We start from the raw sequence: 72,089 nt of genomic DNA on the forward strand, positions 1-72,089 counted from the left end.
TAGATGTTTTTCTGGAACCCTCCTGCTTTTTCAATAGTCCAGTTGATGTTGGCAATCTGATCTCTGGTTCCTCTGCCTTTTCTAAAACCAGCTTGAACATCTGGAAGTTCATGGTTCATGTCCTGTTGAAGCCTGGCTTGGAGAATTTTGAGCATTCCTTTGCTAGCATGTGAGATGAGTGCAATTGTGTGGTAGTTTGAGCATTCCTTGGCATTGCCTTTCTTTGGGATTGGAATGAAAACTGACCTTATCCAGTCCTGTGGCCACTGCTGAGTTTTCCAAATTTGCTGGCATATTGAGTGCAACACTTTCACAGCATCTTTTTTAGGATTTGAAATAGCTCAACTGGAATTTCATCACCTCCACTAGCTTTGTTCGTAGTGATGCTTCCTAAGGCCCACTTGACTTCACATTCCAAGATATCTGGCTCTAGGTGAGTGATCACACCATTGTAATTATCTGGGTTGTGAAGATCTTTTTTGTACAGTTCTGTGTATTCTTGCCACATCTTCTTAATATCTTCTGCTTCTGTTACATTCATTCAATTTCTGTCCTTTATTGTGCCCATCTTTGCACGAAATGTTCTCTTGGTATCTCTAATTTTCTTGAAGAGATCTCTAGTCTTTCCCATTCTGTTGTTTTCCTCTGTTTCTTTGCATTGATCACTGAGGAAGGCTTTCTTCTCTCTCTTTTCCATTCTTTGGAACTCTGCATTCATATGGGTATATCTTTCCTTTTCTCCATTTACTTTTACTTCTCTTCCTTTCACAGCTATTTGTAAGGCCTCCTCAGACAACATTTTGCCATTTTGCATTTCTTTTTGTGAGGATGGTCTTGATCACTGCCTCCTGTACAATGACATAAACCTCTGTCCATAGTTCTTCAGGCACTCTATCAGATCTAATCCCTTGAATCTATTTTTCAATTCCACTGTATAATCATAAAGGATTTGATTTAGATCATACCTTAATGATCTAGTGGTTTTCCCTACTTTCTTCAATTTAAGTCTGAATTTGGCAATAAGGAGTTCATGATCTGAGCCACAGTCAGCTCCAGGTCTTGTTTTTGCTGACTTCTCCATCTTTGGCTGCAAAGAATATAAGTTAAGCAAATACAGAGTCATATTTCTGTAGGAAGTGAAGAAAATCTACAAGGAGTAAAACACAAGACACAATGAACTCCCAGATGTGTTTCCAAAAGTGCCTCCCTGCAGAATTTCATCAAGATCTCGACAAAATCTAGAAGATAGCTCACTAGTGAGTTAAAGAGATAGAGTCAACCCTCAGTCTGCTCTGCTACTTTCTGTTGTCAGCTTTCATGTCCAGAGAACCAGGATTCAGAAAAATAAGTTTGTATGTAATGTGGGTTGTGAAATGAGCACCTTCATGTCTTTAGTTTCAGAAGTCTTTTCTTTCTTTTTGAAATATGTGTTTATATTGGAAGCTTTTGTATATAAGCAGAAATGTATTAAATTATTAATACTTTATTTAAAGAAAAAACATTTTCTGTTATCTTAGCACTAATTGTGTTCATAATCCTACAAAAACCACAAAGGAGAAATCAGCATCAGGAAAAAAAAGATATCTGGCATTCCAAGGATAAAATTACCCAAATTGTGGCATTACTTGAAATATTTTATTGAGCCAGGAATTTATTATAATGTACTATTTGTTTCCTATTAAGTATTTGTGAAAATATTAATATTTTATTGAAACAATTGGTTAAGAAAGCTGAGCGCCAAAGAATTGATGCTTTTGAACTGTGGTGTTGGAGAAGACTCTTGAGAGTACCTTGGACTGCAAGGAGATCCAGCAAGTCCATCCTGAAGGAGATCAGTCCTGGGTGTTCATTGGAAGGACTGATGTTGATGCTGAAACTCCAATACTTTTGCCACCTGATGCGAAGAGCTGACTCATTGGAAAAGACCCTGATGCTGGGAAAGATTGAAGAGGAGAGAAGAAGGGGACGGCAGAGGATGAGATGGTTGGATGGCATCACCGACTCAATGGACATGGGTTTGGGTAGACTGTGGGAGTTGGTGATGGACAAGGAGGTCTGGTGTGCTGCAGTTCATGGGGTCACAAAGAGTCGGACACAACTGAGTGACTGAACTGAACTGAAAAGTTCAGAAGTACCCATCATACCACCTCTTAACAGAAAAAGACATTATCTACATATTACTTTGCCCACAAGTGTTTATGTATTTTAAATTATATAAGTTGTTTGATATTTTATATGTTCTTTTATTAGTTAAATATTTACATAGTTTCATATTTTCAAATTTTAGTATATATTTAGTGGCTCAGCTTGTGGCTATGACTGGCATTTCACATTATATTAGAGATGTGTTTACTTTTCTTATTTTTAGGACGTGAAGAAAATAAAAGCCTTGTTTACTGTTAGCAGGGATGTAAACTGACACAACTACTGTGAGAGAACGTTGTTATTTAGTCACTAAGTTGTGTCTGATTCTTTGCAACCCCATGGACTGCAGCACACTGGGCTCCTCTGTCCTCCGCTATTTTTCAGAGTTTGCTCAAATTCATGTCCATTGGGTCTATGATGCCATTCAATCTTCTCATCTTCTGCTTCCCCCTCTCCTTTTGCCTTCAATCTTTCCCAGCATCAGGATCTTTTCCAGTGAGTTGGCTGTTCGCACCAGGTGGTCAAAGTATGAGAGTTTCAACTTCAGCAAAGGTCCTTCCAGTGAATATTCAGGGTTGATTTCCTTTATGATTGAGTGGGCTAATCAAGTTATTCTCAAGAGTCTTCTCCAGCACCACAATTCTAAAGCATCTTCTTTGGTGCTCACCCTTTTCTATGGGCAACTCTTACATCCATACATGGCTACTAGAAAAACCATAGCTTTGACTGTACAGAATTTTGTCAGCAAAACGATGTCTCTACTTTTTAATATACTGTCTGGGTTTGTCATAGCTTTTATTCCAAAGAGCAAGCATCTTTTAATATCATGGCTACAGTCACCACCCACAGTGATTTTTGGAACTCAAGAAAATAAATGACTGTTGTTCCATATTCTTATCCCCACATCCAGGAAGGTAGACAAATTGCATGTCACCAGAGATGAATATTCACTCCTGTCCCTGCCCCCATCCTTTTTTTCCTGCAGCCTGAGGCTCTGATGAGAATTTATCCATTGGTCTTCATAGCAAACGCAGAAGGATGAGGCATGTGAAGGAAATGTGACATGAGAAGTAGGACCAGGGAGACACATAGCGAGTTCCAGAAAGGAATCAGTGCATTTGGGCATCAGTTTTTATTACAAAATTACTAACACTGCATTTTTAGTAGGTAGATTTATCTGAGCCCAAGGTAGCAGTAGAAAGAATATGGGTCCCAGATAGTCACATCCCTGTCTACCCCAAGAGGCCATCTCGCCAGGCCCTGTGTGGATGACTGATAACACGTTAGGTGGCTGAGCACAAGGCTTAGAATGTGGGATGGCTACCAGATTTTAATAAAGAAACGAGAGAAATCTATATCTCTAACATCATCACAGATGCTTTATCTTAACTCCCAGGCCCCCATTCAGAGTTACACACATAATCTTATATTTCTCCATAATCTAACCCTGTGTTTGGGAAGTTGACTGTTCTCTTCTCTCTTAAAAATTGGCTCAGGGTTTTCTGCAATTCCTTGTCCACAATTAAGATCCAGTCAACTCTGCAAACCCATTCGCCTTCACAGGGCAAAAGGTCCCCTTATGAAGACCCTCAGGCACATGTGACCTGAAAATTAGGGAGCTGATCTTCTCAGCCTTGTTTAGGTCAGAGCCAGAGGAACCTAAAATCTGTGGGCTAGAAGAAGTCAGAGTTGAATGGCTCTGGACTCAGGACTCAGACAGAGAAAGGGGAGATAACTTATCATGATGGATCTCTGGAGCAGTCAACAGGTTCTATGCACTCAGCCCATAAAATGGCCCTTGGAAGGAGAGGTACTAGAATCCATTTTACAGATGAAGAAGAGGAGGTTCTGCAAGTTTATGCAAAGTGACCCAGGTCACATAGCCAATGATGTAGCCAAGAGGTAAACCAAAATCTAAATGGGCTCCAAACACAAAACCCCTTCCACTTTCATCTATTTCTGCTCAGATTTGCCAAGCTCCACTGATGCAGGGGAGCACCTACAAATGTCCATCTCTGACACAGCTGACAACCCATGATGTTCCCATTGAAGTCTGCCCGTGATTATCTCCAGGTTCCAGGGAATTGGGACCAAGAGGACCAATGTTTCTGGCACAAGGGAAATAGTTACTGTACTGCAGTAACTCTTTTTGGACTGAAAGAATTTGGAAGCTGAGAGCTCAAATTTTGAACATTTTAAATCCCAAGTAATCCCTTTGTGCTCTGAAATCTCACGGAATCTGCAATAGTGACATAGTGCAGAGTAACTTTTATCATCATAGAGATCTCATCTCAATTTCCAACTTTTCTTTCAAATATCTGTGTGATTTGGAACAAGCTATTTAGCCTGTCTGGACCTCAGGTCTCAACCTGCTTTAAAGGATTGTTGTCAAAACTAAACAAGATAATGAACCTGAAATTAGTCAGTACTTTCTGTGTTGACTGGTTTAACAATTTCTGGTTCAGGAAAGTACCTATTACAGAAATAACCCCCATCTGATAGCAGGGGAAATGCATTGCTTTCTATTTATATTGTTACCTAGTTGACCACCTAGGCTCTCTAACATTAATTGTGTTAGTGAAAGGATGACTTATTGGCCAAAACCAATGTCATGGGTTGCTCTACACTGGACTTGAAGATGCCCCGATCTTTCTTCTCACCTCAGACTGTATTTAGAGACATTTCTGCTGCATATGGAGCTTTGTAAAAATTCCTCTTCTTCTTCCCAAAAACATAGATGGTGAAATTCCACACAAACTTTATTGTAGTAGAGTTCAGAATTTGTTTATGAGGACTTGCTTAGTGGTGGCCAAGTGGTGATTTCTGCTCGCTGGGAGAAACTCGTCGCCAGAGGAAGCCATGGGTGCAAAGGATGGCAACACGATTCTTCAGCTTCTGTTTTATGGGAGGAATCGACAAAGCACTTATGAAGAAACTGAGTGTGGGGATTTGGTATTCTGAAATGCCTTCCTCTATCTGAACTAAAGCATATACACTTTAAAGTTTAATATTGCATCACACACATAGACACACACACGCACATGCGTTCAGAGACACCCAGAAGCAGAACATTTCCCAGTAATTGAGATCATGCTTTTGATAATCTTTTATATTAAAAACAATGCAATTTTTCACACACATTGGATGTCTAATGTATAGTATCTGCTGAATAATTTTAAGAGATTATTGAAAGAAGCAGATGTCACTATCCTCTTCTTTACCACCCCCCCAAAAAAAATGCCTCCTCAGCCACTAATTATAAGGAGACTGATCGCAGTTTTAGGAGGAACTGGTTAAATTCACCAAAGCATTGCTCAAGTCTATGCTTCTCTTAGCTTAATTTACATGCCTAGTAACATTTCAGAATATGAATGGAAGGTCACATTTTTCCAAACTTAGAATCTTGTTTCAAAGAAAAGCAAAGCTTCCTGGTACAGAAGATGAAAGGCTTAAAAAAAAATCTTTTGACGAAGACTCTTTGGACATTAAATAGCTTATTAAATAGTGCTTTGATGAATTACAGTAAGTGTAAATAAATAAGAAACATATGGATTGGATTTCCTTTGAAATATAAATGGATTTGAATTAACAAGAAAAAGAACTGTTTGTTTTTTAACTGAACAAACAAACAAACAAAACCCTGGAAATAGGACATAGAGTATTACTGCTTCAAGAATTTCCCATGTCGATTTTCAATTTATATAAAACCTAATTGTCAAGACATGGAAAAAAGGCACTAATTTTGGATATTACTGGATATTATTCAAAATAAATGCTTGTCAATGTACACTGTGTTAAGTATGTTGATGTATTTTGAGACAATCCATGCTGTCATCTGTTTAATCTGATTTGAATGTTCTCAGGTTGAATAAAACACATACTACTTTCTCTAGGTCATTAAAACCAGACAAATTTCCATCATTAGTTCATGTGTAAAACTTCCCTGTTTTCTGCTCTGAAAAATTACATTATTATTTAAAAACTGTCTTTGAAAAAAGACAAGGTTGCTATTGGGGTTGTTTGGAATCAAGGTATTTTCCTATGAAATTAAGGCTCATCCAGCAACTCTTTCCAAATGAGAAATCCATGAAGCCAGTAAAGCAGGAATGTGGGTTATAAATAAATATGAAATTAACATGAGGTGCATTAGCCTGGCCCGTGGGAAGTTTTACTACAGACTGAGATTTTGTTCTATCTAGTTTCTGTATTCATTTCCCAAGTAACCTTTGGTGTAGCTAAAATTAGGGGAATAGGAAAAAAAGTTTGAGCCTCCCAGAAAACAACAACAATAAAAGTGGCAATAACAAAGAATAATACTAATTCCCCCTTAGTGCCTACACTATGCAAGCCACTGGGATGACTTCTTCATTTTTCTTTCCTTATTTAGCTTTCACAGGAAGCTTGTAAGGTAGAAGTTACCATCTCCATTTTGTAGTTGAGGAAACAGAATCATCCAGAGCTCCTGGCATCCTGAGATAATTATTGCTAATCTAACTCTAGGTTGGTACTATCACAATAAAAGAACAACTTAGAAACTCCCCTGCCTATGTGGCCAATCTCTTCTTTTCCTTATTTTTTCTGGCATGAATGGTCTATCACAGACTTTTTGACCAGTATGCTCATGCTGGAGATTGCAAAATTAAAAAGGAAGTTCAGGGAATACCAAGAGTAGGAATGGATATATCACCAAAGTTTCAAGTTCAAAGTATCATTACTTTGGAAAGCAAAACAAGACAATTGGTTATCATTTCCCTACCACCTGTGCAGTCAACCCACTTGTTGTCTGGGTCTTCTGCTGGCTTTTTCTAAATTTGTGTAAGATTAAGTGAGTTCTGATGACAAGTCAGTAACATGGATTTCATTTCTGGAAGGAGAGGTATGGTAGTCATGATCACATGACTCTCACGTGGTCACAGGTAGGATTCCAGTTAGGGCAGACCATCTGTTCTTGGAAAGAGCATTTTGAAAGGGCAAGTCTTCCCAAAGGAAACTCTGATGGCTTCCTGCGAAGGCTCTGAAATTTCAGAAGGTTAAGTGGGGTAGCCTGTCATGAGTGCATGAGTTTATGATATGCCTCTAGAATCAGCTCACAGCATCAGCAGAGAGTGTGACCAAATCTTTCCTGTACACGGTTCACAATTGTGCAACTGAAATGTTTCAGGATGTTTCAGAGTTGTTTTGGAAAGGTTATATGGTTTTCCCATGAAAAGAATCAAAAAAAGCTTTTTGTTTTGGAAGGAAAGGTCACATTGACTACTCAAAAATACTGTCTGATCTCAGAGAATGTCTTTACTCTTTGTGGCAAACCCCAAATAATCATTCCTTTTTATTTTATGGTGGCTTTTAGTTTATAAACACTTTTATATGCATCCTATTATTTTGTCACCTGATCTTATTAACACTTAGCTCATAATTCCTCAGAATGGCTTTGTGATGGATTGAATATCTCTACTATCCCTGACGTAGAGACTCCATCATGCATAATAGTGACCTCTGAGTAGCCAAGACCAAGGACTCTACCACTCTACTGCATGATCATCTATTGGAAAGGTTGAGAAGATTCTGTTTTTACTTTGCTTTGATGTATTAGCATTTGCCAATTACATAGAAAGCAGCAACCAAACCCTCTTTGAGGCTCTCTTTTCTTGTCTGAAATGTGAAGATAATAATGCCTACCCTCCAGGGCAGTCATGAGGAAGAATGGGATGCACATTGTGAAAATCTTTCGAATGCTGTCCTTGGATTCTACGGTGCTCCCGCATTTCCTCTTTGGGGCAGTTGCATATTGGCTGAGGTGCTGTACAAATAATAGATGCTGTTATCATGTTGATAAAGGTTAAATACATGAAGATCTAGGAACTCCAATCACCCTCACTGATGTATTTATCTTTAAATTATTAAATGATAATCTTAGGTGCACAAAATGAACTTCTTGGTATTACCTCTCGCTAGAGCAGCAGCAGCAAGTAAAATTCCAGTTCCTTATAAAATGGCACCACTGTTGTTCAAGTTGAAAACCAAGGAGATGTCTTTGAATACTTTTTTAACCCGTAGATCTAAATCATCTACAAATCCTGTCCCAAATATATCTCAGTTAAAATTTTATTTTATTTATTTATTTTAATTGGAGGCTAATTACTTTACATTATTGTATTGGTTTTGCCATACATTGACATGAATCTGCCCCGGGTATACATGTGTTCCCCATCCTGAACCCCCTTCCTCCTCCCTCCCCATCCCATCCCTCTAGTTCATCCCAGTGCACCAGCCCCGTATTTTTGGTTCTGGCTCTATTTACTCTTTATCTAGTGCCATGCCCATTGGAATATAACCCCTGAAAAGTCTGGTCTTGCTAGCTGATTTTTTGGTTGCTGTTGTCGTATCTCCAACACTTTGAACAGTGTCTGACATTTAGAAGGCAGTCCAATCATCATTTGCTTAAAGAAATAATAAGTTGGTCATCATCTATCTTTCTATAACTTATCAAAATTAGAGGTGCATTTGTGTAACTTATCTAGTATTTATCTCACTGGCCTGAGTAAACAACAACATGAAAAATGAATCTCTTATTTTCATTTTCTTGCCACATACAAAATTCTAATACCTCCCCTCCATGCAAAGATCTCCTTCCGCCATATCTAGGAGAAATTTTAATTTTAGCCAACTGTATAAAAGTCTAAGAAGAGTCCCACCTGCTCAAATATTTCTTGGGAAGCTTCCTGAGTGATGCCATTTTTTCAGAGAGAAGCAGTTACCCAGATTCAGGTCCTTCCCTATTGGAGTTTTCCTCAGTTTTGTCCACCACCGTGATGGAGAAGACAGCTGTGTGACACAGTCAATCCTATTAATACATTTCTAACATGGGCACAATACACAGCAATACTTTCAACTTTTTTGTTTTGAAATAATCATAGACTCACAGGAATTTGTGGGAAAGGTGTACTCACAGGAATTTGTGGGAAAGGCCCCAGGTACTCTTCACCTTCCTCCAGCAACATCAGCACCTCTCAAAGATCTAGAGTGAAACATTAGCATTATGATGCTGGCATTGGAACAATCCATAGAATTTACTGAGTGTTCACCAGGTATACACACATTTATGTTCATGTGTGTGGTTCTATTTTTTTTTTAAACACATCACCAAAGTTGAGTGGCAGAGCAGCTCTTCCTCCACAGACTTTCTTGCCTTCTCTTTAGAAACATCTCTATTCTGAGACCCTAATCCCTGGAAATCTAATCAGTTTCTTAATCTAATATGTTCCTATAGGCTTATTATTTTGAGAAGGCTGTATAAATGGAATACAGTATGTACTTTTCTGAAATTGGCTTAAAACTACTTGGTATAGTATCTGAAGGTCCACCCACTCACGCATGCATCATCCACCCTTTCCTTTTCATTACTGAGTAGTAGTGGCACTTGCATGGTAAGGGTCTGCTGAGTATTCTGTCTGTGTCTTTCAATTTCATGTGATGCACTGAATAGCAGAAACCTCGCTGAATGGGACTGAGATGTGGTTGGGATGAGGGTCCCATGGAGAGGTTAAGTCAGCATGGAGGAAAAGGCAGTTTCGGCAGGAAGACTAATTTAGGGTAGGAAAAACCTCTAGTGCTATAGCAAATTGAGTCAAACTGAAACACCAAGAAATTAAGAGACAAAGGTTTAGAAGAAAAATAAAGACATCTGATGATTTCAATTAAATGATATCTTTTTGAAAATATACTGGTTTCAAAAAATAATAAGAAATAAGTTATACTTCAGTCAATTTGATGATTATAAAAATTGTTCTTAATTTAAAAATCAACTTCCCTGTAACTGTTTTCTGAAGCACCACATGCGATTCTAATTAGAATGTTATAATCTGGTCATGTTAAAAAAAAAAATCAACTTCCCAGAAATAAGGTAACAAGTTTCATCAAGGTACATTTATCTTTACACAGGACAGTAAGACACAAATGGGCTCAAACCAGGCACAAATATATTTCTTCATGAGTTTACCTCCCAGGTTGGAATATTGTTGAAATGATGTCAACCTAGGACATCTCCAAAATTTTGAATCCCTTGGATACTTTGGGGGATATTAGTTACTGCTATTTTTTAAAATTAATATAGATTCCAAATTTTGAGACTCATAGCAGCAGGCCAGGGCCCACTTGCAAGGCTCACTGGGTTTCTGAATCTAAACAAAGTGGACCTTGGGCAACTCCAAAACCTGGGAATTTGAGTTTTTGAAAAAGCCATTCTGAGACTTAAGCAAGAGAAAGGAACACAAAGAATATCCAGAAAGTGTTGTCTGGCAGAAGGTTGGATTCCATCTACATCAGCAGGATGCAGAGAAAGGGAAGCAAAGGCTCAGGAGAAATAAGAACTAGTGCCTCCTTTTGGTAAATATATACATATATGTGTATGTATGTATATATTTTGGAGAAGGAAATGGCAACCCACTCCAATACTCTTGCCTGGAAAATCCCATGGACAGAGGAGCCTGGTGAGCTACAGTCCATGGGGTCACAACAGTTTATACACACAATAGAATATTACTCAGCCACAAAAAAGAATAGAGTAATGGCTTCCCAGGTGGTGCTAGTAGTGAAGAACACATCTGCCAGTGTAAGAGACATAGGTTCGATCCCTGTGTTGGGAAGATCCTTCCCTGGAGGAGGAAATGGCAACCCACTCCAGTATTCTTGCCTGGAGAATCCCATGGACAGAGGAGCCTGGTAGGCTATGATCCACGGCATCACAAGTGTTAGACACCACTGAAGCGATTGAGCACACAACACAATTTGCAGCAACAGGGATGGACCCAGAGATTATCATACTAAGTGAAGTCAGACGTAGAAAGACAAATATCACATGATATCTCTTATATGTGGAATCTAAAAAAAAAAAAAAGGATGCAAAGCCTATTTGCAACATAGAAACAGACTCACAGACATAGAAAACAAATTTATGGTTACCAAAAGAGAAAATTAAGGAGGGATAAATTAGGAGGTGGGATTAACAGATACTTACTACTATATACAAAATAAATAAACAGCAAGTCCTACTGTATACCACAAGGAACTATATTCAATATCTTGTAATAATCTATAATGGAAAAGAAAAAGACTGGATATATATGCATAACTGAATCACTTTGTTTTACACCTGAAACTAATACAATATTGTAAATTAACTATACTTTAATTTTAAATAAAAGAGGAACTAGAGTCTCCTTGAACTGAAGGGAACTGTCACTTCAAACCAGGCAGTGCTTCATGCTATCCAAACAGACCACCTGTGCCACGTGCCCTGCATGATGCTGTAGGGATAAACCTGTGGAGCCAGAATGAACAAGGGTGGAGTACCCGCTGCAAGAGAGAGGAGGCTCTTGATTCCCTGCAGGGGTTTGAGGGGTGAGTGGTGCCCCTGAGATAAATTTGAATTTCGAGCTTATGGCCACCTGTAGCCTCAGAGCCCCCGTGACTGGCTGTGGGTGGCCCTCCTACTGCCCCAGTCTCTCTGAAGACCCACACTCAAAAACAGAGGTTTAGCCCCAGTGCTCACTTCCTCCTCCAATGTTTATGTTCTCTACTTTGGAAGTAATTTTTATTCATCGGAGAGAAATATGTAAGTAATGATGTGAAAAACACTATCCCCACAAAGGAGCAGCTAGACAGAGTTGACTCCAAGCAGTCAATGTGATCACTGGCCCATTTTCTTTCATTGCCCTCCCTTCTCTTCAGTCACTCTTTTGAGAATCTGCTGTGTGCCAGGAACACACTGATATAGATATATTAGATTGAACTTACATACATATAACAAAGAATCAAGACAGAGAATTTGTCTCTGGAAACCTCCATCCAGTGGGATGTGAGGGAGTACCAACAAATACATAGACCGTTATGATGCAGAGTAATGTGAACATCACTATGGAGATAAGTGATGCACGGTGCAGTGGGGGGACTGGATGGGAGTCCTCCTCCAGTTACATCTTGCTGTTTGGCACCCGGCTCAACATATATTCAGCCATCCTGCTTTGATGTTTGCTTTCTTTTAATTTTTTTCCCTTCAAGACTCTTTGAAGAACTTAGTCTCAGAGTTTCCTGACACAAATCTCCATTTACTATCTCCTTTGAAACAGTCCATCTACAGATCCTACATGTTAGGCAGGGCAGTGTCTTGGAGGAAACACTTGGAAGCTAGCCAAGATGCACAGAGTTAATTTCTCAAGAAGGATGAAGCCATAGGGAAAAAAAAAAAAACACTTCAGGCAGCTGTGGTTCCAGCCAGGGAAAATGTGCCAGGCCAGGAGTGGGCAGGAATCTGCTCCATGGGACCAGAAGTCAGGAGAAGCAAGTCCTAATTGAAGGGCAGGGCAGGGGCAGGTCAGGAAGGTCAGAACTAAAGCCACACTGCTTGCAGGATGCAAGAGATGTATCTCTAAGAGAAGCTGGCTGTCAGCTCAGTGGGCAATGGTCCAGAACTGGGTGGAGTTAGAAAAATTGGGATTGTCATGCCACAAAGCTGCATGTCCAGCTGCCAGTCAGTTCCAAGCGCAACTCAAGAAGCCATTCCCAGAAGTGTTTCATCCTGAGAATCTTTAATCCCATTCCAGTTATGGATATGCCTCATTCTCTGGTCAAGGTTAGCACAGGCACCGTGACAGCTGGGCCAGTCACAGTTCCCATTAAGATGCTATGCTGCCAGCTGGGGATGATGAAATGGGGAAGCAGGACCAGGGCCAAAGGACTCCTCCACCATCCTTAGCACCGGCCCCTCGGCCTCCGACAGCCCTCCCAGCCTACAGAGAGCAGTGGACCACCTGATGAACCCAATAGCAAATGTCTTTACAATGCCCACTGCCACAAAGTTCAAACCACCCCTCAAGAGTCAGGAATAGGATTACAAACTGAGGCATACCTGTGAGTTCGTGAAATATGATGATTCAAATTCCATTCATTTGCTCAACAAATTATTTATTGAGGGTTTTATAGATCCCAGGAAAGTCAGCAGCGAAGAAAACATATACAGAGGGCCAGGGAAGAAGCAGAAAAATAGTAAAAAGAACAGAGTTTATCTTTGGAGAAGTTTGACAGATTTGGTGCTGCTTGCACGTTACCTGGTGGCTTTTGGCCTTGGAGCTTAGCCCTAATTCTTCCTCAATTTTGGGAATGATAAATTTGAGAAAACTAAAGCCTGGTGGGCTACAGTCCATAGGGTTGCACAGAGTCAAACACGACTGAAGTGACAGCACGCACATGCATGCATACAATTCAGTTCAGTTCAGTCACTTAGTCATGTCTGACTCTTTGCAACCCCATGAACCACAGCACGCCAGGCCTCCCTGTCCTTAAAACTTTCTGCAACAGGGCTATCTATATAAAGCCCAAGTTAGCAAGGAGGCCTCAGAGAGTTTTACGTTTCCTGCATTGGCAAGTAGGTTCTTTACCACTGGCACCACCTAGGAAGCCCATTAATAGATTACACTCCCCAAGATCTCTTTCTAGAAACAGCATGCCAATAGCCACTTACTTCCAAGGGAGTGTGATTAAAATGCGACCTTGAATTTGGAATAGAAGGACTCAGTCTGAAGCTGGGCCCTTATCCTTTCGGCATCCTCTTGAGGTCTCTTCGTTTCTATTTTCTAATCTGTAACTCAGCATAGTGTTCATAGATATCTGGCTGTACTACCACAAAGATAATATAAGGCAGTTAATATAAAAGAATGTTGTAAAGCACAAATTTTTGCTACCTCAAATAGAGCAGCATTCGTTGTAATTATTATTAACAACCTGCCGATTTATGTTGGCAATGACATATGGATAAAAGAGAGAACCTGCAGGACAGTGGAAACTGCCTAACACCTATTTCTGAATTGGACACTTCAGAAATAAAATACAGAATGTGTCCTTCAGATCCCTGATAAGTACAGCAAACATGAGAATAAAATATCATTCACCACACTTTATCCACTGATGGGACATATGCCAGTTCCTTTGGAGAGAAACACTAAATATTTAAAGTAATTTATCACAATTTTTTTTAATGAGGACCATAGTAAATGTAAATTCAATAAATATTTATAGAAGGTTGACTAGGATTGTTTTTGTGCTAAAGTTTCAGAGATATAATCAGGTTACTATTTTCAAGATCATGTGGGCTCATGAGTGATGAGGTAATGGAAACAGATCCAAAGCCAAAAGGTAAGAGCTCCACTGACTTTCCCAAGCTGCAGGTGCTGGTCCAGAGTGGGGAAGTGATGACATTTGGGATGGGAGAAGGAGAGAATGCCTACCCAGAGCAAGTGTGCCCAAAGAGGCATGGGTGTGCAGGCTGTGCCAGCCACCTTACAGCATCAGACCACAAGCCAGAAAGGTGAGGGATGGTGGAACAGGCAGATGGGCAAAGGTCAGGAGATAAACTTTCCTTTTTTTCCTAGATTTCTCAACTATATTTCAGTACCCTGGTGTGGCACAGACCCACAGACAGAACTGGGATGGGATCAAACCTTGTACACAGGGAATTGCATGGGCCCGTGGACAGGTGTTATCAACACCCAGAGTGAATGATGTCGCTGGTGAAAATACACCAATGTGTCCAGAGGCTCCACCAGATGGGAAGACTGGCCACTGCATTGCTGGACTCAGGACCACCCTCCCACTCTAGATAAACCTGGATGGTAGTGCAGAAGATCATGGGCACCCAGCATGTTGGGGAGAGTCTGATGGCTCTCAAAGTAGCCCTGGAGCATCAGTGTGGGCATCATTAGGGCCTGAGAGAAATGCAAGGCATATTCCCAGGGCCGGCCTAGCCCTCTGTCTGGGGAAGCTCTGCTCTCCTTCCCCCAGCCCTGCATGTCATAAGAATCCACATGGTGCTTGGAAACTAGCCTGAAGAGGAAGAGCCACCTTGGGCCCCCTTCAGCCCAGGAAATACCTCCCATCAGGTCAGGCAGTAAGCCTGGAGTGGGGAGTAACGAGAACCACTGGTGGGCTGAGGCCTTCCTGCAGGAACCTTCAGACCAGTTGGGACAGGGTCTACAGCCCTGTCTGTAACTTTGGGTCAGCTGCTTAACCTTTGAAAGCCTTCTTTTGCTCTTCTTTAAAATGGTGACCATATTAACAAAGTTTTCATGAGTACAGTGCCTCAGTCCTAGAGGAGGACAGGGCAACCCACTCCAGTATTCTTGCCTGGAGAATCCCCATGGATGGAGGAGCCTGGCGGACTACATACCATGGCGTCTCAGAGAGTCAGACACAACTGAGCAACTAAACACAGCACCTCAGTGCCTAGTGCACGACAGATACTCAGTGAATGCTTAGGATTCAGAAATGTTAAACGTTAATGTCATCCCCACATCAGGGCACTATGCACCCAGTGATCTGCAGGCCAGACTGTGGAGTCATAGGGGACCAGAGAGAAGCAGTGTAGCCTTCTCTCCAGGGACATCTTTAACCAGGAAACAAGTAAAGGGGGTTGAGGAAGAAAGAATAAAGGGCACCGACCAGAGTGCAGGAATGTGCTGGGCGGGGGCTGCTTCTGCAGAGCCGACTGCCTTCCACGCTTCTCCTCCCGTCCTCACCACTGGCCTTGAGGTATGGTTTGCAGACTAAGCTCTTAACACATATTTTATTGGAAAGCTAACTAGTGCTTCCACCTGATACTAACAGTACTGGCCACTCTCTGCACTCTACTGATTACTCACACTGTACCCTGTCTACCTGCAGAGAAGTTGCCAAATGTTGGGTCGAATAAGAGAAAGGAAAGCAGAATCCCTTTTACTAATGTAACTGGATACTAGGTTTCGGACATTAAAAGAGTAAGTACTTCTTGTGTGTGAATTTCTAATCCCCTTCAAAACATGGTGTTAAGTTGTACTTTGCCAAACTTTCTGCATAGATCTAAATAGTGTGAATTATTTTTCAGAAATGATGCAGGGTTGGTAAAAGAGTGGGGGTCTCATGGTCAGAATGCTCCTCTGCAAGTCTTTTTCACCAACATTTTTGGTATAAAGATAAAAAGGTTTTATTAATTGGAACTCAGAAATTTTAAGTGGAAAAAAAATCATCTTAATTCTCAAACAAAACCATTAATATTTGGTTTTATTTTCCTGTTTGGTGTTCTTTATTTTAAATCTGTTTCATTAATACCATATATGCCACGTTGTTGTGCTGTGTCAGTCACTCAGTCATGTCTGACTCTTTGCAACCCCACAGATTGTAGCCTGCCAGGCTCCTCTGTCCATGGGATTCACCAGGCAAGAATACTGGAGTGGGTTGCCATTCCCTTCTCGAGGGGATCTTCCCAACCCAGGGATCAAAGCCAAGTCTTCTGTACTGAAGGCAGATTCTTTACCATCTGAGCCACCAGGGAAAAGAATAAATGTCATCAGTTCAGTTCTGTTCAGTCGCTCAGTCGTGTCCGACTCTCTGCGACCCCATGAATTGCAGCACGCCAGGTCTCCCTGTCCATCACCAACTCCTGGAGCTTACTCAAACTCATGCCCATCGAGTCGGTGATGCCATCCAACCATCTCATCCTCTGTCGTCCCCTTCTCCTCCTGCCTGCAATCCCTCCTAGCATCAGGGTCTCTTCCAATGAGTCAACTCTTTGCATGAGGTATCCAAAGTATTGCAGTTTCAGCTTCAACATCAGTCCTTCCAATGAACACCCAGGACTGATCTCCTTTAGAATGGACTGGTTGGATCTCCTTGCAGTCCAAGGAACTCTCAAGAGTCTTCTCCAACACTACAGTTCAAAAGCATCAATTCCTCGGTAATCATCTTTCTTCACAGTCCAACTCTCAAAACCATACATGACCACTGGAAAAACTATAGCCTTGACTAGGTGGACCTTTGTTGACAAAATAATGTTTCTGCTTTTTAATATGCTATCTAGGTTGGTCATAAATTTCCTTCCAAGGAGTAAGTGTCTTTTGATTTCCTGGCTGCAATCAGCATCTGCAGTGATTTTGGAGCTCCCCAAAATAACGTCTGACACTGTTTCCATTGTTTCCCCATCTATTTCCCATGCCAGATGCCATAATCTTAGTCTTCTGAGTGTTGAGGTTTAAGCCAAATTTTTCACTCTCCTCTTTCACTTTTATCAAGAGGCTGTTTAGTTCCTCTTCACTTTCTGCCATAGGGTGGTGTCATCTGCATATCTGAGGTTATTGATCATCAGTTCAGTTCAGTTCAGTCGCTCAGTCATGTCCGACTCTTTGCGACCCCATGAATCACAGCACGCCAGGCCTCCCTGTCCATCACCAACTCCCGGAGGTCACTCAGACTCTCTAATACATGGCCAAATAGGCTTATTTCAATGCACTTACAGTGACTGAGGATGGGACTTTGCAAAGACTCTAGGGAGAACACGAAGGACACTTCCTGGGAGTGGTTGACATCTCTCAACCACGCTGTGTTGTGAAGTAGACTTGATTTTTGTTTGTTATCCATTCACTGAGAAGTTGCTTATTAAAATAGATATTACAAATTTAGCTTTAGGACAGTATTTCCTTTATATTTCCTATATGTCAAATGTTATTTTGCATGCACATCACAGATTTCTATTCCTGAAGTTATGTTTTCTAAGTCAGAAATGCAAGTTTGATGGTGTCTCTTTGCCTGTTGGCAAAAGTGTTGCCTACATTTTCAAATGATTAACTTTCCAGGTGAGTTAGTCTGCTCAGATTTCCATACAGTGGGAAGGTGGGCAGGCTTCCACCAGCCTTTCCCAAGCACACAGATCCTAAAGGGACTGGACCTTACAATCGAAGGCATTCATGGGGAGAAATCTCACCTGGGTTTTAGGATACAGAAGGCTGGCAACGGAGCGGAGCCCACCCTGCCCTGTAGCACACAGGAAGCCGGACCTGCCCTTCTTCTGTCACTTTCGGTGTCTCCCCAGCCCTCATGGTACAAAGCTCCCAACATAAGGTTGAGAGACCAGAGACAATCTGTCTGAAGGTGATCAACTGGGTTCTTGCTGCAGCTTATACTATAACTGCGTGTATTTAGCTCCATGTTTCATATGTTTGTGCTTTTCACTGGTACTTTTCTTTTTAAAACGGCCCCCAAGCACAATGCTGAGGCTATGCCCCAGAGCAATATGCCTTATGGAGAAGATTCGTGTGTTAGATGAGCCTCGTTCATGCATGAATTTTAGTGCCATTGCTCAGGAGTTTAATGCTAGTGAACTCACAATATATGTCCATTAAAGGGTCTTTAGACAGAAACGCAAATAAAACAAGGTTGTATTGTAATCTATTGATGAACATGCAAGAAAATAATCTTGTATTTTCCCAGCAGCAATGGCTTCATATTCCCTAATTCAGTGTTCATGGAGACTTCATAGAACACAACTATCAAAAATAATGAGAGTCAACTTTGTCTTAAAATTTCCATGTTGAAATATGGGTTCTGGCAAAACTCTTTCTTATATTTAACATTTGAGCTTTTTGTGTCCATATTACTATTTATTTAACTTCCCATTAGACATTCTTTCTGATAAATTTATACCCCCAAATACTGAGATTTGGTTTTCTCATCTCTTTCTTTATTTTATTGGTTCTTTTGATTTCATTTTCAAAACTCTAATATTGTTTAATCAAACTGTTTCCCTTTATGTCTTCAACGAAATCCCCTCTACTTTCAAAACACAAAAGTGGATTATTGTATTAGTCAGAAAGGGCTAAGTTTCACTGTAGAATTGTAGAACAACTCCCAAATCTCAGTCGGGTATTTTTTTTTTTTCTCCTTACACTACATCCTATCTCAGATCAGCTAGGGGTTTATAACATGTCACTCTCACTCAGAGATGAAAACAGCAGGGGGCCCTTTCCCCTAAGTGGGTGTGTCACTGTTAGTGCAACAGAGGGGCAGTGAACCCAGAATGTATCATTGCCTCTTAAATTTCTTTCATCAAAGCTGTTCATGGGGGCATTAGTTCACCTAACTTTACAGAAGCAGGGAACCATCTGATCATGTGTCTGGAAGAGCAATCTCAGCATCAGTGATTGCAGGCTTATTCTTTGTACACACAAAACACATCCACTCTCTCTCCAGGTAAATGTAATTAAATTATTAATTATTAATCATATCCAGTACAATCCAGTATCCTCCCCAAAGGCCAGAACTGCTGGGGAAAGAGCTAAAATAAAGTGAACCTTGATATACTAGGGGCTTTTCCCTAGATCCCAGTATTAAAACCATTCATGATGACATCTATCGATGAATTCTGAATGATTTTCATCTCCAAAATCAGATTTCATAAATGCAAACCATTTAGCCAGTGTTTTAACAGTGCAGGACACAGAAGAATTGCCAACCTAACATGCTTTCAAAACTCGTCAACTTTTCAAGCGCCCTTGTCTCTGAGAGCCATCCTTGCATCCTGACCATTTTATAGAGTGTGACCATGTACATCTTGGACAGTTATTCTGTCATTTTACCATTTTGCATCTTCACACCTTCTCATGGAGCACTCAGCCTCTCCAGAAATCGTGTTGCATGAGTTTTGTAAATTTCAGCAATTGTGTTGGAGTCAGACTGCTTGGGTCACACAGACCCAATCCCATTATGTAACAGATTGCCTCTAGTTCCTCAGACCCCACAGGCCCCCACACATCCATGTTCTAGGGAGGAATGTTTCACTAACTCAAGTTTTGAATTTTCACCAGTTGAATAAAATGCATATTTAACTAGGTCATAGCCATCTCTGTGTGTGTGTGTGTGTGTGTGTGTCATATTTGACTCTGCAACCCCATGGACTGTAGCCCTCCAGGCACCTCTGCCCATGGAATTTCCCAAGCAAGAATACTGGAGTGGATTGTCACTTCCTACGTTAGGGGATCTTCCTGACCCCTGACCTAGAGATTGAACCCATGCCTCTCCTGCATTGGCAGGCAGATTCTTTAACACCAGTGCCACCTGGGAAGCCCCATAACCATCCAAAATAAGCTTAAAGTACTCCTCTGGAATGAAAATAATGTCCGGATTCCTTGGTTACATATTCCAATCTCTTGATAATCTTGTCCCTGGTTGGTTTTCTGTTCTCATTTTCTACTTGTGGCAAACATACATCTTCTTTTGGGGTCACACTACACTCTTTATGTTTTTTATATTTTGGACTAAACTTAGGCTCGGTTTCCCTTTTATTACTTTCAACCTCTCTGACAGGGGTCATTTGTTCATTATTGGCTAATTCATTCAATCTTTCATTCATTTGTGCATGTATTCATGAATTCACCTAAACTTGATTTATTCTGCTATTTGACTAATTCTGTGCTCAAAGCCAAGAACACAGATATATAAATGAGATATGGTCCATTATGCCAAGAATATCTATAATCTTGGGAAAGAAATTTTATAGCTAGTAAGAAAAATTTAAACTCCATAAATAACAAAATGTATTCCCAAATGTCTGCCAGGGCAAACCCAAATCAGTGCCTTTCATTTTGTCTTCTCTGACCACCCAAGGCTTGGAAAGCATTGTTTTATTTAAGATTAATTATTTCAATCTGTGGCTTTCTGTGCCATGTGATTATAGAACCCTTTGTGACAATAAAATCTTTCTGTATGAACTAGCATTTATTGAACTCTAAACAAATATTAGTGGAATAAATGAATGCTTGTTGCAGGATTCCTTCAATCAATGATTCTTGAGCTTGAGCAAGCATCAGAGTCATTTGAGGGCTTGTTAAAACACAGATGGCTGATTCCCACCCCAGAGTTTCTGATTCAGTAGGTCTGGAATAGGGTCTGAAAACTTGCATTTTTAACAAGTTTTCAGATGATGCTTCGGTCTAGGGATACTATTCTGAGAACCAGTGAGATAATGACCTTGAACAGACAGTCAGCACCTGCCAAACCATGCTCCTAGCTATGTCTTTTTGTGTATGCTAGTGGCTTATCCCACATTTCTCATATCATAATAGAGCTAATTTCCTGCACTCTGTAGGTCCAGCTTTCCTTGTTTGCTAAATATCTGACCTTTACATCACTGTGGGCTGTGCACCAGGATACAAAGACAATAAGAACCCTGCCAGTCTTCAGGCAGCTCAGGAATCAGTGCATGGAACAGATACAACCACAGTGAATGGTGATGAGATGTAACAGCAGTGTTGATTTAGGATGCCTGGGTGCTGAGTACTAACACTTCCAAGGCTGATGGGATATAGATGTATGAAGGCAAAAGGGATTAAGACATAAACACAGATATAATATTGTCCTTTAATTCCACAGCATCTGGTCTGTACATAGTACTTTGCTAAGCATTGAAAATTTGTGCAAAGTAGAAAGGCTCATTAGATAGCATCGTTGACGCAATGAACATGAATTTTAGCAGACTCCAGGACTGGAAGACAAAGGAAGACAGAGGAGACTGATGTGCTACATTCCATGGAGTCCTAAAGAGTTGGCCATGACTTAGCAACTCAACAACAACAACAAGCCAAATTCCCATCCCAACAGAATTCATTAAGCCCCAGTGAATGATTTCATTCCAGTTTGGTGAATGTTACAATTGACATAAGCACTGTGAACTACAAGAGCCAAGCCTTGGGGTCCAGGCAGAGTCCTGGAACCAGTGGCACCTTCCCTGTTGCTGATGTGCTGTGTTCCCCATCATCTGGGCTAATTGACAGTGATGTGGGGTTAAGCACCCCTGTTGGCACCTTCTCTTGCTTTTCCTGATGCTTCTCCCAGTGACCTTGCATGTGTGTGTGTGTGTGTGTGTGTGTGTGTGTGTGTGTGTCTCTCCCTAGTGAAGAATGTGAGCAGAGCTCACTTTCTATTCATTGATGATGCACTTTTATCTTCTTACAGTCCACTCACAGGATTGGGATAAATCCTCTCCTGAAAGGGTCAGCAAAGGGTCCTGGGTTAGGCTGTGTTATTACTTCATTTCTTGCTAGAGTTTATGACCTTGGTATTCTGAAAACTTCCTCAAGGGGCTCAGGAATTCCTCACCATTCTTCCTCTTGCATCTCCTCTATTCTTGTGCAAATCAGATGTGGTGCCTGCAGTCTGAGGCTGCAAGGTTTCTGAGGGTGGATCTAGAGTCCCACATAATCCTCCAGTTCTCAGAGCTCCCCATCCCATGCTCTCCATCAAGAGCAAATATTTATTCTATCAAGGGAAGAGTAAGATAGTATCAGAGATATTTAAAATTTGCTGGTAAATATGTTAATCTCCCTCCTCTATGTGTCAGTAGGCTTTCCAGTCTTGAAATCCATCATGTTACTTCTCAAAGCAAAGCCTCATAACCCTCACTTGCATTCTCAGAACATCTAAGATGCTTCCAGTGACTGTTGCCACTTTGAATAAATATTCCAGATGGGCACTGATTGTCCTGGGAGGAATTCTGTTTTCCACTGTGTAGACTTTGCCTGTTGACTTACTCCCATCTGTCTGCTTGTCTGTTTTCCTTAATTCTCTTTCCTTCATGGTTACACGCAACATTACATGGTCAGTTGACACTCCATCTGTCAACTTTTGCCTTCACGAACTATCCTGAAGTTTTGCAATATATGTATGCCAGAAGTTCTGGTTTGCCTTGTGATTTCCTTGCTAACACGAACATTTCTGAGAGTTATTTTTATTAGGATTCTGAACAACGTGCTACCTATATTTGTGACACTGATTCAATGAGGTATTTCCAGTCATTATTTAAATCAATGCTAAGCCAAACTTCAACCATGACCAAATTTACTCAAAATTAATTTAATTTAATTCTATTTCATTTTTAATCTCTTCAGAAAGAGACAACAACCATAACCATTCCTAAAGTTTGTGCGTCTGAGAAGGTGGTGGAATTCAGAAGGTGAAGCACTGAATTCAAAAGGCCATGAGTTTTGGTCCTACCTTGTGACTCTGAGCACATTCTTCACCAGGACTTTGAGTTTTTGTTCAGTCGCTATGTCCAATCATTTGTGACTCTGTGGACTACAGCATGCCAGGGTTCCCTGTCTTTCACCATCTCCTGGAGTTCGTTCAAACTCATGTCCATTAAGTCAGTGATGCCATCCAACCATCTCATCCTCTGCCACCTTCTTTTTCTCTTGCCCTCAATCTTTCCCAGCATCAGGGTCTTTTCCAATGAGTTGGCTCTTCATATCAGGTGGCCAAAGTATTGGGGCTTCAGTGTCAGTCCTTGCAATAAATATTCAGGGTTGGTCTCCTTTAGAATTGACTGGTTTTATCTCCTAGCTGTCCAAGAGACTCTCAAGATTCTTCTCCAGCACCACAGTTTGAAAGCATCAGTTCTTTGGCACTAAACCTTCTTTAAGGTCCAATTCTTACATCCATACATGACTACTGGAAAAACCATAGCTTTGACTATATGGACCTTTGTCAGCAAAGTAATGTCTCTGTTTTTTAACACACTGCCTAGGTTTGTCATAGCTTTTCTTTGAAGGAGCAAGCATCTTTTAATTCTGTGGCTGCAGTCACAGTCCTTTGAATAGAAAATTCTATACTCTCCACCACTGGCCGCTTTGAACAGAAGTTCTTTGACTGAATCACAGGACTCCTGCTAGACTCCAAATCAGTTGGAAGAGAATTCATGGGGAATAAATTTTTGTTGGGCTTACAACTGCAGTTCTGTCTTAGGTAGGATAGGAGGGCTAGGAGTGTTAGGGGACATAGGATACCCTCCTGTCTGCAGCAGTAACAAAACCTGTGTGCACATTACCATAAATACTCATCAGGATATTTACTCATCATGATAGCACATCATAGCAGCTGTTGTAGCCGAGGTCCTTCCAATTTAACTTCCAGAATAATTTTGTTTTCAAAGGGTTAATATGGATTTCTCTTGTCTTCTGCCACCCAACTGTGCTTAGTCACTCAGTCTTGTCTGACTCTTTATGACCCTATGGACTCAGAAGACCCTGTCATGCTCTTCTGTCCATGGGGATTCTTCAGGCAAGAATACTGGAGTGGGTTGCCATGCCTTCCTCCAGGGGATCTTCCCAACCCAGGGGCTGGACCCACGTCTCCTGCATTGCAGGCAGACTCTACCATCTGAGTCACTAGGGAAGCCCACTGGAGAAAATGTTAAAGGGGAAAAATTGAGATAAATGAATTCTGTGAAATGCTGATTTCACAGGCTTCTGATGGGTCATGAACATCAAAGTCAGAGTGCTGTGAAGACATGGGGAGGAATAAAGCATAAACGGTCAAGGTCGCCTAACAACGCCCGCCAACCCCGCACTGAAGAATGCCACGGACCTCCCACTGCCAGGACCTGGCCTCAGATGTGCCTCAGACTCTGCTTGTTTTGGTCACCCTGTGGGCACTTGGCCCCAGTGCTTTTGATTTGATGAGTAATCTTCTCTACCCCCACATTGCATAATTTTCAGGGTGTGGTCACCTTTGTCGCTACTCCTCCATAGTCCTGGTTTCTCCTCCTAGCTCTTTTGAAAATAAGAGTAAAAATGCCTACCATAAAGTTATAGAGCAGGTTCTTTAATGGCAGGGTCTTTGTTTATAGCCTTAGGAAGTTTGGATCCTCTCTCAATTCTGCAGACACATATAGTTCGCTCCATTTTACAAAGAAACTGAGGCTCAGAAAAATGAAGTGACTTTCCCAAGATCACCCTGCCACTAGATCCTGGCCTCCCCAAGCCTCGGGGCTCTACATGCATGGTTCTATATCATGGCTGTGTTCCCTCTCTCTCTCTCTTTCTCTTTGGGCAAAACAGTATCAATTTATTTAACGAAAAAGTTCATCTGAATTTTTTTTAACTTCTGTTTGTATAATATTTACCTGTTTACATAGTGTTGAATCCTGGGTTCTAATTATATTTCTTCACTTTTATAATTAGAAACTAAGAATGATCACGTTTACCATGTAACATTCTCTTACACTTCATGTAGAATTCTAGATTAAAATTCTAAGTTTTCTGCTTCCAACTACGACTGAGTCACTGGTGCTGGATTAACCATTTGGTTTTAAACAACCATAAAATTAAACAAAACATACAAAGCATTAGATACAGCATTTTACTGTGACAGGTACCACAGAATTCTAATCCCTGACAGAAAGGAAACCCAGGAGGCGAATCCCACAATCAGCAGACTTTGGTATGGAGGCACTTTCCAAACTACTGTGTAAGTATACCAGCAGAACACAGCAGTCTCTTTTTTGTTGTAGAGGTGGACAAAACTGTTTGTAAAATTTATAGATGGACGTGTGTACGTTTTCTACCTTTGTCATCCCTCCTTGGCTCTGGTACCTCAGCAGGCTTCCTACCCATGACTCAACCTGCACTTGATCCATAAATCAACTTGGAGATGGAAGCATGCTGGACCAGACAGAGAGAGTCACTTTGGATAGGACAGCAGAGCTAGGCTTGCAAGAAGATCTCGTTTCTTCTCCCTAACTGCGTTCATTCATTCACTCCCTCTGTAACTCCTTACTGAGCACCTCTTTCAGGGCAAGTGCGAGAATACCTTCTCTGAAGAGCAGTGCAGTCTAGCAGTTAAAAGTGACTGCAGGGACTTCCCCTGTTGTCCAGTGGTTAAGACTTCCTCTTCCAATACATGGAGTTCAAGTTTGATCCCTGTTCAGGGAGCCAAGATCCCACAGGCCTTGGGGCTGTAAAACCAAAACAAAAGAAACAGAAGCAATGCTGTAACAAAATCAATAAAGGCTTTAAAGATGGCTTGCATCAAAAAATCTTAAAAAAAAAAAAAGTGACTGCAGACTATGGAATTAGGCTGCCAAGGCTCCCATTCCAGCTCTACCTCTTTCTAACTGGGGGATGTTCACAGGGATCTAACCTCCATGTGCTAGAATTTCCTCATTTTTAAAAGATTATTTCTTTGAACATTGTAGTGAAGATTAACTGGCTTAACCCTGTGTAATTTATAGGACAGTGCTAGGCATGTGGTGATATAATTTATATCTCTGTCATCTTGGGCTGAGGGCTTCCCTGGTGGCACAGTGGTAAAGAATCTGCCTGCCAATGCAGGAGACACAGGTTCAATCCCTGGGTTGGGTAAATCTCCTGGGGTAGGAAATGGCTACCCACTCCAATATTCTTGCCTGGTGAATCCCTGTGGACAGAGGAGGCTGGCGGGCTATAGTCCATGGGGTCTCAAAGTTTCAGACATGAATGAGAGACCAAACAGCAACAGCATCCTGGGCTGCGTATCATCCTTTGATTTGGCCCCCGGACCCAGACATGCAACCATGTATTTGGGATTTCCTCCTGGAAATCAGCATAGTCATTCACTGCAACATGTAGAAGATAGAACTCATTGTTTTCCCCTAAACATTTTCACCCCTGTGTCCCCCTGTCAGTGAGGTGAACCACAGTGGCCACATGGGTCAAGCCAGAGGCTGAGGGGACATCCCTGACACCTGCATTTCCATCTCTCGTTGCGATGAACACCTAACCCGGAAGAGTTTATCTCCTTTATTTTCTCAAATGTACACAAATTTTCCCATCACCCCCAGAGGTGCCAACTTTGTTCAGACATCAATGTCTTATTCAGATTATGGTAACCATCCTTGAAAATTTCATCTTCCATCTGCCCAAAGGATCTACATAAACCCCTGCACCAGACACCATGAAGGTCAGCATCATGTTCAAACACGGGGCCCCATGCAGGACCTCTCAGGCTCCCATCCAACTCACCCCTCCATGCAGATCTTGGTGCTCACCCCTCACACGCCACGGTGCAAGGATGCTGAACAGCTTGGTTCCCTCAAATGTGGGTTTGGGTTTTCTGTTGTTTTTTCAGTGCCACTGCTTAGAAGCCCACACACACTTAGTAGGCAGGCAGGCTCTTCTGTTTGTCTTGAGGTGTCATCTTGGACCCTCAGTCTGGGCCATTCCTCAGCCCACCCCTCTAAGCCTCAGTTCCTTTTTCTATCGGAAGCCTGCAACTCACAGTTAGACCTGGGTTCACTCAGCCACTTGCGTCCCCACAGCCCCTGAGATTATGTCTTAAGAAACTCCTATTTTTAGACATCTAAAACACTGCAACCACATGAAAAAGACATTCCCATGTGTTTGATGAATCTGTGTGTATGGATAAATGAGTGAAAAGAAAGCTGGAGTGATGGATACGCAAATACACATAAGAGAGGGTGGATAGAGCCATGGGGCAGGATCCCAGCACAGATGGGAATAGATGCTGGTAAAATTTGCCATTGCAGACACAAGGGAGGCAGGTCCCAGGGATACTGGAGCCAAGGTAAGGCAGGCAGAGGATGAGTAGTGGTGTGGTGACTTAAAAGTTGGGGCCAGCTTATTGTGGCCTCAAAAACCAGGGACAAGTACATGGAACCGATTCCAAAGGAAGGTATCAGATGTCTCTGTTTAGAGTATGATTTGATTTTTGAAAAGAACATGAACGTAGACAAGCGATGTGAGGGCCCACTGAATTCATTGCTGTTTTGGAACCAGGACTAAATTAACATCATCTGCAAAATACTCAGAGATGAAAGCCTCCCCCCAGATCCCCAAAGAGCTGTGAAGACTCTGAGCATGAGCTGTATTTCCCTATCTGAACTTGAGATGGCTCATTTCCTGAAATCTAGATGGAATGTTGATTGTATAAACTCAGCTAGTCAGTTGCAGAGTATTGAGTAAATCCAGCCATATCGCAAATATAATTAATTCAGACCATGGTAAGAATATTCTGGCTCTTGAAACCATACTTTGTAAATCCCTGCTGCTGCTGCTGCTGCTAAGTCGCTGCAGTCGTGTCCGACTCTGTGCGACCTCATAGGTGGCAGCCCACCAGGCTCCCCCATCCCTGGGATTCTCCAGGCAAGAACACTGGAGTGGGTTGCCATTTCCTTCTCCAATGCATGAAAGTGAAACATGAAAGTGAAGTCACTCAGTCGTGTCTGACTCTTAGCGACCCCATGTAAATCCCTACTTTTGCCAATTGGTTAGAAAATTGGAGCAGACTTTATGAGGAAACAGAAGGGGTGCTCTGTTAGGTATGGCTGTATATTATTTCTGAAATGATAGAGTTTCGATAAATATAGGGAATGTGAGTGAATCTCGTGGCATGATCATTAAGCCAAATATGATGACTTGTTATACATGCAGGAGGCTTTGGAGTTCCAGATAAGGATCTGAGCTCTGGCCCATAGGAACTGCTGAGCTGCCATCCATTGTCAGTTTTTTCCTCTTTACTGACCCAGCGTCTTTCAGTACAAATACCCCGGTGGTAGTCCACTGACCAGGACTGAAAATAGCAGGAGATTTGCAGTTCGTGGATTAAGGCTGAAGTCTGAGTACCACGCCCAGCTTCCTGCACGCCCAGCTTCCAGCACAAGACCTGTAATCACACGGCCCACACTCAAGAGGGCCCCACTCTGTGTTCAATGCTCTGTTGTCATCCTCTTGAAAACCTTAGTAATTTAAGAACACAGGACCCCACACTTCCATTTTGCACCAGGTCCCACAAACAACGTAGGCTTTCCTTCCTCACTGCAAATGGAAAAGTTGGGCCTCAAGAACAGGCTTATTTGGGCTTGTTTGGATCAGATGGGATAAGCGAGTCAAACATGCTTTTGTGAATAGCTCTCAAGCTCTATGCAAATATCAGTGTGACTCAGTTATTTGTTTATCGCCATGAGGATTCAGTGTCCTGTGGCTGAGAGACATGGTTTTTCTGTCCTGGTTTTAAGGACGCTGAAAAGTCTTGCTCAACTGCCCCACCCCAGTCCCTTAGATGCACACAGCCTGCTTGAAAATGGAGAGGCGCCGAGAGCTTCACCTGGCCCAGGTGCCAGCCACTCCCTGCCCCTTTACCTGGAATGCTGGCTCACCTGGGCCCTCAATTCTGCTCTGTCTACCTGGCCCCAGGGATGTTCTCAGGTTTCCCATCTGCCCTCCTCGCTCCTCAGACTGTTCTCTTGGCTCCAGTGTTCTTGGTCCTTGATCAGGAAGGACACACTCTCTTCTCACCAGCTCCCTGGGGACCTCTTTCCACAGAGCTGTTACTACCTCCACACTGTATTTCCTGAATGCTTCACTCAAAACTCTCCTAGAAGACTTTTCGTGTGGTGTCATCAGAGTAAGTACTAAATAAGCAGTAGATGAATCATTATATGAGTCACATAATTCTATTAGGGCCTTGTGCCACTTTTCCCTATTAGGTATATGACTTAGAGGCTCTCCATCAGAATGCATCATTATTACGGATCATTGGTTCCGATCCCTCATAGAGATCCTATGAGTTCATGATTTATTTTGTAAAAAATGCCAGTTTAATTCCTAAAGGAAAACATTTCAAACTGTTACAAATGCACGTTGAGTGAGCCACAAGGAGAATGAGACCTTGGGAAGGAGGGGAGTGCCATCCCTTGCATCCCCACTGCCACTGCTCCAGGGGGAGTGACCACCATACCCCATCTCTGGCTTAAATGACTGCTGTAGTCTCCTGACAGAATCCTTCATCGCCGCTCCTGTTGCATCTCCAACCCAATCAGTACCACATCCAGGGTCAGGATTTGGAAGATAAATGCACACCATTACCTAGATTTAAATTCCCCAACCACCTCCCATACCACCCACCCAGAATGAAATCCAAACTCCTGACCTTTAGCCCCAGTGGGGAAACCCTGATCCCTCCCACGTGTTCAGCCACTTCCTCCTTGCTGCTCCCTCCACCCTTTCAGGCTTATTCAGACCCTCAGAGCATCCCAGCCTTCTCCTTCTTCCCACAGAAGTCATGCCCCTCTCTGGATTCCTCCTCCCTTTGCTGGCCCCATCATCCTCTCTAAACCTCAGGACCCATCTTTCTGTCATCTCATCCTGAACCTTCCTGAGCATCCATCTGATCTTGTGCCCCACCTGTTCTTGTGCCCTTGCACAGATTTTAGTCACTGTCCAGGACAGAGAGTGTCCAGTGTGTAAATGTGCATGCATCTGGGTGCTGTGTGCTTGTTTCAGTTCAGTTCAGTTCAGTTCAGTCGCTCAGTCATGTCCAACTCTCTGCGACCCCATGAATCACAGCATGTCAGGCCTCCCTGTCCATCACCAACTCCTGGAGTTCACTCAAACTCATGTCCACAGAGTCGGTGATGCCATCCAGCCATCTCATTCTCTGTCGTCCCCTTCTCCTCCCGCCCCCAATCCTTCCCAGCACCAGAGTCTTTTCCAGTGAGTCTACTCGTTGCATGAGGTGGCCAAAGTATTGGAGTTTCAGCTTTAGTATCAGTCCTTCCAATGAAAACCCAGGATTGATCTCCTTTAGAATGGACTGGTTGGATCTCCTTGCAGTCCAAGGGACTCTCAAGAGTCTTCTCCAGCACCACAGTTCAAAAGTGTGCTTGTTTACAGGTCATCAAAGCCACAAAGCACATCAGCTCCAGCTCCAGGAGGACACCCACCAGGGCCCTTTCTTTACCAGTAACTATTTCAGACTCTAGTATGGGACCCATCCAGTAATGATGAGTTGAATAAATGAATGGATTTATTGTTACAGTTGACTCAGTGCTGTGCTCTGAATCCACACTCATGAACCTTCTGACACCAACACAGGAATTCAGATTTAGAAACAGATGTAGCAGAAACATTTAAGCTCATATTAACAGGGGACCCAAGACCCCTAAGGTGAGGACCACTGATTCTAACTAAGGGGAGTGACAGGAACCAGATTTATGCTTCTACCTGAAATGCTTAAAAATGAAATAAAATAAAATGTGTGCAACAGAGGTTTCCAAGACTTTGGACATGAGCCAAAAAAGACTCTGATCCCCGAGAAAGGGAAAATTTAAGAGGTGGTCCCTACAGTTGCCCCAGACAATTTCCAGGCAACAGTGCAGGGAGAGGCACCCAGGTGGGAGGCAGGGTCTTTCTGAAAGGAAGATGGAGCTGGGGTCCAAGGAGGAACAGGCAGCTGGGTTTTCAGAGCAAGTCCCAGAGAAGACAGAGATGGGCTGAGAAAGAGAACTCCAAGACAAGCGTGGGGGTCCCCACAAGTCATCGCTAAGTGCTGATCAGCCCCCACGTGTGAGGAAACTAAGTGCTCAAGGCCAGACTCATGGTGAAAGAATATTTCATTTCCACCAGCCAGGGAAAAAACTCCTTAATTATCAGTACACTGAGTGTAGAGTCTCAGCAGTGGGGAAACAATTATTGGCTCAGGTCTCACTTAATAAAGCAAGACCTGAAAGGATCAAGAATTTTTCTGCTTATCTAACTCATGGGGGCAGATCTGAACAACATCGTGAAATGTCAGAAGCTTACAGATGATCACGTTCAGTTCCTTATCTACCAGATTCTCAGAGGTCTCAAGTATATACATTCAGCCGACATAATTCACAAGGACCTAAAACCTAGTAATCCAGCTGTGAATGAAGACTGTGAGCTGAAGATCTTGGATTTCGGACTGGCTCGACATACAGATGATGAAATGGCAGGCTATGTGGCCACCAGGTGGTACAGGGCTCCTGAGATCATGCTGAACTGGATGCATTGCAACCAGACAGTTGATATTTGGTCAGGGGGATGCATAATGGCCGAGCTGTTGACTGGAAGAACGTTGTTTCCTGGTACAGACCATATTGATCAGTTGAAGCTCATTTTAAGACTCATTGGAACCCCAGGGGCTGAGCTTTTGAAGAAAATCTCCTCAGAGTCTGCAAGAAACTACATTCAGTCTTTGACCCAGATGCCGAAGATGAATTTTGCAAATGTATTTATTGATGCCAATCCCTTGGCTGTCGACCTGCTGGAGAAGATGCTTGTATTGGACTCAGATAAGAGAATTACAGCAGCACAAGCCCTTGCACATGCCTACTTTGCCCAGTACCACGATCCTGATGACAAACCAGTGGCTGATCCTTGTGATCAGTCTTTTGAAAGCAGGGACCTCCTTATAGACGAAGGGAAAAGCCTGACCTATGATGAAGTCGTCAGCTTTGTGCCACCACCGCTTGACCAAGAAGAGATGGAGTCTTGAGTGTCTGGTTTCTATTCTGTTGACCCCACTTCACTGTGAGGGGAAGGCCTTTTCACGAGAACTCTCAAAATATCATTCAAGTGCCTCTTGTTGCAAAGATTTCCTCCATGGTGGAAGGGGGGGGTGTGTGTGTGTCTGACTTTGTGGGAGGGTAAAACATGATGAGCAAACTATCACAGTGACTCTGCGTGGAGTGACGGATGCTCTGTGGCAGCCTCTGCTTGTTCTTGCTCATGAGAGGCCGCGAGGCAGGCGAGAGCTGCCACCTTGTATGGTTTGTTAAAAGCAAAGTAAGAAAATATTAAACATCCAAGACCCCAGTCATGCTTTTGCCATCTTGGCCTCTCCTGTGACCCTGCCTTGATGCTGAGGGTTGGCTTTGACCACATCCCACAGTGGCTCAGAGAGAAGGCTCACATCTCCTGGCTGCTGCACACGGGGCACCATCCCTCATTCTGTGTCAGCCGGAAAGGACCAGCTGGCTTCTGTGCACTAGTCCGTGACTAACTTGATTAGTGTGGTTCTCAGAACTCAACTATGGCAAGCCACTCCAGGACCCTTGCCTAGAAAATCGCATGGACAGAGGAGCCTGGTGGGCTGCAGTCCATGGGGTCGCTACTGTTCAGACACGACTGAGCGACTTCACTTTCACTTTTCACTTTCACACATTGGAGAAGGAAATGGCAACCCACTCCAGGGTTCTTGCCTGGAGAATCCCAGGGATGGCAGAGCCTGGTCGGCTGCTGTCTGTGGGGTCGCACAGAGTCAGACACGACTGAAGTGACTTAGCAGCAGCAACTATATACCTAGTACTTTTTATCCATGGGGAAGGAAAAAACATAGATTAGATGATTCAATATTTTCATTTAAGATTCTATTTTCTTTCTTTTGTAAGCTTTCTAAAAAAAACTGTCAGATGATTAAGAAGCTAGAATGAATGCATTAATTCTCATAAAATAGATGTTGATTTATTAAATAATTTAAATTAGCATGAGCCAGAGAAACAGCGCCTCATAGAGAGACTTACCCCTCCAGAATTCCCATCTGTCAGCTGTGTGCAGCCCCAACCGCTCTTCCGGTCCTCCCTGGATCAGACACCCTGAATACCAGAAACCCTGAGGCAGTCCTCAGCCTCTCTCAGGTCTGCTAGAAGGAGAGTACATGAAATCCCAAAGGAATGCCTCTTTTCAGTATTTCCGTGCTGGTTTACAGGCCTCCACACAGACATTTCTGGACCCAACACCATCTAGCTGGACTGCCAGGGTGTGAGGTGCTCTGGTGATAGCCCTTGTCACCAGGTTGGCCCATACTAGCCTCTGCACCCTATGCCTACATGTAGCCCAGCACTCTGCACTGGCTCTCCCAGGGGACCCTTGTTGTGCAAAGCATTTTTCTATTAAGACAAAGAGATCCACCAACACTAGTCATGGAGGCATTCCAGGGCCACGTCCTAGAAAAGTGTTAGTGAGACTGACCAACAAGAGACAAGTCACCTCAAAGACAAGAGAGTATGGTGAGCTTAAAAGCCCATGACCCCAGAAGCTCTGCAGTATCAAGCCTACCTGATCTGCACAAGCATTCCAACCATGGTGGGTCTACCCAGAGTTAACAAGGGAAGATTTAACCTTACAGAGCTTCTGTTAGATCCCAGGTGCTTCTCCCAAGCCTTCTCATTTAGCCTCACAGCATAAATGAGACAAGGTACAGGACCTTCATTCATGTGAGAACTAACAGAAATTCCGTTAGCTTGGATGACTACCCTCACACACGGAGATGGCAAGCTTTAAGATCCTAGATTTCTTCTCCTCCACTGTCCAGCTTGGCAGCTGGCTTGGTCCTAGGCATCAGAGGCTACTTAGGTTTTTAGAAAATTGCTGCAAGTGAAAGTCGATGAAAGATCAAACAGAAGTGCAGTTTGATGCAGGGGAAGACTACACATTTCTCCCCTAAACTGTCCCTGGTGCTTCTCCAGGGGTCCTTGGGGTTCCCAGAACTCAGTTTCTAAACCACACTCTTATCTCCATCATGATGTGCAGCACTGTGCCACCCTTGCACTGTGATAGCCCTGGCGATAAGTATGAGAACAAAGCATGATTTTCTCCCGCTGGATGTCCCAATGGCCTATCGTCTGCTAGTGTCTGCCCCAGGGGCCTGTACAGCCCCTCAGCACCCCTGCCTTCCAGACCTGGGCTGCCTCATTCCTTCAGTTCAGCACTCCTCACTTCAGTGTCAGCATGACTGGAGACCTGGATTGTGTTTCCTCCTTCAGGTCCCATCCACAGGAGGTGCTCCTGAGGTGTGCTGAGTTCAGTTGTCCTGTTGGCGCTCATGTCCGCTGCAGAGGGAGAACACGCAGCAGATAAAGAAGAGCAAGGCCTTCTTATGAAATCATGGTTAGAAGACTTGCAGGAAGTTGCTGCTCAAGGTAAGTGAAAGGCAAGGAGTGGACCACACAAAGCCCCAAATCAGCCCACAGGCTCCATAAAAGAGCAGAATCAGGATAACAAGTGAGACTTCTGAGCACCAACATGACCCTTGTCCTTAGTTCTTCACATCACAGTCCTGAGCAGACAAGAAACAAGCACATGGGCTAATGCACCTTGTGCATTCCGGAATGTGAGATAAGCGACGAACTCAAAGGAATGGGTCTGCTAAAATGGTAGCATCTGCCACTTGGAGCCCATGCCCCGCACCTCACATAGAAATGTTCCCACCCAGATCCATTGGCTACACTCACCTCTCCATTCAAAAGCACCCAAGCCCCTCCCCCTAGTAGGTATCCTAAGGCTCCTCTTATCCTTCAGGGCTCATCAGCAATTTACTATCCCATCCTACCCTGGCTGCCTGCTTCCTCTAAGGATGAATCGATACACCCTGCTTCCAACAGTCATGTCTTGGGAGATGAGTTCAGTATCACTCGAGAACACCTCTCATCACAATGACCCATCACCTATAGTTTCCCATGTTCTAGAGCTGAATGGTGAGAGAGCTATGGAATGGAGCCAACACCCCAACAGAAATGAAACATGGAGACCTGTGTCAGTAGCTCGGGTGCGTTACGTTTTTAGTGTTTATAATATTCCTGTGAGCACATATTATAATAATTTTAGATAAGGCAAAGGCTTTGAGAATTTAAGAAACATCACCAGTTTTAGCAGCTGGTGGGAAGAGGGTTGACGTCATACCCAGGCTTTATGGAAAGGCCTGCAAAGCCTTGCTGTGGCTTCTAGGATAGGAAGAGAGACCTCTAAGAAAAACAGAGTAATAAGGCCAGGCCCAGAAGGGTAGGGTGTCCTGGTAAATGACAGAGAGCCCACGGATTGTTGAACAAGGAGGTGTGTCTTCATGGTCCATCAGTGGAGCAAGAATTTTGCCCTTATCCCAGCAAAATATCATGAACCAAGAGTTGGGAGTACTGAAATGCCACACATCCAAGCAGGCCCAAGCTTCAAGACAAAATAAATAAATCATGAGTGGGAAGAATGACCACTGCATCTTAAAATTCAGAATTTCACAGGAAGAAGCAGGGAGATCACCCATACACTTGTATTTCCATGTGTTTAAAAGCAGGTACTCACACACCGTAGAGTTTACTATTCTGTACTTTGAAGGAAGGCATCCTAATTAGAGACCCCAGTTGTCAAGCCAGTAAGACTTATTTGGCAAATATAGGGACATATCCTCCTTCTATAATATTAGAAACAGGTAACTAAGAAACATCCTGCAAGGCTGGATCTAATTACAAGAATGCTTTGATGGAGTTTTTAAATACTCGAATGATCTGTTTCTTAATTGACAAAATTGGTGCAATCTTTAGAAATGCAATTTAGCATTGAAGTGACCTTCTTTCTTGTTCATTTGCTCTGCTCCTATGTTCCAGACATTAAATTTTTTCATTGCATTTCAGTTTCTTCTGCTCAATGTACATGGTAATCATTTAGAAGAACACTGACAGGGTGACAACTTCCTAAGTTTCTTGAAATGCTTGTCTGTGCCCTGGAATTATAGGAATTGCTGAGTTTGTGTGTGAATGTTTATGTTTCTAAGGAGAGGATTCAGTATCTCATTAGATACTCAGAGTTCTGTAATCTCTCAAAAGCCAAGAATTGCTGCCTGTAAACTTGTTATAAATAATAAATCTAGAGCAGAATGCCCGCCAAAACATGCATGTTTTTCTCTTAAAAAGGAGAGGAGGGGAGAGTTTTTATAATGTTATGAGACACATTCTTTGAAGGGCTGATTTATAGATGCAATAAATAGAGAGCTGAGACCCACAGATACAGTTCACACTAAACAGGCCAGAACGCTCAGGGCGAAGTTCTAAATGTGATGCTAACTCCCCATGTGATCATAGGTGATTCCTTTTTCTTCCTGGGACTGGTTCTTCATCTGTAAGCCACACAGAGAAAACACATGGGCTATAAATTATGTTCTGCAATTAAGGCTATGTATTTAAAGAATATGTATACATATCTGGACTTTATATACAACTTTTTTTTTCAACCTTTCACATATTGAGGAATCTACTTGCTATTTACACTTACTTGCAACCCACCCCAGTGTTCTTGCCTGGAGAACCCCAGGGACGGAGGAGCCTGGTGAGCTGCCGTCTATGGGTTCGCACAGAGTCAGACACGACTGAAGCAACTTAACAGCAGCAGCAGCAGCACATGTTTTACGTTACAAGTTCAACCTCTGAGATGTCCTCACATCTCCTGTCCAAATACCTGGATTTACACTGCATGCTCGACTTTGTACGTAAACTCTGAGACCTAGTTCAGTACTGTTCTTACTCTTCCTTTGTTGCACAACATCTAGTTATTAACAGACGTTTAACTTTTAGATGGGCGTTCTAAATTCTAATAACGGATTTAAGTATTTTGGAAGATGATAAAGAAATTACACTTATATCTGATGAAGTGTCAGTGATCTCATAATTCATCTGGGGGAAGAAAACACAGGATGAGAAGGGGATGTGATTACTCACATGAAGTATGCCAAGTCATGGAGGCAGGGGCTGTCATCTCTTTTGTCATGGGCCTGGGTGCACCAGGCTAGATGCGTCTTGTCTTGATTAGGCCAATGACGGCTAAGTGTAAGTCATTAAATACTGATAAGCAAGTGCTTGGGAAGTGAGGAAGGTATATAATTGCCCTCAGGGTCATGTTCTGCATTCCTGAGTCATTAGATACTGAGAAAACTGGGGTTTGGCTGAAAGGATCTGTACTGGTTCACTTGACCCAACTAACCAGGTTCAGAGTCTGAAGCTTTAGTATGTAGGCTCCCTGCAAGTCAAAGGCCCCCTGCACTGTCCTCTCTCCTCCCTTTCCGAGATATTTCCTGTCAATCATATATGAGAAATCACTGGTATAATTCTCTATGACAAAACCTACTGGAGACTAACAAAAGAAAGATAAATTTATTCTGACTCTTTTCAAGTTGCTTTCAACAGCACATCCATCCATCCATCAGTCATCTATATCTCTCTCTATCTATCCATCCATCACCTGTTATCTATTTCCCTTTACCTGTCATAGATCAAAATAATCAGCTTAAGAGAAAATCAAAGGGCAATGGAAACTCAGAAGAGGGAAAACTTGAGTGTTGGTAAGGGGCTAAGGAATATATTTTAAATTTAAATACTTTTCTAAAGGTCAACTTGTCTACAGAGAGAGATAAGAAAAGACTACAACATCTGGGTTAAAGGAGAGAGTGACTACACATGGCTCTTCTCAAGGGAAAGCCAGCTTATAGGAATGAGCCATGGAGATAAAAGTGCAAATAATTTGGGATGCAATTATCAGAATGAGAAAGAATACGAATCTGCATGGTAGTCAATAGAAATTCATATAGACTTTGTTGTTGTGGTTTTGTTTTGTTGTTTCCTTTTTAAATAGAATATCCTTTTAGGAGTGTATGCCAGCTACATTGTGCTGGGTTGTGGTGACAAGTATACCTCCATCCATAGCCCTGTAATGGTTGGTGTCCTAGGGCAGGACTGTGAGACCCAGGAAGAAATTTGGGAAGAGGCAATTAGTGTGGTAGCTGGGTACATGGATTGGAGAACAAGAAGGTCAGCTTGGAATCCTGAATCTAACACTTTTTCTGTCATCTTAGGCTTTATTCCCTGCACCTCAATTTCCTCTTGTGTAAAACAGGCATTAAAAAAACACACCTAATTTATGGGGTTTTGTATGGATGAAATAAATTGATACACTTTTAGAACAGTGAGTTCTACATAATTATTAGCTAATAATTAATTATTATTAGTCAACTCCCCTGAAAAATTGCAAAAGAAAGCAAAAGAAAAAGATGCAGAGGGCAAAGTGTGGCTTTCTTAGAAGCTCAAATAAGAGGTGTAACCAACGGGCTCTAGCCTTTGTATTTGAGGAAAGTCCACACAGGGGCTCTTCTCTCCTCTTCCTCCCCTAAGGGCTTCAGCTACTTCCCATACATTGACCACGTCTACATCCTTTCTCAAGTTCACATCATTGTGTTAGTCTCTAGCCCAAGAAGTCTGACTTCTCTCATCAGAATAGAAACATCAAAAACTGGATCTGTTGCATGGAAGGGCATTCCTTCTTCTTCTGCCTCACAAATACACCACATCCATTCAGGAAGTCTAGCCTCCTGATTCAGCAAATGGCCATTCCATCTGCCCCTTTTCCACTTGCCAAGAATCTGGGTAGGTCAAGGGCACCTCTCCTCACTTGCTGCATGCAGTCGATCTTACCATTTCTGGCCCTAAACTATTGTGCTCTCTTCTCCTTCTCTCCCCAGTAGAACCCCAACAGTCCTCTAAGTTGACCTTCATCCTCTGCTCACAGTTTCACCCTGTATAAGCCAGGTACAACCCCACCTTCCTAGCCAGAGAAAGATAAACAATCTAGGCACCAACAGACATATCCACCCCAGATTTCTCATCGAGACGGGATGGGAAGAAGCTGGACCATGAAGCACTACAGGATGGAAACACAGGGAAGAATATTTTCAGCACAGATGAAAGCTGGGTTCACTAACGTGTATGTGAAAGTTCTTCACTTCTGGGGACAGGGCAGAGCCCTGTGGTGTGATTACACAGCTTGGCATATACAGCCTAAGATGTGACTGGAAGGGCTTGTTGAGGCTCCACCACTGAAGCCTGAGTGCTATGCTTAGCCATGTTAATTATCTTCAGGAAACTTAAATAGTTAATTATCTTCAGGAAACTTAAATAGTGGAGACCCAGCATCAATAAGCGGAGAAGGCAATGGCAAGCCACTCCAGTACTCTTGCCTAGAAAATCCCATGGATGGAGGAACCTGGTAGGCTGCAGTCCATGGGGTCGCTAAGGGTCGGACACGACTGAGCGACTTCACTTTCACTTTTCACTTTCACACATTAGAGAAGGAAATGGCAACCCACTCCAGTGTTCTTGCCTGGAGAATCCCAGGGACAGGGGAGCCTGGTGGGCTTCCATCTATGGGGTCACACAGAGTCGGACACGACTGAAGTGACTTAGCAGCAGCAGCAGCAGCAGCAGCATCAATAAGAATTAGCACTTTATAAACACAAAAAGATTTTTATGTGTACAATTTTTTAAACTCATCCAGTGGTGTATAATGTGAAACCCCATAAAACTGTCATGAAAACCAGCTAAGGCACTTCAAATTTGATTCAAAGACCCACTGTGTTCTGGGATAGATTACTCAGGCCTGCTGACACCTGGCTCCAACCAGGAAAGCAGAGCTTGGAGAAATGAAAGACAACGCAGGGGTGAAAACTTGCAAACCTCCTGGGTTCAGGCACAGTTCACTTTGAGTTTACAGTGAGGACTCAGGACATTTATCATCTTATCTGAGCACGTTTATCTACTTCATAATAGTGATGAGCTCACGTTTATGATCTTGCTTTTGACTTGCAGGCTTCCCCTGAGACTTAATAAGGAGCCCATAAATAAGTGTTTATCTCTCTCTCTAAGCTATTCCAGTACTCTTGCCTAGAAAATCCCATGGATGGAGGAGCCTGGTAGGCTGCAGTCCGTGGGGTTGCTAAGAGTCGGACACGACTGAGCAACTTCACTTTCACTTTTCACTTTCACACATTGGAGAAGGAAATGGCAACCCACTCCAGTGTTCTTGCCTGGAGAATCCCAGGGACGGGGGAGCCTGGTGGGCTTCCGTCTATGGGGTCACACAGAGTCCGACATGACTGAAGTGACTTAGCAGCAACATAATCCAAGCTTTATTAAACTGGAAGTTACAGTAAAAAATAATTTATATATGTCTGAGTAAACAAAAATATACTGCCACTCATGTAAGTAAAAAGATATTTAAAAAAACACATTTGTACCTGGCTGGTAAGTCTGGGATGCATGTGTGTGTGTGTGTGGGCGTGCTAAGTTGCTTCAGTCATGTCCAACTCTTTGCAACCCCATGAACTGTAGCCCACCAGGTTCCTCAGTCCACAGATTCGCCAGGCAAGAATACTGGAGTGGATTGTCATGCTCTCCTCCAGGGTATCTCCCAAAACCAGGGATTGAGCTGGAGTCTCTTACATCTCCTGCATTGGCAGGCTTGTTCTTTACCATTAGCACCACCTGGGAAGCCTAAGTCTGAGATACACACATTCATTTTTAATAGATGACTTATTTACTATTCTGTAAGCAAACAGTACCATGTGTAAATATAAATTATACACTCTTATTTTAAAAATGTAAGCTAAAATCTGATAATATTAATAGATGTGCAATCTCTCATCTTATAGTTCCTTTCATCTCTGAGCTTGTAACATTTTCTAATCTTTATTTCAACATTTCTGTGGGTTACTTCATAACAGAATGCAAAGTGACAGAAATCATTAGTGATTTCACTCTTACGCTACAGCTAATTTCTAAGTTTTAAGACAAAATATTTATCAGAGATATTAAGAATTATTTTTGTAGAAAGAGACCATTAATTTTACAGCTGTCTTCTTTTGTAACTATTTACATCTATACATTTTTGGGGACAGTATAAGATATATTCCACAATTTTTAAAACAATTTTTACCCATTTAAAAATATCTTCTGATTTTGATTTTCTTCTTTGACTGATATTGTTTATTAATTTCTACCAATCTGAGGATTTTCCAGGTCTCTTTCTGTTATTTATTTCTGATTAATTCTGCTGTGATTAACAAATATACTCTACATGATTTGAATCCTTTTACACTGCTTTTGAGTGACGTTTCAGAGATCTCAATTAGGTCATTCACTAACAGCACTGTTTAAGTCATCTTTTTCTGTTCTGATCCATTCCTATTTAGGTGGTTGCTGGAGAAAGGATATTCTGCCCTAAACGGTATGAGATGTCTGAAAACATGACACCCAGGATCAGACAAATGAGACGAGCCCTGAGTTATTAGTGAAATTTACATCTGGAAAGGAGGCACCACACCCCACATAGGGCCATGTGGGGTTGCATTTGGCAAGAGAATGAACAACCAGGGATGGTGGAAGGCAGGCCTTGTGGTAGCAGGAAGGTGGAATGACCCTTGGTTCCTGTAAATGACTTGTTTGAATAGTTTTGCAGCCTGGCAGTGGGGTAAATCCAGTACATTGACAAGAAGTGGGCAGCTGATCCAGTTTGTAGGGGAACGAGCTGGGTGCGGAGACTTTCCTGCTGGTGGGGGAGCAGATCTGGAGAGAGCAGGGGAATTCGTGGTTAGGCTTCTGAAGCCCTGGGAGGTGCACAGATGCTGAGGCTACATTTAAAATTTTAGGTCCTTCCGTATGATATCCTTGCTGATTTGTTGTTGTTTTTCCACTATTCTGTTAATTGCTAAGAGATGAGTTTTTAAATCCGCAACTTTAATTTTCAATTAGTCTATTCCTTTTATTTTTATCAGTTTATATTCCATGTATAGGAAAGCTTCTTTATCAGATTTGTTTATCCAATACATATTTAGAATTGTTCTGTCTTCTTGCTAAACTGGGGCTTCCCAGGTGATGCTAGTGATAAAGAACCTGCCTGCCAATGCAGGAGATATAATAGATGCAGGTTTGATCACTGGGTCAGGAAGATCCCCTGGAGGAGGGCATGGCAACCCACTCCAGTATTCTTGCCTGGAGAATCCCATGGACAGAGGAGTCTGGAGGGCTACAGTCCACGGGGTCGCAGAGAGTTGGACACGACTGAGGCAACTTAACAAGCACACACTTGCTATGTCGACCACTTCGTTGTTGTTCAGTGGCTAAGTTCTACAGGACTCTGCAACCCCCTGGACTGCACCACACCAGGTTTCCCTGTAATTTCCCTCATTATCACACATAACATTCTGTTAACTCCTATCTGCCCTGACATTAATTAGCTCCAGTTTTGTATGTATGGGCATTTGTTTTATGGTGCTTTACTTTATTGGCTTCACAAATATTTTGGTGTTTTTACAAATTGAAGATTGTGACAACTCTGCATCAAACAAGTCTTTTGGTGTCATTTTTCAGCAGCATTTGCTCATTTTGTGTCTCTGTGTCACATTTTGGTAATTCTTATGATACTTCAAATCCTACAAGGGCAAAAAGATTCTGACTGCTGAAGCCTCGATGATGGGTAGCGTTTTTCAGCAATAAAATATTTCTTAACTAAGGTATGGTCATTGTTTTTTTGACATAATGTTATTGCACACTTGATAGACCACATTATAAAGGTAACTTTTATTGCATAAGGAAAGCTAAAAATCCATATAACTCACTTTACTGTGATATATGCTTTATTGTAGTGGTCTGGAACTGAATCCATGATAATTCTGAAGGAGGCCTATATGGTATATCTTTTCTCATACCTTTTCTTTCTACCGTATCAATGCCACTAAGTGTCTTTATTCAATTTTTGTATTTTAATCAGAGTGATTATGCCACTTATATTTAATGAATTATAAACAGTTGACTCCTGGAGAAGGCACAGGTGACCCACTCCAGTACTCTTGCCTTGAAAATCCTATGGATGGAGGAGCCTGGTAGGCTGCAGTCCATGGGGTCGCTAAGAGTTGGACACAGCTGAGCAACTTCACTTTCACTTTTCACTTTAATGCATTGGAGAAAGAAATGGCAACCCATTCCATTCTTGCCTGGAGAATCCCAGGGATGGGGGAGCCTTGTGGGCTGCCATCTATGGGGTTGCACAGAGTCGGACACGACTGACGGGACTTAGCAGCAGCAAGGTTCAGAGATGTCAGCCTTCTGCAGCAGTTGGAAATCTGAATGTAACTTGCAGTTAGCCCCACAAAAATGCTGTTCCTCTTTATCTGCAGTTCCTCTGTATCCACTGTTCTTCATCCTTGGATTCTACCAACACCAGATTGTGTATTTACTACTGAAAAAGACCCACATAAAAGTGGACCCTTGCAGTTCAAATCCATGTTATTCAAGGGACAACTATACTTGTGCTTCTGTTTCTGTTTATTATTTGTTTTCTATCTTTTTTCATCTTTTACTTTTTTTAGGTTCACTGAGTATTTTTCAGTATTCAATTTTGTCTCTTCAGTTGGCTGCTTAGCTACAATCTTATTTTTTGTATTGCTCAGGGTTTATAATTTGTAGCTTTCACATATCATAATCCAACTTTAAGAGATAAACAATATGAGTATACTACCATTTCATTTGCATGAAAATTTTGTTGCTGTTTATTTTGTCATGGATTTTGCATTGACAGATGCTCTATTCTGTTATAAATCTGTAAATACATTCTATTATTTTTGCTTACTGTATTGTATATTGTCTATTATATATTATATTTTCTCAGATTAGCATTTATTACTTCTTAAGCTTTTAATTTTAAGAAAAAAAAGATTCATCTGCAGAGAAATGCAATATAATATATTAATACTTTATCAAGTTTTATCCATTCAGAACATCTTGAAAAATTATAGTGAAGCAACACAACCAGGATTTTGACTTTTAAACAGTCAAGATACAAACATTTTATCACCACAGAATCCCTCATGTGGTCTTTTATGTATTAATAGCACACTCACTTCACTAGTTAGTGGCTTCCACCCACATGCCTAAAACCCTACTCCATCTCTATAATTTTGTTATTTCAACAATGTTATGTAAATAGAGTTGTACACTATGTGACATTTTGGAACTATATTTTTCACTCAGTTTAATTCTGTAAAAAACTTCCATGTTGTTACATAAATCAAAATTCAGTCCTTTTATCACTGAGTTCAGTTCAGTTCAGTTCAGTCGCTCAGTCGTTTCTGACTCTCCGCGACCCCATGAATCACAGCACGCCAGGCCTCCCTGTCCATCAACAACTCCCGGAGTTCACTGAGCTCATGTCCATCAAGTTGGTGATGCAATCCAGCCATCTCATTCTCTGTCGTCCCCTTCTCCTCCCGCCGCCAACCTTTCCTAGCATCAGAGTCTTTTCCAGTGAGTCAACTCGTAGCATGAGGTGGCAAAAGTAATGCAGTTTCAGCTTTAGCATCAGTCCTTCCAATGAACACCCAGGACTGATCTCCTTTAGAATGGACTGGTTGGATCTCCTTGTAGTCCAAGGGACTCTCAAGAGTCTTCTCCACACCACAGTTCAAAAGCATCAATTCTTCGGCCATCAGCATTCTTCACAGTCCAACTCTCACATCCATACATGACCACGGGAAAAACCATAGCCTTGACTAGATGGACTTTTGTTGGCAAAGTAATGTCTCTGCTTTTTAATATACTATCTAGGTTGGTCATAACTTTCCTTCCAAGGAGTAAGCGTCTTTTAATTTCATGGCTGCAATCAGCATCTGCAGTGATTTTGGAGCCCAAAAAAATAAAGTCTGACACTGTTGCCACTACGAACAAAGCTAGTGGAGGTGATGGAATTCCAATTGAGCTATTTCAAATCCTGAAAGATGATGCTGTGTAAGTGCTGCACTCAATATGCCAGCAAATTTGGAAAACTCAGCAGTGGCCACAGGACTGGAAAAGGTCAGTCTTCATTCCAATCCCAAAGAAAGGCAATGCCAAAGAATGCTCAAACTACCACACAACTGCACTCATCTCACATGCTAGTAAAGTCATGCTCAAAATTCTCCAAGCCAGGCTTTAGCAATATGTGAACCGTGAACTCCCAGATGTTCAAGCAGGTTTTAGAAAAGTCAGAGGCACCAGAGATCAAATTGCCAACATCCGCTGGATCATGGAGAAAGCAAGAGAGTTCCAGAAAAATATCTATGTCTGCATCATTGACTATGCCAAAGCCTTTGACTGTGTGGATCACAATAAACTGTGGAAAATTCTGAAAGAGATGGGAATACCAGACCACCTGACCTGCCTCTTGAGAAACCTGTATGCAGGTCAGGAAGCAACAGTTAGAACTGGACATGGAACAACAGACTGGTTCCAGATAGGAAAAGGAGTACGTCAAGGTTGTATATTGTCACCCTGCTTATTTAACTTATATGCAGAGTACATCATGAGGAACGCTGGGCTGGAAGACACACAAGCTGGAATCAAGATTGCCGGGAGAAATATCAATAACCTCAGATATGCAGATGACACCACCCTTATGGCAGAAAGTGAAGAGGAACTCAAAGGCCTCTTGGTGAAAGTGAAAGAGGAGAGTGAAAAGGTTGGCTTGAAGCTCAACATTCAGAAAACAAAGATCATGGCATCTGGTCCCATCATTTCATGGGAAATAGATGGGGAAACAGTGGAAACAGTGTCAGACTTTATATTTTTGGGCTCCAAAATCACTGCAGATGCTGACTGCAGCCATGAAATTAAAAGATGCTTACTCCTTGGAAGGAAAGTTATGACCAACCTAGATAGTATATTAAAAAGCAGAGACATTACTTTGCCAACAAAGGTCCGTCTAGTCAAGGCTACGGTTTTTCCATTGGTCATGTATGGATTTGAGAGTTGGACTGTGAAGAAAGCTGATGGCCGAAGAATTGATGTTTTTGAACTGTGGTGCTAGAGAAGACTTTTGAGAGTCCTTTGGACTGCAAGGAGATCCAACCAGTCCATCCTAAAGGAGATCAGTCCTGGGTGTTCATTGGAAGGACTGATGCTAAAGCTGAAGCTCCAATACATTGGCCACCTGATGTGAAGAACCAACTCATTGGAAAAGACCCTGATGCTGAGAAAGATTGAAGGCAGGAGAAGGGGATGACAAAGGATGAGATGGTTGGATGGTGTCACCGACATGATGGACATGAGTTTGTGTAGGCCTTGGGAGTTGGAGATGGACAGGGAAGCCTGGAGTGCTGTAGTCCATGAGGTCGCAAAGAGTCAGACATGACTGAGCAACTGAACTGAACTGATTCTGATAGGTTTGAAGTGGTATCTTGTTGTGGTTTTAATTTACATTTCCTAGTGGTTAATGATATTGAACATCTTTTAATGAACTTATTTGCCATCTGTACATCCTCTTCAGTGAAATATCTCTTCTTGTTTGCCCACTTTCTAATTGGATTTTTCTTTTTTCTTTGCTAATGAATATTGAGTGTTCTTTATATATTCTAAATACAGATCCTATATCAGCTATGCACTTTAGCATATATTTTCCCACTCTGAAATTTGCTATTTTTATTCTCTACATGGGATAATTCATGGAACAAAAGATTTTCTATTTCAAAAAGATTCAATTTATCAATTTTTTTAAATGCATTTTGTTGTTTATTTCAAATGTAAGAATTATTTTCATAACCCTGGGTTCTGAAATTTTTCCTACATTATTTTTCCCCAAAATTATAATATTCCATTTTATATTTGTTTGTCATTTACTTTGGATTGATTTTCACATATATTTTGAGGCTAATGTTGAGATTATTATTATATTTCTGGTCTACAAATGTCCAGTTGCTCTGGGAATCATTTTTTTAAAGTCCTCCATTGTATTTATTTTATGCCTTTGTACACCAAAGTGCAGTGTATTTGTGTCAGTCTATTTCTGAATTCTCTATTCTGTTCGCCTGGTCTGTGTGTCTATCCCTCTACCTACAGCATGCCCGATAATCTTTGTCAGCAATTTGATTATATAGTAGTCTTAGAATTTTGTAGTCCTCTCAGTTTACTCTTCTTTGTCAAAATTGTTTTAGCTCTTCTAAAAGCTAAAAGATAAACAAATATTCTTTGCATGTAAATTTCAAAATAGTCTTGTTTACAAAAAATGTTTTTGAGGATTTTATACTTTCTATTTTGAGTCTTCCAATTCATGGACGTAATATGTCTTGTCAACCTTTAAAACAAATAGAGCAAACAGTTCAGCCAGCAAAGTTGTATTTATTCAGGAATAACAATATTCCTTTTTAGTTTTTTGACTACTCGGTTATCTATAATAATATCCCCCTTCATATTCCTAATGTGATTTTTGCTTTCTATCTTTAATATTTGTCAAATTTTCTAGAGTTTTATCAAGTTTATAATATTTTTCAAGAACTAGGCTTTTGTTTTTATGATATTAAGAAGAGGTGGCAAGAATGCACAGAAGAACTGTACAAAAAAGATCTTCACAACCCAGATAATCACAATGGTGTGATCACCCACCTAGAGCCAGACATCCTGGAATGTGAAGTCAAGGATGCCTTAGAAAGCATCACTATGAACAAAGCTAGTGGAGGTGATGGAATTCCAGTTGAGCTACTTCAAATCCTGAAAGATGATGCTGTGGAAGTGCTGCACTAAATATGCCAGCAATTTGGAAAACTCCGCAGTGGCCACAGGACTGGAAAAGGTCAGTTTACATCCCAATCCCAAACAAAGGCAATGCAAAGGATGCTCAAACTACCACACAATTGCACTCATCTCACACGCTAGTAAAGTCATGCTCAAAATTCTCCAAGCCAGGCTTCAGCAACACGTGAACTGTGAACTTCCAGATGTTCAAGCAGGTTTTAGAAAAGGCAGAGGAACCAGAGATCGAATTGCCATCATCCAGTGGATCATTAAAAAAGCAAGAGAGTTCCAGAAAAATATCTATCTCTGCCTTATTGACTCTGCCAAAGCCTTTGACTGTGTGGATCACAATAAACTGTGCAAAATTCTTAAAGAGATGGGAATACCAGACCTTCTGACCTGTCTTTTGAGAAACCTGTATGCAGGTCAGGAAACAACAGTTAGAACTGGACATGGAAAAACAGACTGGTCCCAAATAGGAAAAGGAGTTCGTCAAGGCTGAATATTGTCACCCTGCTTATTTAACTAATATGCAGAGTACATCATGAGAAATGCTGGGCTGGAAGAAGCACAGGCTGGAATCAAGATTGCCGGGAGAAATATCAGTAACCTCAGATATTCAGACAACACCACCCTTATAGCTGAAAGTGAAGAGGAACAAAAAGCCTCTTGATGAAAGTGAAGGAAGATAGTGAAAAAGTTGGCTTAAAGCTCAACATTCAGAAAACTAAGATCATGGCATCTGGTCCCATCACTTCATGGGAAATAGATGGAGAAACAGTAGAAACAGTGTCAGACTCTTTTTCTGGACTCCAAGATTGCTGCAGATGGCAAGTGCAGCCATGAAATTAAAAGATGCTTACTCCTTGGAAGGAAACTTATGACCAACCTAGACAGCATATTAAAAAGCAGAGACATTACTTTGCCAACAAAGGTCCATCTAGTCAAGGCTATGGTTTTTCCAGTAGTCATGTATGGATGTGAGAGTTGGATGGTGAAGAAAGCTGAGCTCAAAGAATTGATGCTTTTGAACTGTGGTGTTGGAGAAGACTCTTGAGTCCCTTGGACTGCAAGGAGATCCAACCAATCCATCCTAACGGAGATCAGTCCTGGGTGTTCATTGGAAGGACTGATGCTAAAGCTGAAACTCTAATACTTTGGCCACCTCATGCGAAGAGTTGACTCATTGGAAAAGACCCTAATGCTGGGAAGGATTGGGTGCAGGAGGAGAAGGGGACGACAGAGGATGAGATGGCTGGAAGGCGTCACCGACTAGATGGACATGGGTTTGGGTAGACTCTGGGCGTTGGTGATGTACAGGGAAGCCTGGTGTGCTGCAATTTATGGGGTCGCAAAGAGTTGGACATGACTGAGCCACTGAACTGAACTGAACTGTTTCTTTGTTTTAAATTTTATTGACTTCTGCTTTTATTTTCATTATTTCCATCTTTTCACTTGTTTTGGATTAATTTTGTCTTTATTTTTGTAATTTATTAAGATAAGAACTTAGATTATTATTTATGACCTTTATTTCTAACTGATGATTTATTGCTATAAATTTCCTTCTCACCACTGCTTTAGCTATATTCCACAGATTTCAATTTTTTAATAAAAATTCCTTTCGGTCTAAAATATTTTCTAATTTTTTTGAAACTTTTTATTTGATTCATGGATTATTTAGAAGTTTGTTATTTAATTTTCAATTACTGGCAGATTTTCCTAATGTGTTTCTATTATTGATATTTAGTATAATTTCCTTCAGTTCAGTTCAGTTCAGTTAGCATCAAAAAATACAAACCAAAATTTTAATTTTTCTAAATTTTGCAAGGTTTGTTTCATGGATCCTGATACGGTCTATATTGGTGAATATTCCAACAGCATTTGGAAAAATATATAATAAATACATGTTGCTGTCATTGGGTAAAATTTGCTATAAATAATAATTGGATACCATTGGTTGACAATGTTGGTCAGATCATTAATATTCTTACTATCTTTTTATCCAAGAGTTCCATACATTGCTGATTTTTTTATTGTAAGTTTTGCTTCAACCATTCAGTATGATTTTTAAAACTCATGAGAAGTTGGGCAGTTTATTACATTTACATTTAGTTTGTCAGCAGAAGATTTTTTCTCAGTTTTTTTGTATCTAAAAATGTTTTTATTTCCTCCTCATTTCTATGGGATGTTTTTGCAGGAGTTATAATGGACAATTGGTAGTTTATGTCTTTATTGAAAATGTTGTACCACATCCTTCTGTACTCCAAGGTTTCAGATGAGAAATCCACTATCATTCAAGTTGGCACCTCCACTTTGACTGCTTTCAAGATATTCGTCTTTAGTTGTCAGATATTAATGATCATGTCTCTTCACATGTAATTCTTTGTCGCTGATTTTTTTCCCCCTGCTAATTTCAGCTTTTTGAATCTGTAAGTTTTAGTCTTTCATCAAATTCGGGAGTTTTCAACCATTATTTCTCTGAATACCTTTTTAATCTTCTCCTTCTGGGCCACCAGTTATATAAATGCTAGCTTTTATTTCACTTTATTTTTCTCTGTAGTTTATATTTAGTAAATCTATTGATCTGACTATAAATTCACTGATTCCAGTCACTGACACTGTCATTCACTGAGCTCATTTAGACAGGTTTGTTTGTTTATTTCTATGATTTTACTTTTCAGTTCTATATTTAAATTTGATTCTTTCTTGTGATTTTTATTTCTTTGCTGAAATTTTCTGTTTTTTAATTTTTTTCAAGATAATTTAAAATTGCTTTTAGAATGTTTAATTTTGACTGCTTTAAGATTCTTGACAGAGTTCTAACATCTGCTTCATCTTTATATTCGTGTCTTTTCTCATTTGTATTCTGATATTCCTGGTTCTTCACATGACAAGTAACTCTCAATTATATAAAGCAGCCACCTCCCTACTAAGGTGTGAGATGTGTCATGAAGGCCAAGCTGGCGTGTATGATGTTTCCCTGTGGGCCCTGCCAACACCCTGGCAGAGTGAGAAGCTGAACACACTGCCACCTTCGAGATGAAGACAGACATCTGGCTCCACCCTAGCTCTGCTGGTGAAGAACCAGGTGAAAATGGGGCATTACCTTGTACCACCTCACTTCCTTTGATTACAGGTGTAAGCAAATTTCTTTCTGGACCCTGCTAACACCAGAAGATGGGAGCTAGGAAGTGGAGTGGAGTCATTATAGCCAGATGACATTGGTCAGGAATATAAACTTATATTAGTAATGTTTTCTGGAACTTAATTTTTCAATTTGCATCAACTGAATGATGCAAATTGACGCAAATTGCCTTCTAAATAATTAATATTTTACCCACTATATTTCTCAGAATATGTCCCAATACATAACCAAAATAGTAGCAATGCTATATTCGCAGAGATGGTCATCATAAAATAATTGTCATTAAAGATGAGACATGTGCAGTATTAAGGACAATATTTTCATATATTAGTTACATCTACAAGAGGATATATGAAGTCACTAATATTTCTGAAAAGTAACATGAGAAATATTCATTTCAGAATTTTAACTGAAAGAAAGCAAAGAAAATTATTACTAAATTATTTCAGGCATATAAAATTATGTATTTTTGTGCTTTTCACTTAAAATCAACAATTACATAAGATTCAAACTAATAAATTAGCAAATTGAATAGGAGAACTTTTAAGGCACTAGCCTATGTAAGTAGAAGTACCAGTCAGAATGAGACTAAGTAACAAAGCACTGTCAGTGCTATGCTAAGTAACAAAGCACTCTCAGTGCTATGCTAAGTAACAAGGCACTCCCAGTGGTTTACAAAGTAAAGGTTTATTTCTTGCTACTGTTTCATGCCTCTTGTGACTGAGGGAAGACTTCTCTCCAGGCACACAGAAATTCAAGGGAGAAGGAAATTTCCATGTCTATTATCTCTAAGGGATTACAGGAAGAATAAATGATTCCAAATCATGCAACAGCTCTTAAAGCTTCCACTGTGAAGTGGCAATGGACATGAACCAATAATCTTTTCTACAAAACTATAAAGTCAAATGGTTTTTTAAAAAATTGAAGTGCAGTTGATTTATAATGTTGTATTAGTTTCAGGTGTACAGCAAATGGATTCAGTTACATATATGCATACATATATATACATTTTTTTTTCAGATTCTTTTCCATTATACAAATATTGCATATAGCTCTCTGCACTGTCCAGTAGGTCATTGTTGTCTATCATGTATATAGTAATGCACATCTGTTAACCCCAAATTCCTAATTTATCCCTCCTGCACTTTCCCCTTGGTAACCATGAATTTGTTTTCTATGTCTGTGAGTCTATTTCCATTTTGTAAATAAGTTTATTTGAATGCTTTTGAGGTAGGTATACTGAAGAAAACCACCTTATTGATCTTTTTTCCATCAACATTTTTACTTCGCTATGTAAAAGCAAAGAAATCCAGCCTGTAATTTTAAATAGTCATTTTTCTCTGTAGCATAGATTCTTAAATGATCATCAGAAACCTTGTTACAGTTTTACACAGGATTTCTGAAAAACGATGGCAACCAGACCTGACCCATGGCCTGTCACTGACTTGATCACCAGTCAAGGTCTTAGTCAGGGTATTGACAATTTCAGCTGAAATTCTCCCTGAGTTTTATAAGCTTTTAAAACTCTTAAGAAATAGCATGGTTTATAAATAAAACCCCCATTCCCAGTAATTTAGATTTATTATGCAAAGATAAAAATATAGTTGGTAAACTCATGTGCTTTGTACCTCGTTTAAACTTGTACCAATTTACTCTGATTATGATAATGAGAAAGCTGAATCTCATTGGTATTTTGGATCAGTGGAAAGTTTTTTTTCTGGGCAAGAAGATATTCACTTAGCTGTTAAGAAATGGCACGCTCAAACATTGCTTAACATGAGGAGTTCCAACTTGTTCAAGCTCCTTTCATTATGCCTTTGAATCCCTTTTGGAACCCAAAGTAAGTGAATAATACTTTTGGCAACTGCACGAGCCATAGGTGGGTACAATCCTGACCTCTGCTCGATGGAATTGATATCAGAGAGCTCAGCATATGGCCCATTTTCTTGAGTCAGCATAAATCCAAGGTAAAGGGAAAATCATTTGGCTTCCTTTTAGAAAGCAGAACTCAGAATCTGTCCTGAGTTATCTGTGGTAGTAAACGTTTTGAGATCAGAAAAGACTGAAGAAAAGAGAAATAAGGATTTATCCAGAAACCCAGGAAAGATCAGTGTGTGTCTGCACTAGGAAATCGTCTTGGGGTCAGGATCAGAATGTCAGCAAAGGGCAAATAGGCTAATAGGCCAGACTTCCTCTAGGATTAGGACAACTTCTTATAAGCAAGGTTCTAACACTACACTTGATGGAAAATTTGTAAGTAGATTCATCTGTCCTGGGAGTTAGTGTGTGTGTCTGTGTGTTCAGTTGTGTCTGGCTCTTTGCAACCACATGGACTGTAGTCTGCCAGACTCTTCTGTCCTTTGGATTCTCCAGGAAAGAACACTGGAGTGGGTTGCCATTTCCTCCTCCAGGGGATCTTCCTGACCCAGGAATGAAACCTACAATTCTTTCATCTCCTGCTTTGGCACGCAGGTTCTTTCCTGCTAGCTCTACCTGGGAGTAAGCAGTATAAAATGATTTTCATTGATTGCAAACTCTGTGCCAAAACCTAATCAGATTACTTAGATACTATTTTCTAGTCTTCCTAAACATCATGTGAAGTAAGAACTATCCTCTTTCTGTTCCATTCAGGAAACTAGTTTGGAGGCTTTACCTAACTTCTCCATGGTCCATGCAGGTAAAAGAATAGATTTGAAATCTGAACCCAAGTCTCTCTAACATTACAGTCTGTGTTTGTGTTATTGCTACTATTTTTAGTTTATTTTAAGCTAGTAATAAATGGATTATGAATAATAAAGGCAAAGAATGAATTAATATATCTGACACGTTAGCTTTGTATATGGTGTAATAAACTTAATTTTCTTCTTGATTGCTATCAAGCTGAGTTCTACAATATTTTAAAAATTAAAGTAACACTTTGTCAGGTAGTATGCTTTCATATAGATTCCATTCCTATTTCTAGCATTCTCATTCCTTCTACTTAATATGTCTGTGAGCAAACTGAACTCCAGTGGCCTTGGCCTGAAGCGGTTTGAAGCAGAATTTCAGTTCCCCAGCCAGAGACGGAAATCAGGTCGTGGCACTAAGAGTGCTGAATCGTAGCCATTAGATCACCAGGGACAAGTAGCCAGTGACAAGACCCTGTCCCATCAGCTGTGCAGAAATGAATTTCCACAGAGAGACAGAAAGTGGTGAAACAAAGTGTTTATTAGGAGTAAAAGAGTACAGTAACTGTGGATAGCCACATGGGTGGACTCAGAGAGAGCCACGCCTTCATGGTAGTTTGAATCGCTTTTGCAGGGCAGTTCTTCCAGATTTCCTTTGGCCAATCCTCTTGCTCTGCCTGGTTCTGAGTCGTATTTGGTTTGTCTCAGGGTCCTCCCACATATGCACACATCTCTTAGCCAAAATGGATTCTAGCAAAAAGGCCTATGGGTAGGTTGACATCATTTCCTTTTTGACCTCCAAGGAGCCTTTCTGCTCATGTGCAGTCTGAAAGTTCTCCTTGACTTCAAAACTGAGAAATATGTGATGTCTTTATGTTTTATCTGGGCGGGCTCAGCTTTTCTCTTGCTCCTACTTTCTTGGAGTACCTGTTCACAAGGGACAAACTACAGCTGCTCAGCCTGGGCCCATCTATCTCCTCCCTCAACACCATTACACACTCCTTCTTTATTCTGGATTTATAATATGTTTTAAAACCTAGGAAGGTGAGACCCTCCATTATTCTTTATATTAATTTACTTGGATACTATCAGGCATTTATTCTTTCTTACATAGCTTAACATATTTTTAGTCAGTTGAAAAAATCATACTGTAATTAAAACTGTGAATCTATTTTAACATATATACAATCTAATTTGTATATTGCTCATTAAATAAGGTTTAGTAAAACTGTTTTTGAGAAAATACTAAGCCTTTTCATGTGTTCCTTTCTCATTTTTTGTGTTCTAATAAGACTATATAATTTTTGTTTTTTTCTTTGTTCAGATAGCTCATTCCTAATAAAATGATCCCTAAAGACTTTTGGCTTTCTAAAGTTTTATTGGCTTTTGATTCAAGAAAAATCAACTTCCATTTTTGTCTATAGATGTTGGACTAAATAATTTTAATGAAAATGTAAAATAACTAAAGCCACAGGAAAGTCAAAACTCATAAAATTGCATGCTTATCACAGGCAGTTTATATTCAATTATACCTTAACAAGATGTATAAATAGACAATTTCAATCACAGTATTTGAATCCTATGTACCTATCAAAATATTTCAAATCACAATAAGAAAAGTAAAACCATTATTTTAAAAATGTACACATACTTACTATATGACATTTACAATATTATAGAAGATTATACTATAGCAAAACAAATAACAGTGTGGTTTGGAAAAATATTTATAATATACAGATTAATAAAGCTTTACTGTGTAATATATGTAAAGAATATATACAAATCAATTCTTTAAAATGGACAAATGACTAAATAGGATTATAGACACAGAATAAAGTTAGGAGAATAATACAATAGCAGAACCATATGTCCAATATACACAAAAGTATGTTCCTAATCTTATGCAAACTAAGGCTATGATAAGATATTGTTTTAACCCTTCTGGCTGGCAAATTGTTTTTGAAGTGTTATCTTTTCAGAGTATAGATTAAAAGTACATTCTTTCAGATTGTTGCAGAAGGGTGGGTGGCAAGAGTCTTTGGAAATATGCTATATCACATCACTGAAGTTTTTTTTTTTTTGGTAATTAATTTATTTTTTATTGGAGGCAAATTATTTTACAATATTATATTGGTTGGTTTTGCCATGCATTGACATGAATTCGCCCCGGGTTTACATAAGTTCCCCTTCCTGAACCCCCCTCCCACCTCCCTCCTCCCTTTATCCTCCCTCTGGGTCATCCCCGCATGCCAGCCCCGAGCATCCTATAACATGCATCGACCCTGAACTAGTGATTCGTTTCACATATGACAACATACGTGTTTCAATGCCATTCTCCCAAATCGTCCCACCCTCACCCTCTCCCACAGAGTCCCAAAGACTGTTCTATACATCTGTGTCTCTTTTGCTGTCTCGTATACAGGGTTATCATTTGCATCTTTCTAAATTCCATATATATGCGTTAGTATATTGTATTGGTGTTTTTCTTTCTGGCTTACTTCACTCTCTATAATAGGCTCCAGTTTCATCCACCTCATTAGAACTGATTCAAATGCATTCTTTTTAATGGCTGAATAATACTCCATTGTGTATATGTACCAAAGCTTTCTTATCCATTCGTCTGCAGATGGACATCTAGGTTGCTTCCATGTCCTGGCTATTATAAACAGTGCTGCAATGAACATTGGAGTACATGTGTCTCTTTCAATTCTGGTTTCCTCGGTGTGTATGCCCAGGAGTGCGATTGCTGGATCATATGGCAGTTCTATTTCCAGTTTTTTGAGGAATCTCCACACTGTTCTCCATAGTGGCTGTACTAGTTTGCATTCCCACCAACAGTGTAAGAGGGTTCCTTTCTCTCCACATCGTCTCCAGCATTTATTGCATGTAGACTTTTGGATAGCAGCCATTCTGACTGGTGTGAAATGGTATCTCATTGTGGTTTTGATTTGCATCTCTCTGATTATGAGGGATGTTGAGCATTTTTTCATGAAGTTTTTTAAAAAAGCACATATAATGTCTTCATCTTAATGATCTATTCATCAGAATTAAAATTCTTTTTGTGTAAATGGTGCTTTATATATGGTATAAATGTGAAACCTCTATATAACTATTATTCATAAATATAAATATGTAATCATGAAGTGAATTTATATATATGTGTATATCATAATTGACTGTGGTAGCAAAAATCTGGGAAAATATAAGTACATATCAGTAAGCAAGTACTTAGAAAGCTATAAAAGCTTTCATGAACTAGAATATTATGACAATTGCAATGAGTTATATTTATATTAATTGACTTTGATATGCTAATTAAGTCATGATATATATAAAAAATTAACTGCACATAAGTAAAGGGTACAACTTGATAATCTTTAAGATAAGTATATATCCATGAAGCCAATGACACAATCAAGATAATGTATACATCCAAGATAATGCATATACCCCTAAACATTTTCTCATCCTTGTCATAATTTCTCTGTCCTGCCCTTTCTCACTCCCATCTATTCCCAGAAGAGCATGAGTAATTCAAACCCTATAGAATAATTCAAAATTTCTGAAATTTTATATGAATGGAACCATACAATATTTATTTTTAGTCTTGCTTCTTTACTCATCGTATTTTGAGACTCACCCAGCTTCTATCAGAGCTCATTTATTTTTATTGTTGAGTATTCCATTGTATAGCTACAACTCAGTTTGTTTACCCATTTACTTGTGGATGGGCTTTTGCTTCCAATTTTTGACGATTACAAATAGAGCTGATATAAATGTTCATGGGCACATCTTTATATGGATGTATGCTTTCATTTCCTTGGAAAAACAGCTACAAGGAGGAAGACTTGTCATGCAGTTGGCATATATATAACATTATAGGAAAATACTAAACTGTTTTTCAAAGTGATAGCAGCAGTTTACAGTTCCGCCAGCAGTGTATTAGAGTTCCAGGGACTCCAAATTATCAAAACTTGTTGGGGTCAGTCTTTTCAAATTAGCCATTCTAATAAGAGACGGTAAATGCATCTGCCTACAATGCGGGAGACCCGGGTTCCATCCCTGGGTTGGGAAGATCCCCTAGAGAAGGAAATGGCAACCCACTCCAGTATTCTTGCCTGGAAAATCCCATGGTTGGAGGAGCCTGGCGTGCTACAGTCCATGGTGTCCCAAAGAATTGGACATGACTGAGCGACTTCACTTCACTTCTTGTGATTTTTCTTTATATTGCCTTAGAGACTCATACCTGTCATCATTTTCATGTGCTTATTACCACCTGAATATCTTCTTTGGTGAGTATTTGATCTAAATTTTTGCCCACTTTTAAATTGGGCTGCGATGTCACTTTATTGAGTTTGGAAATTCTTGTTATATTCTGGGCTTTTATTTTAAGTGAACAAGGGAAAATTAAAAGCTGTATATGCTATGTACTCACTGGATGAAGAATGTTATAGAAGGATACGTGCTAAGTCGCTTTAGTCATGTCTGATTCTTTGCGACCCCATGGACTATAGCCAACCAGGTTCCTCTGTCTGTGGGGATTTTCCAGGCAGAATACTGGAGTGGATTGCCATGTCCTCCTCCAGGGGATCTTCCCTACCCAGGGATCCAACCTGTGCCTGTTATATCTCCTGCATTGGCAGGCAGGATCTTACCACTATCACCACCTGGGAAGCCCATGGGAGGATACACTTTGCCCTTAACATTGTTTATCTAGGAATTTGGATATATTGATAGAAGAGATTAGAAAATAGAGTAAGTTAAAAACTATTAAAAAAAAAAAAAAAAGGAAACTATATCCAAGATGAAAAGCAAAAAAAACAGGCATTATATGAAGATATTTGTGGAAGTTTATAAAGAAGTGCATCAATAAAGGATCACAGAAATATTTTTGGCAATTATCTCAAAGTAGAGCAATTTCAGGTGATTCTTACCTTTTTGATTTTTACCTTTCAGGTGATTCTTACCTAATATGTTTGATATGTTTTAATTCATTTAACTGCAAACAGGACAAAATATCAATGAAGTTAAAGGTCTGGGTCACTGGGAATATAGTGATGATTAGAGGTGTTCCCTGCAGGGCCTGAGAGAAGACTGAAATCGTAGGTGGGCAGCCACTGCTTGACTGTTCAAGTAAAGCTTCTAACTACTGGCTTTCATTTTTGTGAACAAGAGCTTGGACTCACAAGAAAGCTTACAAACAAAATCATTATAGAGGCACTAAATATTCACTTAATTTTCCATATTTTGTGTCCTTCACTTTGTAAGAAAGTTTTCAGAAAATTATATTACTTCCACAGATTAAAAAAATGGTTACTTACTGTGAATTCCAGGACCGCAAATCCTGGACTTTCCTCTCTAATCAGATATTTTATTTCCATAACTAATGTAAGCACTTGCATTCAGGTGATTCATTTGTCAACTTTTGTAGTGACTCATTTGTTTGATTAATAAATAAGAAAAAAGCTCAAGAAAGCTTTTTCTTAGACACCATGGTGATAGCTACTTTTAAGTAGTTAAATAAATACCAAAATACAACCATGGTTGTTGGGTGTTTCCCTACATTTAGCTATGTAATAGAAAACTTTTGACATGAATTCAACATCTAAAAATTCTGGAATGGCATAACTGAAAGTGACCTCAAAGGTCAATCTGCCTAACTCCAAGACTCAGAGTTCCACGAGTATCCATTAAGGACCTGCCCTGTGCCTGGTACTATCACAGAACTCTTTGACCAGAACACATATAGTCTTTAATTTTCTTGATTGATAAGGTTGTAAGTGCAGAGTAGGTATGAAAAGTGGAAAATAAAATTGTGAATGTTATAAACAAGAACATCATATCATATCATATGGATTGGAAGGAGGTAGGTGTTATGGGGAAAACAGGCCATGAGGAGGGGACAGCTGATACAAGTCATAAAGTGGAAGTGTGCCCTGAGGATCAGAAGGAAAGCTAATACGGCTGGAGTTGTGGGAGAGAGCAACAGGAGACGGGGAAGAGAAGAAAGGTCAGGGAATTTCTTAGAATTGTAAGCAACTGTAAGGACTTTGACTTTTGTTCCAAAAGACATGAAGATTCCTTATAAGACTTGAAAAAAAGAATATTTGGATTTTTGTTTAGAATGGCTCGTTCTGGCTTCTGCACTGTGAAACTACAACAGGGGTATAGATGGGAATAACAGACAGGAGTTTAGCTCTGATGATGGCAGCTGAGATGTAGCAGAAGGGATGTTAAGAAGGGATTAGAATCTAGACACATTCTAAATGAAAGCCACAGTTATTTGCTGATGATTCAGATGTGAGATAAGCAGGTAGAGGAAGTCCGGATTTTTGCCTGAGTACCTACAAGGACTCAGAAAGATTGTAAATGTTCTTGAAGAGAGGTATCAGTTGGAGAGTAGATCGTTAACTACTAAATACTTTCTCTAAAAAGTGCAACATGTTACTTCCACTAACATTTTATTGGCCTAAGTTAGTTGATATACTTTAAAATTGAAGCTTATGTTTATTAAAACATACTATCAATAAGTCAAAAGATATCAACACAGTGAAAGAAGATATTTTCCATACAAATAACCATCAAAAAAGTTCATATTATGAATTTATAAAGAACTCCTTTTGATGGATATGGATATATTTTATTTTCTTGGTGAAACAGGAAATAGTGAAATTGTACTGGCAAGCTCATGAAATTAATCTTGCCAGGTATCTTCCAAATGTTTGCTTTCAGATTCCTGTTTTCTAGCCCCCTCACAAGGTGTCATGTAAGTTTTTGTACTTCCTAAGTCAGGAAATAGTTTCCCTCATTCTGCAGAGACCAGCAATTACATTTCAGCATCTCTGGTCCTGTGGTCACAAACAGGATCTTGCGTGAGGCCTGGGTTTGATAAGGATCACCCAGGACAACTCAAGAGGATTAGGAAGCCCTGATTCCTTTATTTGATCAACCCCCACACACCTCATTGTGGCAGGAAGCCTTGGCTTAAATTAAGCTTCTCTTCTGTCTTTGTTTTTTAGGCACAGATTAACTCTTCTGTCAGGAAGAATGTAGGGGGTCTAGCCTTTGGCCATGCGAGGTCATCCTTGAGGTTTTCCATGGTTCCCAGGTGGGGATGAGACATCCCCTCCTCTGTGTTATATTTTTAATTTATTTTTAATTGGAGGATAATTACAATATTGTGTTGGTTTTTGCCATATAGCAACATGAGTCAGGCATAGGTATACATATGTCCCCGCTGTCATGAACCTCCATCCCACCCCATCTTGCCCCTCTAGGTTGTCACAGCACTGAATTTGAGCTCCCTGCATCATACAGCAGTTTCCACTAGCTATTGAATTCTTTAACACAGGCTTATACATCCACAGTGTGGTCTGCGCAGAGAAGGCAAGTCAGAAATCTCAGAATCATATCAGCGCAGATGAGCAACAACATGTAACGTTAGCTGCAACCTTGGTTTGGACTGTGCTCAGTTCTTCATCATTCCTGGCAGGTCGACAGCCTCTCTTCAGTCTTAATGCATGCATTTGCTTTACCTTGCTAGCAAAGGCAGGCTGCAAAGGGAACCTTCCATTTAGGATCCTGATCCTCTTGTGCCTCAAGCTGTCTGCTCTTCCCCAGGTCTCCAGGAAAGCAAAGCCCCTGGAGAGTTGTCTCTGTTCTTCAAAGTCTTGAACAAAACAGCGACACATCTCAGACTGAGTGGGAAGGAAGCTCTGTCAGTTTCATCCTCTCTCAGTCTCTCCCTGGCTTCTCCTTCTCTTGTCATTTTCCAGAGTCCCTCTTGTCCACATCACCAACTTTTTATCCTCTGGGGCCCTGGCTAGTTCCTCTCTGGAGAGCAATGCTGCTGGTGCAGAACACATGATGGTATTTCTGGAACCTGGCTGAACAAGGATAGCGTGAATTGCGAATGTGTTCTCATCCAAGGCTGGGAATACTTCATCATAGCATTATGTAAATATAATAAATTCTTTTAAAAGCATATTTCACCCAATGGGTACAAAATTCCAGTTACAAGATGAAAATGTCATAGGGATGTGACCTACAGCATGGTGACTACAGTTAATGGTGTGTGTGTGCTAAGTCACTTCAGTCGTGTCCGACTCTGTGCATCGCTGTGGACTATAGCCCACCAGGCTCCTTTTGCCATGAGATTCTCCAGGCAAGAATACTGGAGTGCGTTGCCATTTCCGTCTCCAAGGGATCTTCCCCAGCCAGGGATCTTCCTGAACCAGGGATCAAACCCAGGTTTCCTGCATTGCAAGCAGATGCTTTACCATGTCAGTCACCAGGGAAGCCCAATAGTACTGTATTGCATATTTGAAATACAGTCCTACAGTTGATAGTACTGTATTGCATATTTGAAAGTGACTAAAAGAGCTTAAAAGTCCTCATTACAAGAAAAGCAAACTTTATTTGTTATTATAATTATTATGGTGATCATTTCACAATATATACAAATATGAATCATATTGTACTCCTAACATTAATATTGTCATATCATTAAAGTCAATTATACCAAAAAAAAAAAAGCAACTAAAAAGAAATGTTTTAAAAGAGCATATTTACAGTATACCTGTTACACATGAAGTCCTGTGCTTGGTATGGAGAAGGGAGAAGCACAGGCAACTTGGCCTCAGGCTTCAAAGGTGGCTTGTTTCAACAGGGAGAAGATCATGTCAGTCAGCAGTGTTACTACCATGTGACAGATGCAAGCACAGAGGCAAGGGTGAAGCTCAGGGAGGACAAATGATCTCAAGACTTTCCTTTTGGTGCAAGCGAGGGTGAAGGGTGAGATCTTCAGAAAAGAGGTGATGGTGGTTGCCTTAAGAAGACAAATGGACAGAGAAGATAGTGTGGATTCCAGTGTTCACAAAGACATGGAGGTGCATAGTGCAGAGACAGCCAAGAATGTACTGGGAAGGCAAGTGGCTGGAGATGATGCTAACCAGGAAGGAGATCCTCCTGATGAACTGACCACCACTCTGAGGAATCCTGGGGTTTCACTGTACAAGCCATGGACAGAAACACTGCTGAGGCTATTCAGAATAAATGAATGGATAAAAGAATGAATGGGTGAAATTAATTGTGGCATTTAAGGTGGTTGTACACTAAAAATAAAATTCTATGTTTTTAACCTAGAGAGATTTAGTCTCTGTGTTATAAACACAAATGCATAGACTTAATAATACATTTAGGCTTGAATTCTTTCTGGAATGAAAACTATCATGGTTTTTACCTCCTACAAATTTTCTAGAAAATGGCAAAACCTAATTGGAGAAATAGTTTCAATACTACTTCCTATTTAAAGTTGCTTGAGTATCTTGCATATTTTAATCATCTGTTTCAGTTCAGTTCAGTCGCTCAGTTGTGACCGACTCTTTGCGACCCCATGAATCACAGCATGCCAGGCCTCCCTGTCCATCACCAACTCCCGGAGTTCACTCAAACTCATGTCCATCGAGTCGGTGATGCTATCCAGCCATCTCATTCTCTGTCTTCCCCTTCTCCTCCCGCCCCCAATCCTTCCCAGCATCAGAGTCTTTACCACTGAGTCAACTCGTCGCATGAGGTGGCCAAAGTATTGGAGTTTCAGCTTTAGCATCAGTCCTTCCAATCATCTGTTTAACCACTCCCATTTTTTCTCATATGAACTTGAAATAGATTTGAATAGAGACACATCTACTGTGTTTTGTAAATATTTATACAAATGAAGCCTTTCTGTTGGTGATGGACAGGGAAGCGTGGTGTGCTGCAGTCCATGGAGTCACAAAGAGTCGGACATGACTGAGTGACTGAACTGAACTGAAGGCTTCCAGGTAGTACCAGTGGTAAAATAATAATAATAATAATAATCCGCCTGCCAATGTATATGCAAAAGATGGAGTTTTGATCCCTCCATCAGGAAGATCCCATGGAGGAGGAAATGGCAACCCACCCCAGTATTCTTGCCTGGAAAATTCCATGGAGAGAAGACCCTGGCTGGCTGCAGTCCAAGGGGTTGCAAAGAACCAGAACACAATTGAGCATGCATGCAAGCAAATGAGCATGCACACAAGCATACAAACTCAAAGACAGATTTAAAATGGGATGGAATGTATCTAATGACTACTAGTCTTTGAATGGATGTGATGTGCATGATATTATGTTTGCAACTTCATAATTTCAAAGAAGTCTTTAGGGTAGACGTTGTACACACCAAGGCTTCCCAAGTGAACACAAAGTACATGGCATCATCGTCGCTTTTCCCACTGCAAGACAATCCTTCCCAGCATCACTGAGAGATTAACACTACAACCTTGATGTTGACCATAGCAGCTATGTGAGCTTTAAAGTAGCTAATGCAAAGAGAGAAACAAGCTCATTATATCTAACCTCCCCAAGAACATCTCACATAACTCCAAACAAGGAAAATGTGTGGCAATGAAAAAGGTTCTATTTGTCAGTTAATTTGGGGGAAACTTATACTTTCCAGTGGACCTTCCCACTACATCTGAAGATGCAGAGCTGCTTCTCATTTGCATCAGAATTAACTGTATTTATCCCAGGATTTCCCAAATGTATTTGACTATAGAACCTAGATGTCACTTAAAAAACAAATAAGGCTGTGTGGTTAAATACTAATAATAAGTAAAACACTTTCAATTAAATGCTTGAGTTTAATCAGGTGACTAGGAAGAAAACCTTTTCCTGGAAACCAATTCTGGATAAATTTGGGTATAGTTCTATAAATAAGGCAGTATTGGAAAATGTATTTAACAATTTGTTTAAAAGGGTACAGAAAAATTCTATGTGGCATATTGTTAAACATGCACATGACATTTTAAAAATCAGTTCAGTGGATGTAGTTTTAAGGGGGAAAAGTGGAAGTGTTAGTCGCTCAGTAGTGTCCAACTCTGCAATCCCATGGACTATAGCCTGCCAGACTCCTCTGTCCATGAAATTGTCCAGGTAAGAATACTGGGTGGGTTGCCATTCCCTTCTTCAGGGGATCTTCCCAACCCAGGGATCGAACCCAGGTCTCCCGCATTGCAGGAAGTTTCTTTACCAACAGAGCAACCAGGGAAGCTGACATTTTAAAAATCAGTTCAGTGGATGCAGTTTTAAGAGGAAAAAGCTAATATTAATCAGTTCTAGAGTTTGGGGATATACAGGCTTTTTGACTCAATCTGTCAGATAAAGAATAATATTTTTTCCCCAGCCATGGACTCCACTATGCTTGGCATATGTGAGTTCACAGTGAAGTGGGGCCTGCCGAGCTTCTGCTCATTCACTTTGATTTAACGACAGTTCCTTGCTTGAAAGGAGAAAGAGTTTATGAATATGTCCCCTTCTTACCATCTTTCATCCAGGTTCATGGGACTCCAGAACATGCTGCCATGCAATGACTTCTAAAACAGAAAAGTTTCATGTGTCATTTTTGATTCAGAAACATGACGGTGACATTCTCTTTGAAGTACATATGCAACTGACAAGTAAGTGGAGAGGAGTCTGGCAGAGACTGTTTCTGGATTCTCCAATCCAAAAACACTTGGAAAAATATTTCAGCTATTTCAGTGGACTCAAAGTACTTTGGAACTTTCTTATTGCTTCGTATAATTCTGTAACTGTTTTTGACTCAGCCTTTCCATTTGGTTGAAGACAGCATAGAGGAAACTGAATCATGCTTGAATACTTAGAGTTTCTAGCTCTGAAAACTGCTCTTCCATAGACAGAGAGATCTCTTTCACAAGCAAGCATGAGATTCAGGCTTAGCATGGCTCACTGCTATGCGTGACCTTCCTGAAATGGGATTATATCGAGATTATGTTTATCCACCATGGCCTTATGGGTGGGGATTGTTCAATAGTTTGGGCTGGATTCAAGTGTTGGTGACATGGAGCACAAATATGGAAACTGCCACTTTAGTTGGAGCTGAGTATGTCTGGGTAAACTGATTTTGGTAAGAATGAAAAAACTAAGGGTGTTAATCTGGAGAATGAGCACTGTGTACTAGTGTAGACAAATAATGCAGAACATGGATAATAAAAGGCCCTGAGCAGGGAGAAGGATGGTGTTCCATTGACAAAATGTCACCCATTCTCAGATAGTTGATGATATGTATTATAAAAGTGATAAATGGAGGATGGGGTATATTTTTTCCCATTGACTTTTATTAAAACAACCTTTGTGTGAACTGGCAATTTCTTTTGTAAATATTAGTGAAAGCATATTTCAGAAAACATAGTAGTAAAGACCAATTTCGGAAATATGCTTCTTGCCAGACACCAGTATTCAACTCACTAGTATTTCCAGTAAGTCTTAAATGCACATTAACAAGAGGAATAACTTACTGTGTAAGATCAAAAAGTTGAAAAATCCTTCACTACCTCTCAAAAATGATTCAGCATTCTGTCCAATAAAGTGTGTTTCTCTTCTGATAAACTGCATTTATAATGATGTTGAGCACAATTGAACATTTCCCTCCCAAATGACGGGGGTGTATTTTGATGTATGAAAATTCAGGGTAGGCTGTGGAGAAGTCTCCCCATCCTCACCATGTCTAGGACTAGATTGGGGCTCTGTGGCAGGTGCACAGGTTTTATGAGGGTTACTTGGAAGAATAAATCCAGAATTTAGGCTTTTATCTCTCAAAGACCAGCTTAATTTTCACCCCTCTGTTGTACATTCTACAAACATTTATTAAGCATCTATTATGCCAGGCACTGGATCAGGCACTAGAAATACAACTGATAAATGAAAGCTGGACCCCATTCCGGAGAGTTTATAGGCTAGTATAAATAGGGTCAAGTTTATAGGCTAGTATAAATAGGGTCAAGTTTATAGGCTAGTATAAATAGGGTCAAGTAAGTTGGCAACTGGGTTTCCTAGGTTTCGCTCGTTGTAAAGAACCTGCCTGCCAATGTAGGAGACACAAAAGACACGGGTTTGATCCCTATGTCGGGAAGATATCCTGGAGGAGGGCATGGCAACCCACTCCAGTATTCTTGCCTTTAGAATCCCATGGACAGAGATGCTGGTAGGCTACAGTCCATAGGGTCACAAAGGGTCAGCCACTACTGAAGCAACTTGGCACTCACGTAAGTTGGCAATTATGGTTTAGTTTGAAATGTTTTATTCTCTGGACAAGAATATGGACACTTAACCTAAGGCCCCGTCCAGCCTTCTGCATCTAGGGGTGTTTCCAAGAGGAAACAAAATCTGTTAAGAATGTCAAGCTGACAGGATTAATATAAGACAAAGTCAAAGAAGAAGATGCCCGGTGTGTGGGCAGAGTGAGTCTGGAGGAAAAGTCCTGTCACAAAAACAGTGCCTGGAGGCTAAAAGGAGATCATGTCCCAGCCGGGGAACTGAAAGAATTCTGTCAGAAGGAGTGTGGACTTCAAGAAGGATGTGGTTGAAGTAGCTGAAAGGATTCTAATCCCAGAAGAGCACCACTAGCTGTTCAGTTCCATGCATGCTGTTCTCTGGTTATAACTGATATCCAGCGTCACTGTTGTGGGTTGAATTGAATCTCTCCAAAAGTTTGATGTTGAAATCTTAACTTCCAGGAACCTCAGAATGAGACCTTATTTGGAAATAGGCTCATTGCAGATGTAGTTAGTTAAAATGAGGCCATTAGGGTGATTCTTGATCCAGTGTGACTGGTGTCTTCATTCAAAATGGGAAATTTGGGCACATGGCAGGCAAGAACACGGGGAGGAGCCCATGTGAACAGGAAGGCAGAGATCAGGATGATGCTTCTGTAAGCCAAGAGATGCCAAAGATGGCTAGAAAACTCCCAGAGGCTCGGTGAAAGGTATGAAAGATTCCCTGGCATAGACTTTAGAAGAAAGAATCCTGCTGACACCTTGATCTTGGACTTCTAGCCTCCAGAACTATGACAAAATTAATTTCTGTTTTAGCTACCCAGTTTGTGGTGCTTTGTTATTGAAGCCCCAGGAAACAGATATAATCAATAAAAATACATTTTCATTCTTGCTTCTCTATGTCTCCTATTCTTCTTATGTGTATCCAGGGTCCATCCTTCTCTACTCTGCCTGCAGAATTCTTCATCTCCAAGATTCAGCACCGGCATCTTTTCCCTGAAGACAGTCAGGCTGTCTCTTTCTATGTTCTGAGTATACTCAATACCCCTCCCTTAGAATACTTAACATCCTAGATTGTTATTGCTTGTGTCTTTACCACTTAAGCCAGTCTCTGGGGGTATAATTGAAACTTGTTTTCTCTAACCTTCCTCTTGATCTTAGAGGATAAAACACTGACACCAGGAAATGTGTGTTAAATAAATTATTTGGAAATTCTTGAGATTTTTGCTTCCTCCTCTTTTCTAATGCATGGAGATCATCTCCTATCATGGGCCATGGACCACATAGTTCTTCCTTATGTCTGAGGTCAGTGGAGGGCCATGGGCTCCAGAGGGTTCCCTGTGATGCTGTTATTTCAGCTGAGCTCAGACATCACTGACAAGTCACTGGATGTGGACACAGGTTCTGCACTTCCAGTTTGATTCTACATCTTCCTCTCAACCTTAATGAAACAAAAAGATGAATACAGGCACTTAAGAGAGTCACTGTCTAGTGGCAGGCTTCCCAGATGGCGCTAGTGGTAAAGAACCCGCCTGCCAATGCAGAAGGTGTAAGAGACACGAGTTCAACCCCTTTGTTGGGACGATCCCCTGGAGGAGGGCAGAGCAACCGACTCCAGTATTCTTGCCTGGAGGGAGAATCCCATGAACAGAGAAGCCTGGTGGACTAGAGTCCATTAGGTCACAAAGAGTCAGACATGTCTGAAGCAACTTAGCATGCACACACTGGCTAGTGTCAATCTTATAACTGGCTAAAAGAAAGACTCGGTTTAAAGAAAAAACATAAATGAAAATACTTTGAAGAAAACTCAGTAGAACTTGGTGAATAATTGGCTACAGATTTAAGATGAGGCCAGATCCATCTCAAAGTGTTGAATTACAGGGAAATTTTGACTGCATTTACCTTAAATACAGAATATACTGTGGCATGCATACCTCTCCCAGATGAGTCCCTGTGTACCTTCCTATCTGGCCAGCACAAATACCCTGTACTCATCAGCCACACAGGATGCCCTGGGCACTCAGGGCTCTTTCCTTCCACAGCACTGCTCCCTCTGCTAAGACCTCCTGCCCTTCTTGTCTGCCTGGGAATTGCCTTCTTACCACCCGCTGTCTCACTCCAATGTCACCTTTTGATGAGGTCGCCTCTTGCTTGTTCTTCTGGAGTAGACTCCTGGCCCTCCCACTCCGTGTCACCACATGGTAATGGACACCACGCTGCAAATGGACTTTTCACCCACTTCTCCATCTCATACTTAGGAAACTCTGAATTGATGGAGAAGAGATGTAAGAGACACACAAAAATTAAAAGAAAACAACAGCAACAACAAAAAGCCACCAGCTTCTTGCAATTAATGCCAGACTGGCAAGACCAACATTTTGGGTTTTTTCTGCACACTTCTTCCTAGATAAGCAGCTGGTCTCATCTAATTGCAGACTTTCCTTCAAGGAGATAAACCTCCCTCAGGGTTTACCCTGCTGAAGAGGCCAGAGTGAAAAGATCAACAGGTTCAGCTTAAAGTCAAGTCAACCAGAAATTCTGGGAAGGTCTGACTTAACCATGGGTTGAACCATTTTCCCTGGTGGCTCAGACAGTAAAGAATCTGCCTGCAAAGTAGGAGACTCCGGTTTGATCCCTGGGTCAGGAAGATCCCTGGAGAAGGGAATGGCTACAGTAGCTATTCTCTTGCCTAGAGAATTCCATGGACAGAAGAGCCTGGTGGGTGTCCACGGGCTTGCAAAGAGTCAGACATGACTAAGTGACTAACATTTTTGCTTTCAAGCCATTTTCCAATCTTTTCCCACAAGAACTAGATTTATGTGAGGGATGGAAGGGAGAGGATTCTATCCTTGCAATTGGAGAGGCAGCGTTCCCTACTGCGGGTGAGGGCAGAAGAGTGGAGGAGAAGGAACAAACCCCTCTATAGTTCTGCCTTCTTAGTAGCAAAACCCTGCACACCACCTCTGAAGAAATTATCACAATTTAAATTTAAGCTCTTTGTTATTGCTTATTTACTTTTTTTTTGTTTAATCTGTCTGCCTTCCCAAATTACAAACTCCCAGAGAGTGAAGATCATATCTTATTCATGAATGAACAAACTTGATTCTTAACACGTATTTAATAATTCTTTTGTTAAATGAACAGGTGAATAAGAACCAAGGGTCAAAGGTAGGAAAAAACACCCAAAGATGCCTTCCAAAGGGACAGGGAATAAAAGAGAAAGAATCAATGTTATTTATCATTCCAGCCCATGCAAGTGAGTGTGTGAAAGAAGGGGTGTCTTAATGCTGACCAGGGCTGTGCCTGATGCTACAGTGTGTAAAAGGACTAAGCTAAGTGACAGGGGAAGGGTTTGGAATGGGGCCATCCTCCTGTGACAGAGATCTGTTACATTGGACTTATGGGAATCAACACAAGTGTGAGCTCCCCCTGGGCTCATGGACACATCTAAGGAGCTCATTAGAAGCATTCTAATGTAACCTGGCAGCCGCTTTTCAGGCTAGGTTACAACTCCTCGGGACACCAAGGAGGAGATGCTCACTCTCAGATTTCCTGAGAGTGTGGTTTTTGGGGGCCTGCACAGAAGCCAGAATGCCTGGAGAAGGGGAAGCAGTATGGCGGGGCTTCACCAGTGTGGTGAGGCTTCATCCCACCCTGGAACTAGCAGCTCCAGCAACTCTGCCCTGATCTGTTTTCTATATGAGCTTCCCACCTGAGATTTTATTTGAAGACAATGTTCTGATACAAAACAGTTTGCAAACCATTCAGGTAGACATAAAGGTCTCTGAAGGGTACATTTTTCAGTTCATCTTTCAGATAAAGCGTAAACCCAATTCAAATTGGCCCAGGAAGAAAAGGTGATGGACCAAAAGAACATCAGGGTTCTCACTGAGTCAAAGGAAGAAGTTCAAGAACCAGGATATCTGGGGACCCCTTAGATTGTGGTCAGGCCCCCAGAGGCACCTGCTTTCTCCTTAAAAGGGCACTTAAGGAGAAAAATATTGGGGAAGGTCTCCACTGACCCTATTTGTAGCACGTTCCTAAAACTGAGCCATCGCCAATGGGCCCTGTGCCTTCCCCTGCAGCTAGAGAAGCAGGGATCGTTACCATGGAGGAAGCACATTTATGCAAAAACAACATCTTGTCAGAACATGCTGATGTGCTGCAGAAGTGATTAAACTGCCAGCTACCTGTCCAGGTGGACTTTGTCTTGAGAGAGGCTTTAAAGGGACAGGACCACAGCTTCTCTGAAAAGTAGAACCATGTGATAACTTTTCCTTTCTCCAGCAAACACTGGACAAATTCCAAAGCGCATCTTACACTCAGAATCAACTCTGAACTTTCTTTGTTAGTGGTGAATGAGCAATGCTACCAACCTCATTTTTCCCCATCTGGTTTCCATTTTCTAGTTTTTCTATTTGTTTTATTGTTGGCTTGTTTCTCTCTCTACATTCCACACCTTTCCCTCAGAAGCTCCCATGTCAAAAGGTTAGTATTAGTTGTCTCTTGCTGCTGTAACAAATTACCACAAACTGAGAAACTGAAAACAACTCCCATTTATTATGTCGAAGTTTCCACAGGCCAGACATCAGGCACAGCATGGGTCACTGCTTCCCTGTTTAGGATCTCAAGAGATCAAAATTGGGGTATTGACTGGGTCATATTCGTTTCTCAAGTTTCTGGCAAGAATCCACTTCTGTGCTCACTCAGATTATTCCTGAATTCAGTGCCCTACAGCTGTAGGACTGAGGTCTCACTTCCTTGCTGGCTGTCAGCTGGGAGTCTCTGTGTTTCTTGGACACCTGTATTCCTCCTCCTTCCCCTTCTGGCTTCACGCTAGCAACAGTGCATAGATTCCTCAAGTGTCAGATCACTCTTATTTCTCCTTCTGCCATGTTGCTTGACCCCAAGACAAAGAAAAGTTTCTATTCTTAAGGTCAGAGGTGATTGGGCCCACCTAGATGATTCAGGATATTAATCTCCCTATTTTAAGGTCCATAGTCTCAGTTCCATCTGAAAAGTCCCTTTTCTTTGTAACGTATTAGTCAGAGGTCTCCAGAAAAATGAAAACAATAAGAAACCAGGTATGCAGATAGATGAGAGATAGATACAGATAGATAAATGATAGTTTAATGACAGATGATGGAGAAAGAGAGATTTATTTTAAGGAGTTGGCTTACATGTTATGGAGGCTGACAAGTCCAAAACCTACAGGGTAGAGGCAGGGAGGAAAGCTAGTGTTGTAGTACAATCTGAGGGCCTTCTGCAGCAGAGTTCTGTCTAGCTCCAACATCTCCAACCTGGTTCTGTTCAGACCATCAACTAATTGATGAGGACCACTCACATTATGGAGTGTGTCCTGTTTTGCTCAAAGACCACCAATTTTAAATGTTAATCTGCAGTCTGCTATGCTAACAATGTGTTACAAGATTGCTTTTCTTGTTCTTATTGTCACACATATTTAGAGCACTGTGTCCTTTTATTTTTTT

General features: G+C 41.0%; 1 pseudogene; it reads left to right on the forward strand.

Moving 5' to 3' along the window:
* Positions 1 to 31,143: 31,143 nt before the first annotated feature.
* Positions 31,144 to 32,185, forward strand: LOC129551955 (mitogen-activated protein kinase 14 pseudogene; annotated as a pseudogene).
* The last annotated feature ends 39,904 nt before the right edge of the window (positions 32,186 to 72,089 follow it).

The sequence above is a fragment of the Moschus berezovskii genome, chromosome 3 (genome assembly GCF_049115385.1).
Source record: "Moschus berezovskii isolate FMDL1 chromosome 3, NW_MosBer_1.0, whole genome shotgun sequence".
In the NCBI taxonomy this organism is placed as follows: domain Eukaryota; kingdom Metazoa; phylum Chordata; class Mammalia; order Artiodactyla; family Moschidae; genus Moschus; species Moschus berezovskii.